General features: G+C 44.7%; 4 protein-coding genes across 5 annotated transcripts; 2 read left to right on the top strand and 2 right to left on the bottom strand.

Moving 5' to 3' along the window:
- Positions 1-19,649: 19,649 nt before the first annotated feature.
- LOC139832048 (receptor-like protein EIX1) lies at positions 19,650-22,870 on the top strand. Its single transcript, XM_071821456.1, has 2 exons — positions 19,650-21,234; positions 21,270-22,870. The coding sequence occupies exons 1-2, from the start codon at positions 19,770-19,772 to the stop codon at positions 22,739-22,741; spliced, it is 2,937 nt and encodes a 978-aa protein (XP_071677557.1). The 5' UTR covers positions 19,650-19,769; the 3' UTR covers positions 22,742-22,870.
- Positions 22,871-40,511: 17,641 nt separating this feature from the next.
- Positions 40,512-43,929, bottom strand: LOC139832047 (F-box protein At4g22280-like). Its single transcript, XM_071821455.1, has one exon. The coding sequence runs from the start codon at positions 42,106-42,108 to the stop codon at positions 40,627-40,629; it is 1,482 nt and encodes a 493-aa protein (XP_071677556.1). The 5' UTR covers positions 42,109-43,929; the 3' UTR covers positions 40,512-40,626.
- Positions 42,327-43,826, top strand: LOC127310706 (F-box/LRR-repeat protein At4g14103-like). Its single transcript, XM_051341356.1, has one exon. It carries the CDS (start codon positions 42,327-42,329, stop codon positions 43,824-43,826), a length of 1,500 nt encoding a protein of 499 aa, XP_051197316.1.
- An 848-nt stretch (positions 43,930-44,777) lies between the features above and the next one.
- On the bottom strand, positions 44,778-49,421 carry LOC127308666 (uncharacterized). Of its 2 annotated transcripts, none has more exons than XR_011746550.1 (4): positions 49,343-49,421; positions 45,605-45,694; positions 45,256-45,401; positions 44,778-45,168 (listed from the first exon to the last, which is right to left on the bottom strand). XR_011746550.1 is itself a non-coding variant. In XM_051339557.2 (4 exons), the coding sequence occupies exon 1, from the start codon at positions 49,094-49,096 to the stop codon at positions 47,228-47,230; it is 1,869 nt and encodes a 622-aa protein (XP_051195517.1). In that variant the 5' UTR covers positions 49,097-49,126; the 3' UTR covers positions 44,816-45,168; positions 45,256-45,401; positions 45,605-45,694; positions 46,747-47,227. The 2 variants fall into 2 exon arrangements, 1 of the variants encoding a protein (XP_051195517.1); XM_051339557.2 differs by lacking the exon at positions 49,343-49,421 and adding an exon at positions 46,747-49,126 and having other exon boundaries at positions 44,816-45,168.
- Positions 49,422-72,089: the final 22,668 nt, after the last annotated feature.

The following is a 72,089-nucleotide window of genomic DNA, read 5'->3' as shown; positions in this document are numbered from 1 at the left end:
CAAATATTGGAAAAACCCTAAAAACCCTAACATATGGCTTATGCCATTTTTGTAAATTTGATCCTAGACCCTTTTGATCTTCACCAATAGTTGTGTTATGATATTAAAGAGTAATTACAACTTTGGGAATCAAGGATTTACCTTTCCAACCAATTTCAAATTTGAAAACATGATCACATGAGATAATGGTCATTTCTGACTTTTACAGTCTGGTCACCACTTTGAGCCTCTCTATTTCAAATTTTTCAAACCAAACAAATCCAACTCTTGGCATGTCATCCAAGTACACAACAAGGTGAACAACTTTTGTATAAATCATCTTACCAAAATCTTTCTGGATCAAGAGATAGGAGCAAGCAAAGATGAGACATTGAAACAGATTCAACAATCTCCATTTTCAAATTTCAATCAAACCTTGCTGCTCCTTGACCATTTCTTTGCTCAACCCAGTCCCCTGGACATCCCTCTACCTAGCCCATGCCAGAGCACGCCATGGACATGACCAAATCATGGCCAGCCATGGCCATGCCGGCCACGTCGCCCTCGACACGCCTCCCCCTCTCTCTCTGCACCATCGCCACGGCCACCATGTCCAACGCGTAGCCCACACCTTGCTGAGATCGCCCGTACTCGCCGTCGATCGTGAGGACGCCGACAAGCCCCGGACGACGTGCGCCTAGGTACGCCCAGGTACACCGCGAGCGGCATGGGCGACGTCACTGGCGCACGGACGCGCGCGCCACGGCTACGCGGCACTCGCCAAATCTCGCCGTACCCCGACCATATCCACGCGCCGTGGTACCCTTCTCGCCACGCGGAGCTCGCCGGACACGCCGACGTCATGCCTTGGCGACCACGGCCGCCGGAGAGGACGAACGCGCCCGCCACGGCCGCGACAGTACGCACACCCGCCTGACCACCGTACGCCACCGTTTACCGCGCCGTTGACGCTCCGAGGACCGCGGTGACGTCGTGAACACGACCCCGTCGTCGCCTAGCCATCTAGCTCACCGGAGAGGCCGCGCCCTTGTCGACTTGCCACAGCACCCACGGTGCCCTCCCCCGCCTATAAATAGAGCACTCCCCTCGACGATTGATACGTCTCCGACGTATCGATAATTTCTTATGTTCCATGCCACATTATTGATGCTATCTACATGTTTTATGCACACTTTATGTCATATTCGTGCATTTTCTGGAACTAACCTATTAACAAGATGCCGAAGTGCCAGTTGCTGTTTTCTGCTGTTTTTGGTTTCAGAAATCCTAGTAAGGAAATATTCTCGGAATTGGACGAAATCAAAGCCCAGGGGCCTATTTTTCCACGGAGCTTCCAGAAGACCGAAGAACACACGAAGTGGGGCCACGAGGTGGCGACACCACGTGGCGGCGCGGCCCAGGGGGGGCCCGCGCCGCCCTATGGTGTGGCCCCCTCGTCTGGCCCCCGACTCTGCCCTTCCGCCTACAAATAGCCTCCGTGACGAAAACCCGCATCGAGAACCACGATACGGAAAACCTTCCAGAGACGCCGCCGCCGCCGATCCCATCTCGGGGGATCCAGGAGATCGCCTCCGGCACCCTGCCGGAGAGGGGAATCATCTCCCGGAGGACTCTACGCCGCCATGGTCGCCTCCGGTGTGATGTGTGAGTAGTCTACCCCTGGACTATGGGTCCATAGCAGTAGCTAGATGGTTGTCTTCTCCCCATTGTGCTATCATTGTCGGATCTTGTGAGCTGCCTAACATGATCAAGATCATCTATCTGTAATTCTATATGTTGCGTTTGTTGGGATCCGATGAATAGAGAATACTTGTTATGTTGATTATCAAAGTTATGCTTATGTGTTGTTTATGATCTTGCATGCTCTCCGTTACTAGTAGATGCTCTGGCCAAGTAGATGCTTGTAACTCCAAGAGGGAGTACTTATGCTCGATAGTGGGTTCATGCCTGCATTGACACTGGGACAAAGGATGAAAGTTCTAAGGTTGTGTTGTCCGTTGCCACTAGGGATAAAACATTGATGCTATGTCTAAGGATGTAGTTGTTGATTACATTACGCACCATACTTAATGCAATTGTCTGTTGCTTGCAACTTAATACTGGAGGGGTTCGGATGATAACTTTGAAGGTGGACTTTTTAGGCATAGATGCAGTTGGATGGCGGTCTATGTACTTTGTCGTAATGCCCAATTAAATCTCACTATACTCATCATGATATGTATGTGCATTGTCATGCTCTCTTTATTTGTCAATTGCCCAACTGTAATTTGTTCACCCAACATGCTGTTCGTCTTATGGGAGAGACACCTCTAGTGAACTGTGGACCCCGGTCCAATTCTCTTTACTGAAATACAATCTACTGCAATACTTGTTCTACTGTTTTCTGCAAACAATCATCTTCCACATAATACGGTTAACTCTTTGTTACAGCAAGCCGGTGAGATTGACAACCTCACTGTTTCGTTGGGGAAAAGTACTTTGGTTGTGTTGTGCAGGTTCCACGTTGGCACCGGAATCCCTGGTGTTGCGCCGCACTACATCTCGCCGCCATCAACCTTCAACGTGCTTCTTGGCTCCTCCTGGTTCGATAAACCTTGGTTTCTTTACGAGGAAAACTTGCTGCTGTGCGCATCATACCTTCCTCTTGGGGTTGCCCAACGAACGTGTGAAATACACGCCATCAAGCTCTTTTTCTGGCGCCGTTGCCGGGGAATTGAAGAAAAGCTACACCACAGAGAATTGCCTCCCACGGCAACAGCTCTTTTTCTGGCGCCGTTGCCGGGGAGATCAAGACACGCTGCAAGGGGAGTCTCCACTTCTCAATCTTTTTACTTTGTTTTTGTCTTGCTTAGTTTTATTTACTACTTTGTTTGCTGCACTAAATCAAAATACAAAAAAATTAGTTGCTAGTTTTACTTTATTTGCTATCTTGTTTGCTATATCGAAAACACAAAAAAATTAGTTACTTGCATTTACTTTATCTAGTTTGCTTTATTTACTGTTGCTAAAATGGCCAACGCTGAAAATACTAAGTTGTGTGACTTCACAACCACAAATAATAATGATTTCTTATGCACACCTATTGCTCCACCTGCTACTACAGTAGAATTCTTTGAAATTAAACCTGCTTTACTGAATCTTGTCATGAAAGATCAATTTTCTGGAATTAGTTCTGATGATGCTGCTGCCCATCTTAATAATTTTGTTGAACTATGTGAAATGCAAAAATATAAAGATGTAGATGGTGATATTATTAAACTAAAATTGTTCCCTTTCTCATTAAGAGGAAGAGCTAAAGATTGGTTGCTATCTCTGCCTAAGAATAGTATTGATTCATGGACTAAATGCAAGGATGCTTTTATTGGTAGATATTATCCCCCTGCTAAAATTATATCTTTGAGGAGTAGCATAATGAATTTTAAACAATTAGATACTGAACATGTTGCTCAAGCTTGGGAAAGAATGAAATCTCTGGTTAAAAATTGCCCAACCCATGGACTGACTACTTGGATGATCATCCAAACCTTCTATGCAGGACTAAATTTTTCTTCACGGAATTTATTGGATTCAGCTGCTGGAGGTACCTTTATGTCCATCACTCTTGGTGAAGCAACAAAGCTTCTTGATAATATGATGATCAACTACTCTGAATGGCACACGGAGAGAGCTCCACAAGGTAAGAAGGTAAATTCTCGAAGAAACCTCTTCCTTGAGTGATAAGATTGATGCTATTATGTCTATGCTTGTGAATGATAGGACTAATATTGATCCTAATAATGTTCCATTAGCTTCATTGGTTGCACAAGAAGAACATGTTGAGGTAAACTTCATTAAAAATAATAATTTCAACAACAATGCTTACCGGAACAATTCTAGTAACAACTATAGGCCATATCCTTATAATAATGGCAACGGCTATGGTAATTCTTATGGAAATTCTTACAACAATAATAGGAGTTCACCCCCTGGACTTGAAGCCATGCTTAAAGAATTTATTAGTACACAAACTGCTTTTAACAAATCTGTTGAAGAAAAGCTTGGGAAAATTGATATACTTGCTTCTAAAGTTGATAGTCTTGCTGCTGATGTTGATCTTTTGAAATCAAAAGTTTTGCCTAATGAGAATCATCATAATAAAATTGTTACTACAGCAAATGCCATTCAAGTTAGAATTAATGAGAATATAAGATTAATGGCTGAACTGCGTGCTAGGTGGGATAGAGAAGAAAATGAAAAACTAGCTAAAGAGAAGAATATAGCTAAAGTTTGGACTATTACCACCACTAGTAATGCTAATGCTACACATGTTGCTGCACCTTCTACTCATACTAATAAAAGAATTGGTGTTAGCAATGTTTCCACTTCGAATGCAAAGCGCGAAAAATTGCCTGAAACTGCTAAAACTGCTGAAACTGCCTGTGATAAAGCTGCTGAAATTTTTTCCAACATTGGGGATGATGATCCCATTGTTTTAGATTATAATGGTTTGAATTTTGATGATTGCCACATCTCTGAAGTTATAAAGTTCTTGCAAAAACTTGCTAAAAGTCCTAATGCTAGTGCTATAAATTTGGCTTTCACGCATCATATTACAAATGCCCTCATAAAAGCTAGAGAAGAGAAACTAGAGCGCGAAGCCTGTATTCCTAAAAAGCTAGAGGATGGTTGGGAGCCCATCATTAAGATGAAAGTTAAAGATTTTGATTGTAATGCTTTATGTGATCTTGGTGCAAGTATTTCTGTTATGCCTAAGAAAATTTATAATATGCTTGACTTGCCACCGCTGAAAAATTGTTATTTGGATGTTAATCTTGCTGATCATTCTACAAAGAAACCTTTGGGTAAAGTTGATAATGTTCGCATTACCGTTAACAATAACCTTGTTCCTGTTGATTTTGTTGTCTTGGATATTGAATGCAATGCATCTTGTCCCAATATATTGGGAAGACCTTTTCTTCGAACTGTTGGTGCTACCATTGATATGAAGGAAGGTAATATAAAATATCAATTTCCTCTCAAGAAAGGGATGGAACACTTCCCTAGAAAGAAAATGAAGGTACCTTTTGATTCTATTATGAGAACAAATTATGATGTTGACACTTCATCTCTTGATAATACTTGATACACACTTTCTGCGCCTAGCTGAAAGGCGTTAAAGAAAAGCGCTTATGGGAGACAACCCATGTTTTTACCTACAGTACTTTGTTTTTATTTTGTGTCTTGGAAGTTGTTTACTACTGTAGCAACCTCTCCTTATCTTAGTTTTGTGTTTTGTTGTGCCAAGTTAAGCCGTTGATAGAAAAGTAAGTACTAGATTTGGATTACTGCACAGTTCCAGATTTCTTTGCTGTCACGAATCTGGGTCCACCTCCCTGTAGGTAACTCAGAAAATTAAGCCAATTTACGTGCATGATCCTCAGATATGTATGCAACTTTCATTCAATTTTAGCATTTTCATTTGAGCAAGTCTGGTGCCATTTTAAAATTCGTCAATACAAACTGTTCTGTTTTGACAGATTCTGCCTTTTATTTCGCATTGCCTCTTTCGCTATGTTGGATGAATTTCTTTGATCCACTAATGTCCAGTAGCATTATGCAATGTCCAGAAGTGTTAAGAATGATTGTGTCACCTCTGAATATGTCAATTTATAATGTGCACTAACCCTCTAATGAGTTGTTTCGAGTTTGGTGTGGAGGAAGTTTTCAAGGATCAAGAGAGGAGTATGATGCAACATGATCAAGGAGAGTGAAAGCTCTAAGCTTGGGGATGCACCCGGTGGTTCACCCCTGCATATATCAAGAAGACTCAAGCGTCTAAGCTTGGGGATGCCCAAGGCATCCCCTTCTTCATCGACAACATTATCAGGTTCCTCCCCTGAAACTATATTTTTATTCCATCACATCTTATGTGCTTTTTCTTGGAGCGTCGGTTTGTTTTTGTTTTTTGTTTTGTTTGAATAAAATGGATCCTAGCATTCACTTTATGGGAGAGAGACACGCTCCGCTGTAGCATATGGACAAGTATGTCCTTGGTTTCTACTCATAGTATTCATGGCGAAGTTTCTCCTTCGTTAAATTGTTATATGGTTGGAATTGGAAAATGATACATGTAGTAATTGCTATAAATGTTTTGGGTAATGTGATACTTGGCAATTGTTGTGCTCATGTTTAAGCTCTTGCATCATATGCTTTGCACCCATTAATGAAGAAATACATAGAGCATGCTAAAATTTGGTTTGCATATTTGGTTTCTCTAAGGTCTAGATAATTTCTAGTATTGAGTTTGAACAACAAGGAAGACGGTGTAGAGTCTTATAATGTTTTCAATATGTCTTTTATGTGAGTTTTGCTGCACCGGTTCATCCTTGTGTTTGTTTCAAATAAGCCTTGCTAGCCTAAACCTTGTATCGAGAGGGAATACTTCTCATGCATCCAAAATACTTGAGCCAACCACTATGCCATTTGTGTCCACCATACCTACCTATACTACATGGTATTTTCCAGCCATTCCAAAGTAAATTGCTTGAGTGCTACCTTTAAAATTCCATCATTCACCTATGCAATATATAGCTCATGGGACAAATAGCTTAAAAACTATTGTGGTATTGAATATGTAATTATGCACTTTATCTCTTATTAAGTTGCTTGTTGTGCGATAACCATGTTTATCGGGGAACGCCATCAACTCATTGTTGAATTTCATGTGAGTTGCTATGCATGTTCGTCTTGTCTGAAGTAAGGGCGATCTACTCGAGTTGAATGGTTTGAGCATGCATATTGTGAGAGAAGAACATTGGGCCGCTAACCGAAGCCATGTTCCATGGTGGAAGTTTCAGTTTTGGACAAACATCCTCAAATCTCTAATGAGAAAAGAATTAATTGTTGTTGAATGCTTAAAGCATTAAAAGAGGAGTCCATTATCTGTTGTCTATGTTGTCCCGGTATGGATGTCTAAGTTGAGAATAATCAAAAGCGAGAAATCCAAATGCGAGCTTTCTCCTTAGACCTTTGTACAAAGTGCGGCATAGAGGTACCCCTTTGTGATACTTGGTTAAAGCATATGTATTGCGGTGATAATCCAGGTAGTCCAAGCTAATTAGGACAAGGTGCGGGCACTATTAGTACACTATGCATGAGGCTTGCAACTTATAAGATATAATTTACATGATGCATATGCTTTATTACTACCGTTGACAAAATTGTTTCATGTTTTCAAAATCAAAGCTCTAGCACAAATATAGCAATCGATGCTTTTCCTCTATGAGGACCATTCTTTTACTTTCAATGTTGAGTCAGTTCACCTATTTCTCTCCACCTCAAGAAGCAAACACTTGTGTGAACTATGCATTGATTCCTACATACTTGCTTATTGCACTTATTATATTACTCTATGTTGACAATATCCATGAGATATACATGTTACAAGTTGAAAGCAACCGCTGAAACTTAATCTTCTTTTGTGTTGCTTCAATGCCTTTACTTTGAATTATTGCTTTATGAGTTAACTCTTATGCAAGACTTATTGATGCTTGTCTTGAAGTGCTATTCATGAAAAGTCTTTGCTATATGATTCACTTGTTTACTCATGTCATACACATTGTTTTGATCGCTGCATTCACTACATATGCTTTACAAATAGTATGATCAAGATTATGATGGCATGTCACTCGAAATTATCTCGTGTTATCGTTTTACCTGCTCGGGACGAGCAGAACTAAGCTTGGGGATGCTGATACGTCTCCGACGTATCGATAATTTCTTATGTTCCATGCCACATTATTGATGCTATCTACATGTTTTATGCACACTTTATGTCATATTCGTGCATTTTCTGGAACTAACCTATTAACAAGATGCCGAAGTGCCGCTTGTTTTCTGCTGTTTTTGGTTTCAGAAATCCTAGTAAGGAAATATTCTCGGAATTGGACGAAATCAAAGCCCAGGGCCTATTTTTCCACGGAGCTTCCGAAGACCGAAGAACACACGAAGTGGGGCCACGAGGTGGCGACACCACGTGGCGGCGCGGCCCAGGGGGCCCGCGCCGCCCTATGGTGTGGCCCCCTCGTCCGGCCCCCGACTCTGCCCTTCCGCCTACAAATAGCCTCCGTGACGAAACCCCGCACCGAGAACCACGATACGGAAAACCTTCCGAGACGCCGCCGCCGCCGATCCCATCTCGGGGATCCAGGAGATCGCCTCCGGCACCCTGCCGGAGAGGGGAATCATCTCCCGGAGGACTCTACGCCGCCATGGTCGCCTCCGGTGTGATGTGTGAGTAGTCTACCCCTGGACTATGGGTCCATAGCAGTAGCTAGATGGTTGTCTTCTCCCCATTGTGCTATCATTGTCGGATCTTGTGAGCTGCCTAACATGATCAAGATCATCTATCTGTAATTCTATATGTTGCGTTTGTTGGGATCCGATGAATAGAGAATACTTGTTATATTGATTATCAAAGTTATGCTTATGTGTTGTTTATGATCTTGCATGCTCTCCGTTACTAGTAGATGCTCTGGCCAAGTAGATGCTTGTAACTCCAAGAGGGAGTACTTATGCTCGATAGTGGGTTCATGCCTCGCATTGACACCGGGACAAAGGATGAAAAGTTCTAAGGTTGTGTTGTGCTGTTGCCACTAGGGATAAAACATTGATGCTATGTCTAAGGATGTAGTTGTTGATTACATTACGCACCATACTTAATGCAATTGTCTGTTGCTTGCAACTTAATACTGGAGGGGGTTCGGATGATAACCTGAAGGTGGACTTTTTAGGCATAGATGCAGTTGGATGGCGGTCTATGTACTTTGTCGTAATGCCCAATTAAATCTCACTATACTCATCATGATATGTATGTGCATTGTCATGCTCTCTTTATTTGTCAATTGCCCAACTGTAATTTGTTCACCCAACATGCTGTTCGTCTTATGGGAGAGACACCTCTAGTGAACTGTGGACCCCGGTCCAATTCTCTTTACTGAAATACAATCTACTGCAATACTTGTTCTACTGTTTTCTGCAAACAATCATCTTCCACACAATACGGTTAACTCTTTGTTACAGCAAGCCGGTGAGATTGACAACCTCACTGTTTCGTTGGGGCAAAGTACTTTGGTTGTGTTGTGCAGGTTCCACGTTGGCGCCGGAATCCCTGGTGTTGCGCCGCACTACATCTCGCCGCCATCAACCTTCAACGTGCTTCTTGGCTCCTCCTGGTTCGATAAACCTTGGTTTCTTTCTGAGGGAAAACTTGCTGCTGTGCGCATCATACCTTCCTCTTGGGGTTGCCCAACGAACGTGTGAAATACACGCCATCAACGATCCAAGCACACCACCATGATCATCACTCACCACCGCCTCGCTCAGCACCAGTAGCCACCTCAATCGTCGCCGGAGCAAGGCCAATCGACGCATCACTGCCGCGGAAGCCCTGCAGCAATCGCCGTCGATCCAGGCCTCCCCAAGCGACGCCGCTGCTACAGGCTGCTTCGCCGTCGTCTACAACATCCCCAAGCACACTGACCCACCCTAGCTGGAGCCACGGTGAGCCTCCGACCCCCTACCGCCGCCGTGCCAGAGCTCCCCTCTCGCCGTCGACGACGATGAACGTGCACCGTTAGATCCTGTTCTAATCCAACGCGTCTCCTTGATCCATACCGCTTCGGCGCTAAGCGTCGCTGACGGGTGGAGCCCACTGTCAGGCGGCCCGCGCGTGCACAGATGCGTGGTGGGCTGGCCTTGGGCCGTTTTTAAACGTTTGGGCCCAGTTAGCTTTCCCGCGTAGCCCAGTAATTCAAATTCGAATTTTCCAAATCCATTTAATTTCAATACTGGCTCCAACTTTGAAAATCCCTAGAATCTGTTTGGCTTGGCCAAATTTAACAAACTTTATATTGTTAGAAAGCTATGGAAAAGTTCTACAACTTGCCACTGGTCTCACCTTGAGATCTGTTGTAGAAATAATGTGACAAAAAGATTAAGCCAGAGACTTTTGCACATTCAGTTAATTCTTAAAAATCAACCAAAATAGATACTAAGTTAATTCCAACTCCTATAGCTCACATTTGACTTACACTAATTGTTTCTGTAAGAAAATGGTGTGGTCACTTTGCATGATCATGCCCTAGTTTAATTAATGGACAATATGGCTAGTTTAGTAAGTGATATTGTCCAAAACTATTATGTAAATCTTATGAAGTATTTTTACTTCATTTAAATCTTTGTCTCAAATGAATTCATGTGATGTTTGCACCCCTGGTCCAAACTCTCCTATATGAACATTTGGAGATTTAAATCATTTGTAGAGTTTTTAAATAGTATGAGGTGGTCTACCTCATTTAAATCCTTTTCTCCAATAATGATGATGAATGTTTGACTTAGGTCAATATGAATTCATGTATGATTATGGTTGAGAAATTAAATCTTAAGAAGATTTCAATGAGAGGAAATTAATCCTCAAGCACCATATGAAGGTTAATTGTCACATATGAATGAGAGGAAATTATTTTCCTCAAGTCACCCCACCAATGCACTTACTTATTTTATGTGTGTGCTTAGTATAGTTTGTGTGAATTAATGATGTGTTTAGTATAGCTTTTGAGCTTGTTTGGTGATTATACTTCGTATTCAAATTTAGACGTTAGCACCGGAGATTATCAAGAGGAAGGAGAATTCTACCCTGAAGAAGAAGGAGAAAACCTAGAGAACTACCAAGGCAAGATAATACTCTTGCAAAGTGCAAAGCTCTCCTTGAGCAAGGCACCATGATTCTTACCTTTCTTCATACAAGCCTATCTTATGTGTACACTATACAAGTTATACTGTTGTGTTTTCCAAGGATGGACTAAAACTGGTATAGAGAACAAGATGGCTAGATGAGTAAAGATAGCAAAGCAAAGTAGCACCCCTCATGATTAGTGCTAGTGCTAAACTACTAAAATTTGACTACTTTAGATGGGAACATGTGAATGGTTGAATTTGAAACCTTGGAATGATGAAGCATTCGATTGAAGAGTTTGAAGTTGAATGTGAACAAGAGAAGATGGTGATTTTTGATAAAAACCTGATATTGGTTTGAATGCGATACCTTTCCAATTCTTGAGTACCCCCACAATACCTGATTATGGGTAGGGCTTAACTGGAAGTTTATAGATTTTAGTATGAGTTCCCTCTGAACACACATCATAGGGGTTATGCTGAGACTGCCTCCGTTGTTAAGAAAGGATGTGAATTGAGGTGAAATTGTACGGCCAAGCCCTGTGTAGTTCCCAGGTTAACAGTTGGTTTTCACTGGGAGGCCAAACTCATGGGGAGAGGTGCTCATACTAGGATGTGTAAGTGAAAGGTTATGGTTGATGATCCGCGTACTGTGTTACGGTGACTCGGAGTTATTCCGACGGATGAAATCAAATGTTGTGGCACAAGTGTGCAACCTCTGCAGAGTGTTAAATCTATTCGAATAGCCGTGTCCACGGTTACGGACGGTTGGAAGGGCCATACAGTTTCCGGTGTCAGATTTTCTTTGAAAGCTTGAATATGTGAATGGTGACTTGGTGATTCTTTGGGTATTGAACCAATGATGTGGGAATGACACTAATGTTCCCACTTAAGTTAGTTAGCACATGATCCAAGCTTGTGAACTAAAATTTTGGCTTAAGCAAGTTAAACTAGAGCTTAGTACCTTTAATTGGCATTTTTACATTAGTATTAGTTTGCAAGTACTTGAAGTACTTACGGCTTTATCCCTGGCTATTCAAATGGCCAGAGTACGAGGAGGAACAGATTTATCACGAGGATGATCAGCAGGACGCCTACGACAACTAGGGGTTTCTGACGTCAAATGTTGGCCTGTGGACTAGAGAGTCCCGTTATTATTACGCTTCCGCTATGCATGAACTTGTGTATGTTGTTGATTGAAAGATCAACTATTTGTGTAAGATGAATCATGTGATTCAAGATTGTAAGACATTATGGCTTGTAATAAATAATGACTGTGATATTCGACTATTATGCCTCGCAACAACATTATCCTGGGATTGCGATGAATGACATAATAGGCATCTGGACTTAAAAATCCGGGTGTTGACATGCTCCCATGTGCCAAAACACCATTCCCTGTATCAGTACTCTTTTAAAATTTGTATAAACATATATCTCACTAATTGGACAGTAGTGTAGTGCATGTATTCGCCGAGTTAATTAATTAATCATCCATGTATAACCATCTATATTATATGTATCACTGTTTTGCATATTTCGAAACTTGGTGTGTGGGTGGTTTTTCATTATTTAATTAAGCGCACAGTAAAATACCAGTCGCGTGTGGCGATAAATACGCGCTGCAGTCACGTGCTACCAAAGCGACGTGCTTCCAATAAGTTACCAGTCGCGTGCCCCTTAGGGTGTGCGCTTCCATTAACGCAGCATGGCCGCGTGGGCTCTCTTTTCGGTTTAAGGAACTCCCGCGCCCATTTTCGGGCATAAATCCGAAACTCGCGGCGCTGCCGACAGCCTCGTGACGCCGCGCACCGCCACTGCTCGCGTAGCTCCAACCACCGCCACCCACTGCCTTGTTCCAACGCGCGCTGCTGACCGCCTCTCTCTCGCCTCGCCTCGCTCCGTGCTGCCTGACCCGCTGCTCGAACCGCCGGCCGCCGGACCTGCTCGCACCGCCACCCACCGGACCTTCTCGAGGGAGGAGGTCCACTCCGCCGTGCGCCTTCCCCAGCTCGCCTAGATTTCCTCCGCCGCGCCCAGGGTGAGTCGCGCGTCCACCTCTCCATCTCTTGAGACCACCTTTGACTGCGCCCTCTAACTGCTCGACGAAATGTCCGACCGTGAACTAGTGTTTGAATTGTGTTGTTGACAATGAGACAAGAATGATGTGAATTGTTGACAATGCTGTAAATTGTTGATGATCATGAGACATGGTACATGTATATGAGACATGCTATATAGATGACCTAAATGAGTTGTTAATGTTTTGCCAAAATATTGATTCATTTCTATTTTGGCACATTTTTAGCACTCCATATATGTCTTATTTTAGCAAAGATCATGCCGAAATTTTCTATGTTACTAACTACTTGCAATTTAATTAACTTTAGTTCTTATATGTCGACCGAAAAGCACGACGACGAGGTAGATCGTGAAGAAGAAGATTTTAGACGATAGGTATATTACTGGCAATATTTAATGTCTAATCCATCACAGCCCTATATGGACGAGGTCATGCCTGAAGAAGAGGAAGATGACAGTACTAACGATGAAACCGGGGAGAGGAACCGGACCACCGATGGCGAGGATGGTGGAGGTGGCAACCTGACCACCGATGGTGGGGATGGCAACCTGACCACCGATGGTGGGGGTGGCAACCATACAACCGATGGTGGGGATGGCAACCTGACCAATGCCGCCGCGTCTTCGGCTCCAGCCCAACGGACGACGGGGTCGGCCCAACGCCGCCGCCTCAAGGAGGAGGACGCCACCACACCACTTCCGTTGGCGAAAAGAAAATGGTGGGAGATGGAGGGGGAGGCGCAGGCGGCCCTCCGTGGCGGCGATGACCCGGAGAAATTTCCCAGGAAAAACTTCATCGTCGGCCGCTCCGTCGAGGAGGACTACCGGCAGATGACGATGGATCCGCGACAGGCGGCGGTGTGGTCCGCCAGGGAGCACGGCGCCAACTTCATTGACCTCGCCGGACCCTCTGAGCCACCGGGCCAAAGGAGGAGGAGGACGACGACGACTGATCCTTCGGCTCGTCCAGCGACAACGACGCAGACAACGTCAACAACCTCGACTTCGGTGCCTTCGACGCACGCCGCCGCTAGTTTTTGTTAGTTTTTAGTTGAAATTCGAGTAACTTTTGTATAAAACTAGTCAATATTCGTATGATTTTTTTTTAAATGTCATTTTAAATTTGAATTTCTATTGGGGCCGCCGGTTTGAGAACTTCGGTGTGGGAACAACATCACCACATAGATGATGCTTTGTCGGCACCCTTCATACGGCAGTGCCGACGCTTCTGCCGGCGCCTATTTGAAGGCACAAGTAGAAATGCTCTTAGGGCATCTCCAACCGGGCGACCCATCCCGCGCCCGCGCGTCTGGATGGGTCGAAACGGACAAAACCGCGGCCCAGCGCGCGGACCCATCCCTAAAATGGATGGCCGCGGCGTCCGGGACGACCCAAACCCGGCCCAAATCTTGGACGAGTTTGCGTGGCTGCGGACGCGAAAGGCTGGTCGCTCGCGTCCTCCCTTGTCCGCCCCTGGCCCGCCTGTCTGCCTCCCAAAACAGAAAACACTCCACTGTACTCCCAAAACCTAGAGATGGCCGACGAAGCGACTGCCGCCGCCACCGCCACCACCGCCACCATCGGAGAGGAGGCACCCGCGGCCGTTGCCGCTCCTGCCGTGGAGGCGGCTCCTGAACTGGCGGAGGCCGAGCTCCCCCCGGGCCGCCGACGAAGAAGGCGAAGGCCGACCTCACCCCGGAGCAGAGGAAGCTCGAGAGCAAGAAGAGGGCCGACCGCCGCAGGGCGCTCGACCAATGGAAGAGGGAAACCGCTGCCGCGGAGGAGCGGCAGCGGGCGGCGGAGCAGCTTCTCCAACTCAAGACGGAGGCGAAGAGCACTGTCCTTCAAGAGCAGCAGGCGCAGGCCATGCTCTTTTACGGCCACCCAGCGCTCGGCCAGCACATGATCATCCCCGGCACCGGCGCGGCCTCGGTGGGGAGCTCGGCCTCCTCCGTGACCCGGCCCCTTCCTCCAAGGTCAACTGCCCCACCGACTGCCCTATTTGGGCACGAAATGGGGGCGCATGGGCGGCACGCGTACCAGTCACGGGATGGGTCACCGGAGGTGGGCGAGTCCATGACGGGGCCGTCACCTTCGTCCATTGACCTGAACCGTGCGCCGGCGAACTCCAAAGGCCCCAAGAACTTGGGAGCAGCTGCGACGTCCGGTGCACGCAACCTGTTCGACGATCTGTCAGCCACGCGCGCGCAGTCACCGTCCACCGTGCAGGCCCCTCCGTCTTTCGCGCAGACAATGCCGACGACCCTGCCATATCCTTCGACACAGCAGGCTCCCCAGCCACCTCCCATTGACACACAGGAGGGCACAACTGCCTGTCCCGGCAGCATAAACATTGAGGAGGAGCCGTTGTTCGGTGAGGGCCTCACACAAGCCGCAGCTGCACAAGCTCGAGGTCGCCGGGTAAGCAAACGAACCGCCAACTACACGAAGAAGGAGGACAAGGTGCTCGTCGATGGATGGTTGACCATCGGGCAAGATGCGTTGACGGGTGCCGAGCAGAAGGGGACCGCATTCTGGCGCCGGATCTATGAATACTTCCATGAACATCGCAAATATGGACAGGAGCCATTTGAGAGCGACCGCATCGAAATATCGCTCCAAAAGAGGTGGGGAGCAATTCAAACGGAATGCAACAAGTTCCACACGGCGTATGAGCACGCGAGGCGGCTCCCCGTTAGTGGCATGGGTGTGAAGGACTTGGTATGATTCTTAACCTCAACTTATTCATCCGATGTTTGCACATATGTTTATCGTTGTTGTCTCGCTTTGCTCTAGGTGTGGCGAACTTTGGAATTCTACAAAGTCAACAATGGAGAGAAGACCTTTGCCTTCCCTCATTGTTGGAAGGAACTCCACGGCACCCCCAAGTTCCAGGAGGGGTACGAGGGCTACATGGCGACCTTGACTGGCAACAATCTCGCCAAAGATGCCACGGTCATTGACCTTGATGGTGGGCAGCCTTGCGGTAGCTCCGCTTCTCGTGCAAGTCGTCCACGCGGCCACAAGTCAACCAAAACCGACATGAAGCGTGATGCTTCGTCCATGCTATTGTATGGCACTTTGAAGGAGATGCATGCAGACAGAGAGGTGTCCACGGACAAGAGGGATGAGAGGAGGCGCCGGGAGAAAGAAGAGGACAGGAAGAAATTCTTTGATGTCCAGCAGAAGAAGCTTGAGATTGAAGAGGTCAAGGCCAAGACCAAAGCTAAAGAACTTGAGCTCAAAGAGAGAGAACTTGAGCTCATAGCAATGGCAAGGGCCAAAGAGGTGGAGTTGAAGGCGAAGGAAGTTGAGCTCAAACGCCAAGCCGAGGACAACCTCATCATGAACGCCGACTTGACCAACATGAGCGAGGCGAAGAGAGCTTGGTTCGAGAAGAGACAGAAGGAGATCCTCGAGCGCCCAAATTGAGTTTGACAATCTCAATTGTAATTTTTATATTTTTCTCAAACTATGGCACATTTTATTTGATTTATCATGGTACATTTGATAATATTTTATGGTATTTGATAATATTTTATGTTTATTATATATTATTCTATGTTTACGAGATATTATTCTATATCAAACTAAGGATCTGTGGCCAGAGGACCTATTTTCCAAAGAAATAGGCCAAATCCAAATAGCCAAATGGGTGGCCGCTGCGTTGGGCGCAGCGTGCGACCCAAACGGACGCGAGGCTCCGTCCGCGCGTCCGCTCGGGCACGCAAACGGTCCAAAACAGACGGCCCAGCGCGTCCATTTGGATCGCTCGATTGGAGATGCCCTTAGTGAACAGGGAAAACCTACACTGCCGCCAACTATGCGTAAAGCATAAAAAAAACGCCAACAGAAAAGGACGGCGCGGCAACGGCGCGTGTGGTCCTTCTAGTACCCTACCAATACTGCAGTTTTTCACCCACTACGGTGAGGTCTTCCAGGTCAACAAGAGAGTAATTGCCAGACAGTCACTGCTCTAAGAGCATCCCCACTCGTTGGCGCTCCCCACGCCCAAATCCGGCGAAATTTTCGTCCGGATTGGAGGAAGATTTGGCGTGGGGAGGAGTAGTTTCCCAGTCGTGTGCTCCCCAAGCGGCGTTTCTCGGGGAAAAAGAGGATGGCTCGGGGAATCCGGACGAAAGAGGAGACACGTGGGCGTGGGCGGTTGGTTTAGCTTCATCCGGAGTCCCCGAGCGCTCCCCGGGGGGCCGGGGATGGCGTGGGATCGCCGGATGAAAATAGGCCCAAATCCGGACCAAAACGAGGAACCAGGGGCGTGACTGGGCCGAATTTCGCCGTCCGGATGAAAAAAAGTGGCCGTGGGGAGCTCTGTGGGGAGACGAGTGGAGATGCTCTAACCAATTGACGACCCAACCAAATTTGTGGACGATTTCTGTGAACGGAATTGCTTCACACACGACAATCTCCATCCGATCTATGTACGATGCCTCCTCCCGGCGAAAGCACAGCTAATTAGTTCCTGCGCCCTTTGTCCAAAGTTCCACTCCAACCAACCCAAAAATCAAATCCCTTCCACGACTTCACATCCCTTCAGTAAGACCATCTTCAACGCGACGATCTAAATGGACGTGATGGACCGTCTGTTTTGCACTGTTTGGGTTGCCGCGTGGACAGGCGGATCTGGCTGTCGGTCTGTTTAGGTCGCGCACTGTGCCAACGCGCGGATGCACCCCAAAAGTCAAAGATAACAAAAATAATAATAAAAAAGGAAAACAAAAACAAATTAAATTTAAACTACAGTTCATTTAAACTTAGTCCTATTTTGGGCAATTTTTACACAAAAAAGCCCTATATGGGCTTTAAACTAAAAAAAAAGAAGGAAACCCTAGTCTAGGGTTTGGGACGAGGTGGCCGCCGGTGCGCCACCCTACTCCCAGTAGTAGTCGTCGTCGTCACCGTCGATGAGGACGATGGCCCCCGGCGGCGACGCGTTGTTCCGGCTGGACACGCCGGAGGGCGCCGGGGACTCCGGCCAGGGCGACCTGCGCCCTTTCCCCCTTGGCCTTCCTGGCCTCCTACTGGGTTTGATCGATCCTTGGGAGCGGAAAGTGATCCTTTGGGCAGTGTTTATTGAGACACGTAAAGTCGACACACATGCGAAGGACTTTCGTGTTTTTCTTCGGGACCAGCACTGGGTTAGCTACCCACGTAACCTCTGTATGTAGTTCTTTGATAAAACCAGCCTCTCTGAGTCGATTAATCTTTGACAGCATGGCTTTGCGGTTTGGTTCCGAAAACACCGCAAAGGTTGTTTGATTGGTCTCGCTATTGGATCCAAATTTAGGTGGTGCTCGGCAAGTTCCCTGGGTACTCCTGGCCTGTCAGCTGGACACCATGCGAAGATTTTCCAGTTCCCTGGGTTCTGGCCAGCTTGGTTCTCCAATTGCGTAGATCTGATGATATTTTGGATTCTGAACTTTGTCGGGTTTGGTGACACCATCATAGAGATTGGTGAAGACCTTTCCAACAGTGATGGATCTGTCGATGAAGTTGAAGCTGTCGATGTCGCTCGAGTCATCGCTTATATAGGAGTCCGCAGATGACTCGAAAGACATGTCGCTGAAGATCTTGGTGAGTTTTTCACTTGCCCTGGAGCTGATGAAGCGTGGCGATGAAGTTTTCTCGTCGCCTGACTTGATTGATGATGCTGAACTTGAAAAATCGGGATCGACCGCTGATAATCCCGACGAGATCGGAATTTCGAGACGATACGCTCCTTCTTTCTCGACGCGGAAGTGGAACTTTCCAAACGTCATCTCCATGGGCTCCTCCAGATACGCATATGCATCCAAACGGGAGGGCGGGTGAGGAACAAAATCAACGAGACCAGTTTCGATCTGTTTACCTCTGTCCATGGCGTTGCTTGCTACCGACGAAGTTGACGATCTTGAATGTGCCATCGAGATCAGATCCTTGACACCTCTAATTCCCACAGACGGCGCCAATTGACAAGGGATTAACCTATCAATACCTATGTATTGTAGACTAGGTTTTTAGTCGGAAGTAGAGGGCAAGTAGATCTCGAAGGTTTCAGCCGAAAAGTACTCGACAATGTAAAAACTAGGGTTGCGTGAAACAATGAATCGATCCTCTCTTTGTCCCTCGACTCCCCCTTATATAGGAGGCGGAGCCGAGAGATTTCGTAATACACAAGTTACAGAGTCCGGGAGGGTTTCTAACCCGTCCCGTAAAATTACAAGTGGTACTTCCTAATACAAATCTATCTTTCCTTAATAGTAACTTGGGCTTCCGAATCTTCTTTATTCTTCGAGTTATGTGGGTCTTCAGTAAACCCCGGGTACCATCTTCAGCAGGCCCATTGGGGATGCCTATGTCAGTCGGCGCGCCAAATTTTTTTGGAGTACCGACGCGTCACTGATCTACCACGGCGAGCAAGGCAGCGGCGGCGGAATCGGCACGGAATAGGGGTGGCGGCGGTGCTAGAGTGGAGGCGGAAATGGAGATGGGTGTGCGCGGTGAAATTTCAGGAGATCGTTGGTCTCAGGAGGTCGTTGGGTGCACGCGTCGACTATGCCTTTTGCCGCATGCTGGAATCCTGGAATGGAAACGCCATATTTGGTGTGTGTGATTGTGCAAAATACCGCTTAAAAAAATTTGCAACGATTTTATGCAAAAAAAATACAAAAAAATATTTAGCCCAGACCTGAAGCGTGTTTGCCTTTCATTGTCTCAGCGCGAGAAGATTCGCAGCTACGCAGGATCGTATGAGTATCGGACGGAATTCGTCTTGTGTATAGCAGGGCTCTTCTGTGAATCTCGTCCATAATTCCAACCGTGTGGAAAAGTCTTTCCGGCCAAGAAGAGAGTGACAAACCGACAATCACATTTGTCCAACTATTGTGTTGTGGTGGCTGGTAGCTCCCTACAAGATACATCACACATTTTTCTCCTTTGGCAGTTCATCATTCCGTAGAATTCTACTTACCATCACCATGATCTGGTTCGCTGTCCCCTCCATACGTGCCATGGCTGCAGCGAGCTTCCTCTTCCTAAACTTCCTTGCTACAACCTCCTCTATCAACGGCTCAAGCGAATCATCCAACGGGAGCTGCATCCCCGCCGAGAGGGCCGCGCTGCTTTCCTTCAAGGACGGCATCACGAGTGACCCGGGTAATCGCCTGGTGTCGTGGCAGCAAGAACACCATGACTGCTGCCAGTGGAGCGGCGTCACCTGCAGCAGCCGGACAGGCCACGTCATCAAGCTCGACCTCCGCAACCGTTCTCCGCCAGTGGGTGAATTCAATGGTCCTGATGAACAGCACTCGCTGGTTGGACAGGTATCTTCTTCGCTGCTTGCTCTCCGACATTGTCTCAGGCATCTAGACCTGAGCGGGAATATTTTCCTTGGAGATGAAATGGGTATGCCGAGATTTCTGGGCTCACTCCAGAGTTTGACGTATCTCAACCTCTCCTTCATGGGTTTCTATGGTAGAGTGCCTCCTCAGCTAGGCAACCTCTCCAAATTGGAACAACTTGACATGCTGGGCGACTTATCACATCCTTCTCCTCTATACTCAAACGACATATCTTGGGTAGACGGTCTTCGCTCGCTAGAGCATCTTAACATGGGCTCTGTCAACCTTAGTGGAGCAGTTCACTGGTTCCATACGGTTAACGCCCTTCCTAATCTGGCAGTATTGGTTCTCCGTTTCTGTAGCCTTAATGCTCCATCATCACTTGTACACCACAACCTTACAGTTCTCGAGGAACTTGACCTCTCATATAACTCTTTGAACAGTCCAGCAGCACCCAACTGGTTCTGGGATCTAACTAGCCTCAGGAGCCTACGCTTATGGGGTTGTGAATTATCAGGTACATTTCCTGACGAGTTGGGCAACTTGACCTTGTTAGAAACCTTTGACATTTCATATAACAACATCAAGGGGATGATACCAGGAACACTGCAAAATATGTGTAATCTAAGGTCTCTAAATCTCAGCTTCAACAATATCGGCGGGGACATAGCAGAGGTTGTACATCGGATACCCAATTGTTCTTGGAAGAATTTGCAAGAGCTGAATATGAAGAGTGCCAACATCACTGGCACAACATTACAATTTGTGTCAAACCTAAGTAGCTTAATTCGGCTTGAAATCAGTGGCAACCATTTGAGCGGTTCAGTGCCTGTGGAGATTGGCACACTTAGAAATTTGACAGTCTTAGACCTCGGCAACAACAGCTTGAGGGGTGTAATATCAGAAGTTCATCTTGCTGGTTTGATGAATTTAAAGATCATTGACTTATCTCATAATTATTTGGAATTCACTATTGGCTCGCATTGGGTACCTCAATTCAACTTGGTTTGGGCATCGATGTCAGCTTGTCATTTGGGTCCCCAGTTTCCTAAGTGGTTTCAACGACAAGAGAGAATCATGTACCTTGATATTTCAAACACAGGTCTACTTATTGTCAAAAAAAAAAAAAAAACACAGGTCTACTTGGTAGGATTCCAGATTGGTTTTGGACTACTTTTTCTAAGGCTGAATATTTAGACATCTCTTTGAACAAACTTAGCGGCGAGTTGCCACTCAGTCTGGACTTCATGTCAATGATTGCACTCTGTATGCAGTCAAATCTATTGACTGGTTTGGTACCCAAGTTACCAAGAACAATTGAGGTATTGGACATCTCCAAAAACACTTTAAATGGGTTTGCACCAAATTTCCAAGCTCCACATTTGCAGTTTGCAATTCTGTTTTCCAACTGTATATCCGGGACTATTCCGACATCAATATGTACATTACAAGAACTGATGGTCTTAGATCTTTCCAACAATTTGCTTACGATGGAACTTCCTGATTGTGGGAGAAAAGAGTTGACACAATGGAACCCATCTAGCAACAACTCTCCAAGAGTCAACTCCATGAATTATTTCACTACTCTCCTTCTAAGCAACAACAGTCTTTCAGGTGGATTTCCTTTGTTTGTACTACAATGTCCGAATCTTATTTTCCTTGACCTGACTCGAAATAAATTCACTGGAGAGTTACCTGGTTGGATCAGTGAAGTTGTGCCAAATTTGGTTGTTTTAAGGCTAGGATCGAATAACTTTTCTGGTCACATTCCAATTGAAATACTGGGACTTGGCAATGTTAGTATTCTGGATCTATCCAATAATAACTTTTCTGGAGCAATACCACAATATCTAGAAAACTTGAAAGCTTTGACTACTTCTCATAGTATATTAGCTGATAATCCTTTTGAAGAAATATATTATGACAAGTTTGGATTCACAATTACTGGACTATATGATGATAGCTTCTCGGTGGTGATAAAAGGCCAAGTGCTTGACTATGGAGAGAATACTATATTTTTGAGAAGCATTGATTTATCATGCAATAGTTTAGTGGGAGAAATCCCAAAGGAACTAAGCTCCCTTGTCGGTCTCATAAATTTGAACTTGTCATCAAACTTGTTGAGTGGAAATATCCCAAATAAGATTGGCAACCTTCGATCGTTGGAGTCTCTTGATCTCTCAAAGAACAAACTTGATGGTGAAATTCCTCAGGGATTGTCAGATTTGACATACTTGAGCTATCTAAATTTATCATACAACAATCTATCGGGAAGAATACCCACCGGACATCAACTAGATGTCCTCAAGACAAATGATCTAGCTTCTATGTACATTGGCAATCCTGGTCTTTGCGGACATCCAATTCCAAGGCAATGTCATGGTCCCCCTGGAGATCTGCCAACTAACAGTGATCCATCTCAAATGGATTTCCTTCTAGGATCAATTGTTGGTTTGGTGGCAGGAGCTTGGATGGTATTTTGTGGACTTGTCTTTAAGAAAAGATGGAGGTATGCTTATTTCGGGCTACTTGACAAGCTATATGACAGGTTGTATGTCATCTCTATTGTTACTTGGCGGAAATGGTTCAGGAACACGGACGTAAATTAGACAAGAACTACAGGGTATGTTGCTCTATGGAAAGATACTACTACTTGAATAAGGGTATGAAGAACTTCTGGTTATATTGTATTGTCAAGCACTTTGTCATTCAGATGTTCAAATAGCTATGCCACGTAAGAGATTTTGTACTGCAGGTGTGCACATTATATTGTAGATGCGCACGGTTTTTTCCTTTCCTTCGTTTTATCTTTGGCATTTTAATCGGTGTTACTGGCTTCCTGCCGGTTGCCTTCCAAAAATTTCCTGTCGCTTCCGGTTTGTGTGGATGCCTTCCTTTTTTTGGCAGGTGAATGTCCGGTTTATTCTACTACCTCCGGTCTATCACGCTGATACGTCCCTGTTTCCGTGTAATCCGCTCGGTCAAAACGGTGCGGCCCAATGGCCTCACAAATTTAATAGAGTAAAATACATCAAAGGTCACTGGACTTGACCCCCTTACTCACCTTGGTCACTATACTATGAAATACATAATTTACGGTTACTGAATACGTTTGAGTGTTTCATCTACGGTCACTGAAGCTTGTAGAGCCATGTATCTCCTCCCGTGTCACTCAGTTGACCAGTCTCCAGCATTGCATTTTTTGCAAAAGAAAAGCCCCTCAATCATGTGTTTATATTCAAAGTCTAGGGGCATAGCGGTAGTCAGACTAATCGGTGGGGCCCACTAGTCAGGGTCACCACCCACCTTCTTCCTTCTCTCTTTTCCCCTCTCCCTACCCGACTCCGCGTCTCCGGTGCTCCTTTGGCCGGAGGAATCGAGGAGAGATGGTCCTCTCCCTTGTCCCCTGCCACGAAAAAGCGGAGAGCAGCCACGCTCGGCTCCCGATTCCCCTGCTTCCGGCTCCCCTCCCCTGCATCCGCCATGCCACGCCGGTGCTCCTTTGGCCGTCTCCAAGCTCGGCATCCGGCTACCGCAGCACCCGAGCGCGTCCTCCTCCCCAAAGCTCGAGCACGTCCCCGAGGCCACCTCCTCCTTCCGCCAATGACCATCATCGGTGACCTTTTCCAAGATTGGGTGTGTCGCCTGAGCCGGGCGGCCGCCACATGGAATCGCCGCATCCGCGGGCGCCTCTTCCTCTGCTTCAACCTTTTCCAAGATTGGGTGTGTCGCCTGAGCCGGCCTCACTCCAAAATTGTTTTAATGATGTGAATAGATTAGTTCGTGTGAATACATGTGATGTTTAGAATAGCCCATGAATTGCTTGGTGATTGTATCCTCGTATTCGTGTATAGACGCTAGTACCGGAGAATACCAGGAAGAGGAAGGATTCTACCCAGAAGAGGAAGAGCACTTTGATCACCTCAAACACCAAGGCAAGCTAACACCAATGCAAGCTCTATTGTGGCAAGCTAATATTCTTGCAAAGTGCAAAGCCCCTTGGGGCAAGGCACCATGATTTTTACCTTTCTTACCATAAGCCTATCCCAAGTTTCTACCTTACAAGTTTTTACTTGTTTATTCAAAGAGTTGCTTTTATAGTTAACTTTGGTCAAAGTTAAAGAAGGTTACTAGAGTAGTTAATTTAGTCTCAAGCTAGCCAAGCAAGATTAGCACCCCTCATGATTAGTGCTATTGCTAAGTATTAAAACTTAACTACTCTAGATGGGAACATGTGACTTTGAACTGAATTTGAAACCTTGGAATGATGAGTCATTCCATTGAATGATTTTTGAAGGTGAATATGACCAAGAGAAGATGGGGATTTTTGATATAAAACTGATATTGGTTTGAATGCGATACCTTTCCAATATTTAGTACCCCCACAATACCTGATTATGGGTAGGGCTTAACTGGAAATTTATGCCTCTTAGTATGGGTTCCCTCTGAACACACATCATAGGGGTTATGCCGAGGCTGCCTCCGTTGTTGAGAAATGATGTGAATTGAGGTGAATTGTACGGCCAAGCCCTGTGCAGTTCCCAGGTTGACAGTTGGTCTTCACTGGGAGGCCAAGCTCATGGGGAGAGGTGCTCATACTAGGATTTGTAAGTGAAAGGTTATGGTTGATGATCCGCGTACTGTGTTACGATGATTCGGGGTTATCCCGACGGATGAAATCAAATGTTGTGGCACAAGTGTGCAACCTCTGCAGAGTGTAAATCTATTCGAATAGCCGTGTCCACGGTTACGGACGGTTGGAAAGGCCATACAGTGTCCGATGTCAAATCTTTGAAAATGATGGTGAAGTGAATGGTGAATTGGTGACTTGACTTTGAATCACAACAATGTTGTGGGAATGACACTAATGTTCCCACTTGAGTTAGTTAGCACATGAATAAGTCTTTTCTCAAATACTTGTGAACTAAAATTGGCTTTATGCAAATAAACTAGAGCTTAGCACCCCCTTACTATAATTGTTAGTACTTACATTAGTATTAGTTTGCGAGTACTTTAAAGTACTCACGGCTGTGTCCCTGGCTATTCAAATGGCCAGACTATGAAGAGGAGCAGAACTATCAAGATGACGGCAACCAAGATGTCTACGACAACTAGAGAATCTTCTGACGTCAGACGTTGGCCTGTGGACTAGAGAGTCCCTTTATCTTTACGCTTCCGCTATGAACTGGTGTATGTTCGTTGATTAGTAAATCAACTATTTGTGTAATATTGGATCATGTGATCTATTTGTAAGACGACTATGGTATGTAATGAATGATGACTTATGATATTCAACTGTTATGTCTCGCAACAACATTATTCCTGGGATTGCGATGTATGGCATAACAGGCATCTGGACTTAAAAATCCGGGTGTTGACAAGTTGGTATCAGAGCCATTGTTTGACCTTAGGAGACCCTAGTTAGAATGGACGTCTGAAAAACTTAGTTTCAAAATGAAGTGAATATTTGTGAAAACTTATTCTCACTCTTATCTTTGAGACCTTTTTCAAGAAAATGAGAAATCTATGCTCTACCTTTCGTGGTGATTCTACATAAAATTTTGCACACTTGACCGCTTCATTAATTTACTTATCCTAATTGCTCACAGATGGAGTACCAATGGGAGTTCCATCAGCTTGGTCACGGAGGCGACCTAAGGTTCGAAAAGGATTTGAAGCAACTAGTGGAATATCTAGGACACCCGTATCTCGAGTTCTTCGGAATACCCCTCAACAACCACTCCGGAGAACCACCTCGGTGGGAAGTTTCTACTGATCTAAGAAGAAAGCTTGGAGCCCCGGTATGGGAAACCATCTGGTTTTCTGTAACGGGAAACACTTGGAAGGAAGGACTAGTCAGAGCCATGCAAGAAGCAATTTCCCGTCTGTGTGGACAAAATGAGAACAAGATCAAGAACACTCGCTTCATCTACTACCCAAGACATGACTCCATGGGAAGATCGATGACCATGCCACCACACACGGAGATGAACCCCTATGTAGCGCACTAGGACTTCAGGCGGTACAAAACCCGCAGGGATTTGGACAACGCCCTCGCCTCTCGCCAAGCACATTACTCGTGAAGACTAAGAATTCCACCCCGAAGAGGAGTATCACCCCAGTGTGAGTTGTATCAGGATCCCCTTGTATCGTAGAGCGAATGAATGGTTCTTCAAACCAACGGTGTGTTAGATTTGTAATGTGTGATGTTTGGTATGAATGAAAAAGTGTTGTTGGTTTTACCCATGATACGTCTCCGACGTATCGATAATTTCTTATGTTCCATGCCCCATTATTGATGATATCTACATGTTTTATGCACACTTTATGTCATATTTATGTGTTTTCCGGAACTAACCTATTGACGAGATGCCGAAGGGCCAGTTGCTGTTTTCTGCTGTTTTTGGTTTCAGAAATCCTACTAAGGAAATATTCTCGGAATCGGACGAAATCAACGCCCAGCATCTTAGAATCCCCGGAAGCATCCAGAACACCCGAGAGTCGCCAGAGGGGGGCCACAGGCCCACCAGATGATAGGGCGGCGTGGCCCAGGCCCTGGCCGCGCCACCCTAGCGTGTCACCGCCTCGTTGACCTTCTGACGCCGCCTCTTCGCCTATTTAAGCCCCCTCGACCTAAAACTTCGATACGAAAAAGCCACGGTACGAGAAACCTTCCAGAGCCGCCGCCATCGCGAAGCCAAGATCTGGGGGACAGGAGTCTCTGTTCCGGCACGCCGCCGGGACGGGGAAGTGCCCCCGGAAGGCTCCTCCATCGACACCACCGCCATCTTCATCAACGCTGCTGTCTCCCATGAGGAGGGAGTAGTTCTCCATCGAGGCTCGGGGCCGTACCGGTAGCTATGTAGTTAATCTCTCTCCTATGTACTTCAATACAATAATCTCATGAGCTGCCTTACATGATTGAGATTCATATGAGCTTTGTATCACTATTCATCTATGTGCTACTCTAGTGATGTTATTAAAGTAGTTTATTCCTCCTGCACGGTGTAATGGTGACAGTGTGTGCATCGTGTAGTACTTGGCGTGAGCTATGATTGTGATCTCTTGTAGATTATGAAGTTAACTATTGCTATGATAGTATTGATGTGATCTATTCCTCCTTTCGTAGTGTGAAGGTGACAGTGTGCATGCTATGTTAGTACTTGGTTTGGTTATGTTGATCTGTCATGCACTCTAAGGTTATTTAAACATGAACATTGAATATTGTGGAGCTTGTTAACTCCGGCATTGAGGGTTCGTGTAATCCTACACAGTTAGTGGTGTTCATCATCCAACAAGAGGGTGTAGAGTCTAGCATCTATCTATTTATTCTGTTATGTGATCAATGTTGAGAGTGTCCACTAGTGAAAGTATGATCCCTAGGCCTTGTTCCTAAATACTGCTATCGCTGCTTGTTTACTGTTTTACTGCATCTTTACTTCCTGCAATATTAATACCATCAACTGCACGCCAGCAAGCACTTTTCTGGCGCCGTTACTACTGCTCATATTCATTCATACCACTTGTATTTTACTATCTCTTCGCCGAACTAGTGCACCTATTAGGTGTGTTGGGGACACAAGAGACTTCTTGCTTTGTGGTTGCAGGGTTGCATGAGAGGGATATCTTTGACCTCTTCCTCCCTGAGATCGATAAACCTTGGGTGATCCACTTAAGGGAAACTTGTTGTTGTTCTACAAACCTCTGCTCTTGGAGGCCCAACACTGTCTACAAGAATAGAAGCACCCGTAGACATCAACCCCCTCAACACTACTCAAATTTTCAAGTTTTGAACTTCGTGAACTTTAATTCAAACAAACCGTAGAAATTTCCCTCTTATCTTATCATCCACTCCGATGTTCAGATGGCCCCACCAACCCGCAGCGCCAACCAAGACGCCATGATGCAGATGCTAGAGATGATGATGGCAGACCGAGAAGCCGAGAGAGCTGAACGCCAGGCCAACATTGCTGCACTGCAGCAGATTGCTCAGAACAACAACGGCCATGGAAACCACGACCACCCTGGGTCAAAACTGAAGAACTTTCAAAACACCAACCCACCTATTTTCAGCAAGACCGAAGAGCCCCTCGATGCTGATGACTGGCTCCAGACAATGGAGAACAACCTCGAGGTTGCACATGTTGAAGCCACAAAGAAAGTACTCTTCGCCACCCACTACCTGTCAGGACCTGCAAGAGCCTGGTGGACAAGCGCCCGCGCAATGAATGCTGGACAGATGATGACCTGGGAAGACTTCAAGCTGAAGTTTAGCAAGTACCATGTGCCCCAAGGACTGATCAAGATGATGAGAGACGAGTTCCGCGAACTCAAGCAAGGCAGAATGTCTGCGGTAGAATACCGCGACAGATTCCTTACTCTGTCAAGGTACGCCCCGGACGAAACCGACACCAATGAGAAGCGGAAGGAAAGATTTCTGAATGGACTCCACGACGAGATGCAGACTGTACTGGTCAACATTCCCTTTGCTGACTTAGAAGCCCTTGTGGACTCCGCCATCCAGATGGGAGGGAAGCTTCACCAAGCCAACGAGAACCGCAAGCGCCGGATGATGAACCAGCATGGGTCCAGCAATACCCAGAAGTACCGCAACAACTCATCGGGAGGATTTACTCCAAAATACAACAAGCCCCCTGCCCAGACTTACCGCCCCAAACTACACCAATAACCAAGGGGGACCCCCGAAGCCCGGAGGCAACAACAACAACAACAATCACAACAACACCACCAACCCCAACAGCAACAACAACAACGGGAACAACAACAACAACACTGGCCCTAGGACTGGAAGCAACGCCATCCCCGTCGCCAACAAGGACAAGGCCACCATCACTTGTTATGAGTGTGGAGTGGTTGGGCATTACTCCAATGAGTGCCCCAAGAGACTCGCCAAGATTGCCGCCAACACCGCTGCACCTGCTCAGAACCAACGCCGCTTTGCCGCAAGAAAGAACCAGAACAACAACGGCCGCTTCTACAACATGACCGCCACAGAAGCCCAAGAAGCACCTCAGGCCATGCCAAGTATGTCTTCCTGTTAAATCATATCGCCCAATCTCTCTTAGTAACCTAACTTTTCTTAAAATCTCGGGACGAGATTTGTTTAAGGGGGAAGGGTTTGTAACACCCCAAATTTCAAAACAAAGAGAGAATGAATTTCCTTTTTCCAAAAATGAGAACCAACAAAAACTTTTCCCACATAGAGTGCTATGCATAGTGCTCATACCTTTTACTTGTGTTTTTGCCATGATGAGTGTTTTTATGCTTATGTGATAAACCCTAAAACCTTAAAGTGATCAAGTGAAGATCACAAACCAAATAAAATAAAAGAGAAACAAATCAAATAAGAAAAACCTTAAACCCTAACCTTCTCAAAAATCCTTTGGACCTATTTTTGAGAAACCAAAATAGAAGAAAAATACATATGTGGGCATGTAGCCCTAATGTGTAAATTTTGAACTCTACCTTTCTTACTTTGCTAAATAGTAGTGAACCATTGCAAAACTTACTAAACCCTAAACCTCATCCCTCTTGTCATCAATCTTTGGAAAAACAAAATAAAAGGAAAAGATCTTATTTAAGAAAAAGGCATATGCAAGCCTATAGCTACTTTTTGAAAATGATGAACTTTGCTTTGTCTACCTTGAGTAGATGAATTGAAATACCTCAACACACTCAACAAAGCCCTTACCAACCAATTCAAGTGTGAAACAAAATAAAATCCAACATATGCATAGAGGCATATGTGGCACTTAGCCAAAATTATCAAATCTTGACCTAGGCCCTCCCATTGCCTCAAAATGGTTTGAACCTTTCACCCAACTCAATCTAACACCAAATAAACCTCACTCTTGTCAAAGTGAAGCAAAGAAAAATAAAAGAATAAAAGTTGGAAATTCACAAAACCCTCACATATGGCTTATGCCATTTTTATAAATTTTGACCCTAGACCATTTTGGTCTTCACCATTAGTTGAATAATGTTACTAAACACTTATTACAACTTTTTGAATCAAAGAAACACAAATCAAATGATTTTCAAACTCAATTGGTGATCACATGTGATTATGGTCAAAACTGCCATTTACAATCTGGTCACCACTTTGAGCCCTTGCAATTCAACATTTTCAAACTAAACTTTGTCAACTCTTTGCACCTCATCCAAGACAACATCAAGCTGAATACTTTTTGTAAAGACCACCATGCCAAATTCTTTTTAGATCAACTACTATGCTCATCCAAAGTTGGCACTTTTTGTTAATTGGGACAATCTCCAACTTAGTGGTTTTGCATTTCTTTGAATTTGGAAATTCCACCACCACACCTCTTTCTCTCTGGTCATTTACAACTCAACTCCACTCATCACTTTCAAATTTTATAACCTTTTGAACTCAATCAAATTTGGGCAAAATTTGATGAAATACAAATAGGGGACAAACAACACTATTTGAAATAGTGACTCTACTCAACCCTAACCTGCCCTAACTACCCTATCTGGTCCCCTTGCCCCCTCTCTGCCTCACCACGCACAGGAACCCTAAGGAGACAAGCACTAGCATGCTTGTGCATGGCCATGCCGACCATGCCGAGCACCCCCTCTCCTCCTTCCTCCATTCATCTGGCCCTGGCATCCCTGAGCACCACCTCACCCCTCTACAACGCCTAGCACCGGCCACGTCGACGGAGACGCCGTGAACTCGCCGGAAAACGCGCGCCCAAAACCTCCCTGGATGCCGCTCGCGTCGTGCGTGCATGCCCGCAGACGCGCTCTGGACACGCGCCGCCTCGCTAGCTCAAGCCTCCCCCGGACCCCCTGGCTACGCGTTGAGCACCGCCACCATCCCTGCAGCCCGCCAGACACGCTCCGTGGCTCGCGCGAGCGCCGTCGCCGACGACCAGGTCCCCGTTTTCCCGCGCCCGTGCCGCCAGGACTCGTCGTCGCGCTCGCTCCACAGGTCGTCCCCCACCTCGCCAGCACGCGCTATGGCTTCGCCTCGACCGCACCTACCTAGCGCCCACCTCACCTACCCCTCTCGCCCGCAGGAATGGCCGCGCAGCTGTCGCCCTCGCCGCAGACCCACAGGCACCATGCGCAACTACAAATAGACCGTCTCCCGCGCCTCCATCCTCACACCAATCCACTTCCCTCCCCTCTCTGAGCCTCCTCCACTCCTCTCCCATCAACATTGGCCGCCGGAGCAAGCCAATTCGTCGCCGGAGCCCCGCCAGAACACCTGCACGCCGCCATCGATTGCGACCACCCCAGACGCTCCCACGACCACCGTTCGACTCGTCGTCGTCGACAACCTCGAGCACCGCCACCGCCCTGCCTCGCCGACCGCCGGTGAGCTCGCCCGCATCAAACCCTCGCCGCCAGGGAATCCTCTCTCGCCGGAGAAGACGACGCGCCTCGCTCGTCCGATCTGTTTTTAATCCAACGGCCCGCATCATCCCATACCGTTTCGGGTTGTAATAGAGACTGACGCCTGGGTCCCACAGTCAGACGGCCCGTGGCGCGCTGAAGCGTTACTGGGCCGGCCCACCTCTCTCTTCCCTGTTTCGGCCTGTTAATTTTCCCGCCTAGGCCCATTTTTCAAATTCAGTTAAATTAATTTGGTAGAAATTTAAATACTGAACCTGTTTTAGAAATTGAATAGTTTCAAATCTACCAAACCAAATTTGATGAATTTTATGTTGTTGGAAAGCTAGAGAAAAGATCTACACAATGCCACTGGTCCCTTGTCAAGTTTAGGTGTAGAATTAATCTGACAAAAAGAAGAAGGCAGGGACTTTTCCCTACTCAAATAATTATTAAAAATCAACCAAAATAGATATTAAGTTAATTCCAACTCCAATAGCTCACATTTGACTTACACTAATTAATTCTGCAAGAAAATGGTGTGGTCACTTTGCATGATCATGCCCTAGTTTAATTAATGGACAATATGGCTAGTTTATGTAGTTGATATTATCCAAAACTATTATGCAAATTATATGAAGTGTTACACTTCATTTAAATCTTGTCTCAAGTACTTTCATATGAAATTTGAACCCCTGGTCAAATACTCTCATATGAAATACTTGGAGATTTTAAATCATTTGTAGAATTGTTAAATAGTATGAGGTATCTCTACCTCATTTAAATCATTTTCTCAAATGATGATGATGAATGGTTGACTTAGGTCAACATGATTTCATGTATGATTGTTTGAGAAGTTAAATCTTAAGAAGATTCAATGAGAGGAAATTATTCCTCAAGAACTATATGGAAACTATCATTTACATATGTAATGGGAGGAAATTATTTTTCCTCAAGCAACACAACCAATGCACCCTAATTGTTTTAATGATGTGAATAGATTAGTTCGTGTGAATACATGTGATGTTTAGAATAGCCCATGAATTGCTTGGTGATTGTATCCTCGTATTCGTGTATAGACGCTAGTACCGGAGAATACCAGGAAGAGGAAGGATTCTACCCAGAAGAGGAAGAGCACTTTGATCACCTCAAACACCACGGCAAGCTAACACCAATGCAAGCTCTATTGTGGCAAGCTAATATTCTTGCAAAGTGCAAAGCCCCTTGGGGCAAGGCACCATGATTTTTACCTTTCTTACCATAAGCCTATCCCAAGTTTCTACCTTACAAGTTTTTACTTGTTTATTCAAAGAGTTGCTTTTATAGTTAACTTTGGTCAAAGTTAAAGAAGGTTACTAGAGTAGTTAATTTAGTCTCAAGCTAGCCAAGCAAGATTAGCACCCCTCATGATTAGTGCTATTGCTAAGTATTAAAACTTGACTACTCTAGATGGGAACATGTGACTTTGAACTGAATTTGAAACCTTGGAATGATGAGTCATTCCATTGAATGATTTTTGAAGGTGAATATGACCAAGAGAAGATGGGGATTTTTGATATAAAACTGATATTGGTTTGAATGCGATACCTTTCCAATATTTAGTACCCCCACAATACCTGATTATGGGTAGGGCTTAACTGGAAATTTATGCCTCTTAGTATGGGTTCCCTCTGAACACATATCATAGGGGTTATGCCGAGGCTGCCTCCGTTGTTGAGAAATGATGTGAATTGAGGTGAATTGTACGGCCAAGCCCTGTGCAGTTCCCAGGTTGACAGTTGGTCTTCACTGGGAGGCCAAGCTCATGGGGAGAGGTGCTCATACTAGGATTTGTAAGTGAAAGGTTATGGTTGATGATCCGCGTACTGTGTTACGATGATTCGGGGTTATCCCGACGGATGAAATCAAATGTTGTGGCACAAGTGTGCAACCTCTGCAGAGTGTAAATCTATTCAAATAGCCGTGTCCACGGTTACGGACGGTTGGAAAGGCCATACAGTGTCCGATGTCAAATCTTTGAAAATGATGGTGAAGTGAATGGTGAACTGGTGACTTGACTTTGAATCACAACAATGTTGTGGGAATGACACTAATGTTCCCACTTGAGTTAGTTAGCACATGAATAAGTCTTTTCTCAAATACTTGTGAACTAAAATTGGCTTTATGCAAATAAACTAGAGCTTAGCACCCCCTTACTAGAATTGTTAGTACTTACATTAGTATTAGTTTGCGAGTACTTTAAAGTACTCACGGCTGTGTCCCTGGCTATTCAAATGGCCAGACTATGAAGAGGAGCAGAACTATCAAGATGACGGCAACCAAGATGTCTACGACAACTAGGGAATCTTCTGACGTCAGACGTTGGCCTGTGGACTAGAGAGTCCCTTTATCTTTACGCTTCCGCTATGAACTGGTGTATGTCCGTTGATCAGTAAATCAACTATTTGTGTAATATTGGATCATGTGATCTATTTGTAAGACGACTATGGTATGTAATGAATGATGACTTATGATACTCAACTGTTATGTCTCGCAACAACAATATTCCTGGGATTGCGATGTATGGCATAACAGGCATCTGGACTTAAAAATCCGGGTGTTAACAACAGCTTATCCCTTCACATTGGCGTGAGGCTAGATTCGGGCTCAGGCCTAGACCAGCGGGTGGCTCTAAGGTCTAAGTCATGTGCCAGTTGCACCTATGGCGACCAGTTGCTACCTGGATTCAAGCGGGGTGGGCTTGGATTTTGTACCGACCTACCGCGTCTTATCCGTCGGCCTTGCGGTGTGTTGTTTGTCGCGCCGTGGACTCGAGTTTATAGATGCCGAGGCGTTAGCCTCCGAAGGTGGATCGTGCTAGCGACTCCACTGCGGGGGATGTGGCGGTGATGATGATATTTCTCTTTCTCCATGTGGATGGTGAGGAGTGTGAAGCACTGGGATTCTATTGGTGGCATCTCTTTGGAACCAATAGCTACCATATCACGTTCTGGAAGCCTGGCTTAGGAATAATGGGTAGTTTTGAAATACCTAGAGCGTGTGAATTTTTTTCTAGGTGAGTGGTGTAACCATCTTGGAGGCGCCATTGTCAGTACTTTCTCCGGATTACGGCCCGTGGTGAAACCCAGTGCCTGTCTCGGTCTCGACGATGGCGGTGCTATGCTTCACGAAGCTCCGGTTCAATGGCAAGTTTTTTTTTGTGTGTTTTTTGTTTATCTCGAATCTACTATGTGAGGGCCTTAACTCATTACTTTATCCATTTAGATTTATTTATACAGCGAGAAGAAATCATGTTTCGAGAGGAATTCTGTAATTTATGAATAATGCTTTGAAAAATTATGAAGTTATATATAATTTACACTCACGATTTTGTATACGCCGTAGCAACGCACGGGTATTCAACTAGTAAAACTAGAACATGAGTTTGAAACGATTTACTTGAGATACTTGAAAGAAGAAGGAGATGCGTGGGCATTTTCAAGCTTATGATCTTGCTACCTCTTATTCTCTACTTATTCCTCATCATATCATGGTACTCATCTCATTCAAAGAAATATTTTCATCTCCATGATACCCCAATGCCTACAAAATATTAGTTCTCCAAGCAAATGATATGATAATTTCTACCAAGATGGGAACTATAGGAATCATTGGGAAACCATTTTATTCAAGAAGTTAAAATATATAAAGAAAATAAAACACTCTTTTTATTTTTTTACTGTAGGAAGAGTTTTAATGATATATAGTTAGCAATGGTTCCATTGGCATGAACAACACATGCTCAAGGTCGACCCCAATTTCTTCATTGCTCACCCTTCTCATTTACTCTTCCATACTTTATTTTTATTTTATCTCTACTATTAAGAGCAAACTGGTGAATGCCTGGTGTCACATTTTCAGGATGGACAATAATACCCCCCACATCTACTATCCAAGATGATTTATCTCAACGCAACAAACAACTCCACACCATTAGGTGTAGCTTTTCAAAATTTCAAATGGCACAACAAACACCTACTATTTCTCAACTAACGCGTCTTTATCCTACCAAGATGATTTATCTCAACGCAATCTTGAAAAAAAAAACCCTGTTTTTACTCGTGCCCTACCTTATCTGACGCGTAGCTCTCTTGTGTGGAAGAAAAATCGGGGGTGGCTGTTGGCTCTGAATTTCTGCGTTAGCACATTCGTGATATAAGGCATTTTAACTGCCTCCGATTTTCTTGCCACGCTCTCCCTTTTCCTAATTCAATCTCAGTTCCTTCTTTCCCGTTCCTTAGACACAACGAAGCACATACCCACGACCCAGCGAGGCAGGCAGGCTACTTAGCGAAAATGGAATCGCGGGTTCGGGATGGCGACCACGCAGTTTGGCAAGGAAGAACCTTTCTGACGGAGCGCAGCGACGGGCAGCCAAATCGGAAGCAGCGGCGGCAGGAAGGACGGGTGGGAACTGCTCTTGTCCACGGCTTGGCTGGGTATCTCATGTAGGCCAAGTTTTCCACTAATGTACATGTGCGCATGTGTTTTGTGGAGCTCGAGCGGGCGACGTAAACAAACGCTAAGGCACCATTTGTATCTGAGCGGGCCGAAAATGTGTCAGGAACCAGCTCCAGCGGGTGACGCATAGTAATCGGGCTGTCCGCAGCGACGCAAATGCGGCGCATATCTGCGCCTGGGATGCGGCGCAGACGCCCCAAATGACCGCTCACTTTTCCATCGAGCCCGCCTGGCAGCGAGCCATAGGGCTGTATCGAGGGCATCGCTTCCGTGTCTTCGCCGCAGCCTTCGCCATCAATGTCGCGACTGCCTCTTTTGCACACGCACTGGCGGGCGGCGGCTGGGCTTCTGTGTCGCCATCAATGACATCATGTCCCGCGCGGGCCCGGCCTTAAAAGTCGACGACATCGTCTCTGGCATCGCCCACACCACGGACACCTCCACTCCAACCCCTCACCACCGTGCGCCACCGCATCACCATGGGGAAGAAGAAGAACGACTTCGAGGCGTCCCGTAGCGGCACCAAGAAGGCGGAGCGGACGCACAGGGTGCCGCTGTCCGTCAACGTGGCGCGGCTCATGTACAACAACTGGACGCGGTGCGCGGGCTGGTGGGACGTGCACCTGCCTGGCGGCGGCTGGCGGCTCAGATACCTCCGGGTGCCTGTCCCGCGGGTGCCTCCGCGCGAGCCAGAGAGGAGCGCCGAGATCCGGCACCGGCGGTGGTACCTGCCATCGAACCTCCACGCTGATCCCGCCTACGCCATCGACTCCAACACCTGGCGCACCTAGCGCAAGACCGAGAAGGATCCGAGGAGGATGGCAGGCTTCCTCGGCGACATAGAGTTCCCTTTTGACTATCCACCGCCGCCTCTTCAGCGAACACGGGAGCCGCCGGCACCACCACATGACGAGGAGGAGGACGACAACTACAACTACGCGCTGGCATACCACAACGAGGAGGCCAAAGATGACAGCGAAGACTGCGTTGCCTGCATTTTCCAGGAATGGCAGTTGGCCATGGCGGAGGGCCGGGAGTTCGAGTACCCGGCGACAATGACGGACGACAAGATCACGAGGCTCGGCGTCCTCGTCTCGGAGGTGGACCGACCGGTGCAGCCGCCGCTGCCCTGGTACGCCACTGACATCATGCCGCCGGGCCTCACGGAGGAAGAGGCCCTACGACGGGCGCTCGAGGACTCGGCCCCGCAACCGGTGCAACCACCGCCTCCACCTTTGCCGTACAACCCGTGGGCAGCTCCACCTCCACCACCGGAGTGGGCTGCTCAACCACCACCACAGACGTGGGCTGCTCCATCTCCACCACCGCCGGCGGCACCGGTGTATGTTCCGCCGCTTGCCAACTGGTCGTGGCCGGTACTGGAGCCCGTCGTGATCGACAGCGACGACGACGACGAGTAGGCGTAGGCGTTCTTAGGCAATCCTTATGCCTTGCGTCCTTCGCTCTCGATAATTTTGTCTCGGTCACATCGACTTACTATCTCAAAAAATCCCTCCGTGTAAATCGGCTAGAATTAACAAATCTTTACTATTAAGGTGAAACTTGTGAATGTATGGTGTCACATATCTAGAAATTACAAACCAAATACCACCCATAACTGATAGTCATTATCCCTCTCGTCCTTCGCTCCCGATACTTTTGCCTCGGTCACATCTACTTACTATCTCAACAAGTTTTCTGTTGATCCATGGTATATGTTCATGCTCTGGTTTTTTAAGGAGTTATAGAAAGGTTATGTACCCAATTTAAATACGTTTACAATTTTCTCATTATTAAATAAATCCATGAAACATTTGGGGATCATAAATTATAGACTCTCATTTTTATCTGTTCGAAATGATAAAGATTAAACTGAGCTTATTTTTTGTTATTGTTAGAACATTATGTTGAATCTTGTATTGTTGACACTCATATGTATTAATATCAAACTCCATTATGAAATTGATGCTTTGAAAAATCTAATTAACCGCAAGTTCGTTATGGTTTTTAGGGGAAGCCTGGCACCCATTATACATCGGCATCACCACAAAAAATTTGGAGGGCTTCCAAATTTGAAAAATGAAACACTTTCCACCCTTGATACATCTAAAATATATTAACGGTCGTTTGCTCCGTAGCGAAGCACGGGCATTCTGCTATTTTATTAAAACTTATAAACTAATTAATATGCAATAATAAGTAAAGCTATTTAACAAGGACATAAAGGTGTGCTCAAATTAAAAGTTACTTGAAAGCATATGGAGCACACCACAAGATTTGAAACAATTAACTTTTAAGTCTCACCCTCTTCCTATGCATTGGCATTTTATATATGAATAAATAATAACAGCTATGGTAGCCCAATTCATATAATGACCAGTATCTTGTATTTGAAATAACATGGAAATCTAAAGAGAGCTCTTATCTCTTCCTCTTTCATAAAATTTGCAAGCATCAAGAGTAAAATGAATAACATAGTCATGAATAGAATCACCATATAAAGGCGAATCATCTAATGAGCTTATGGTATCATCTATTTATTTTAAATCACCATGATCCTCCCATAAATTAGTAAAGCTTAAATCACATAGAGGATCATCATCAATATTATAAGAAGGGGTGCTCATAGGAATTTGTGTGTTACCATAGTTGGGAGTTGGAGATGGGCAACTACTCCATTCTTCCTCCTCTTGTTCTTCTTCATGCTCTTCTTCGGGTTGCATGGGCATTGCCAAGCTTATGCTTTTATCATTCTCTTCCTCCTCTTGTTCTTCTTTGAATTCCATTACGGGCTGCATGGACATCCCTAATCTTATGTTTTCCTCTTCTTCCTGCAAAAAATTAGTGCTCTCTTGGGCAGCACTGCTCTTTTTAATGTCAACAACATAGGTATTTTCACGGTAGTTGATTATACAATAATTAAGGATACATATGAGCAATTCTTTAGAATTAGAAGAGAGAGGGTAAGTTTCTTGTTCACAAAGAAAGGTGTATAATTTAGCTGCTGCAATATAAGTAACAAATCGCTTAACTTGTTCCATCACTAAATGAGCATAATCACATCTATGATAAGATGCAATAACATATTCTTTATGTGATCTATATTGAAATTCAAAATGTCTAAAATTTTGTGTAGAGCAACAATTTTTATCATCATATAAGTCAAGCACCTCAATATCAATAGAATTTAGGGTTTCCATGTAACATTCTAATCTCATACCTTCTTTTGATTATCTATGTTTCTTATCAATCTCAGCAGCATTCAAGTACATGAACAAGATGTCATTGATATTCATATTTGTGCTCATAACAGGAGTATTTTTGGTATTTTCCATTTTCTAAAAGAAATGTACTAAAAGTAAAACTAGCAATGCAAACAAGAATAGAAGTCTAGCGCTACGCTCCCCGGCAACGGCGCCAGAAAAGTATCTTGATAACCCCCAAGTGCAGGGGATCACCGCAATACAATTTGACAAGTATTTGAGTGTCAAACCCACAAGGAGTTGAAGGTAAAATATCTATTCTCTAAAGCCCTATAACCCACTTATATGGCCTTTTATGCAAAGCTAGGATCTATGGTGTGTGTGTGTTTGTGTGTAGAGAGGTTTTCCTATGCTGAAATTAAAATGCAAGAAGTAAAATGCAAGACAAGTAAAGTGCAATAAAGTAAAATGCAATTAGATGAAGTGAAGTGAAGTGGAGTAACTCGTGAGAGCAAGTGTTCAGGCAAATTACTACTTCATTTGTGTGGTTGCCACAATTAGTGAAGCTCATTATAGTTATTAGTGTTTCTTCTAGAGAGGAGCCATAGATAGGTGCAGCCATTGATATGAGTAAATACATCCCCAGTGATTGATCCTAAGGCCATCGAAATGTGCAAACAAAGGAATTATTAAGATATGCATCTAAGAAAATTTAAAGATCCCCATAATTTGACCTTACGAAAATGCCCGCTTTTTGGCAAGCATGGTAATCTCAGTCTAGGTTCATGTGGGTTTTCCATTTGTACCTAAATCCCCCACTACTGCCGCGTGATGAATCACTTGACCATTTTTTTCGGTTGAGAGAGGGGATGGTGTGAAGATTGAAGAGAAGATGAACTGGGTGGAAGCTAGGGCGGAGGGAGAAGATGACGGTCGTGGAGAAGAAGATGAGTGGGTGAGGGCGCAGGATGCAGTATGATGTTTGTTTGGGCTACAGGCTGCCAACACACGAACCATTTCTCTCAGGAATCTTGGGCAGCATGGCTTAGTTATGCCCACCTTAGGTCCCATCTAAACTGCATAGAGCAGATTTTCTCTATATTTCGAAAGTGTAAAAAACCCTTCTCTCCTAAAATCTTTTTTCGGATCTCAAAGCACTTTCATGGACTGTGTGGACAGGATAGCTCGTGTACCCATGCGTGGGTGTAGAATTATATTTCCCGTAAATAATGTCTACATATATCTAAATTTTGACAAATCTAAACTATTTATGGACAGAGGTAGTAGTTGAAAAAAGGTAAAATTAAGAGAGAAATCTTTAAGGAAATCATATTAGTACATGATGGTGTTAAAAAAAGAACAAGCCTATAGCCTTTTGTTCTAATTTTATAGGAAGTGCATTCATGACTTGTCTAGCACCTATTTACGGTTACTCTGGTATGGTGGTTCATCCGCCAGGATCGTACCTCCTTTGCTATCTTGCTCTTATTTTGGGAACACCCAGCTGTTAAGGTAACTGAAAATTCCTCCAAAGCCGCGGCCTTGGAAAGCAGAAACTTTGCAAGCATCTTTTCAAGTTGCAGCCCTCTGTAGTTCCAGATGTTGATTCTTCTCAGCTTATCATCCAAGCACCTGATGTGTGTTGGCCAGAAACCATCGGTCACCCGGCTACTATAGTCGACCCCATCGCCGCCACCATCCTCAGGCTCGGTGTCTGATTCGCTATCAGACCAATACCATGTACCCACATCCTTTTGAGTCTCCGAACCAAGCGGAAACAGCGACAACACTTCCAGGTTTTCGGTCTCACCTAGCAAGACAGCAACCGACCTGACGTCATTGTCATTGCGGAAGCAGCACTGGAGGCCCAACTGCCTGAGATGTTGCATGCAGGGCAACACATCTGTGAAGAAGAAGCTGCTACAGTGATCCATCGATGGGCGCAAGGAAAGGTGGAGGTGCGCCAGTTTGGTGCACCCTTTGATGAGCTGAGTGGCCGGAGCAAATTCTGTTGGCTCTTTGTCGGAGAGGTCTTGACATATTTCAATCTTCAATGCCACGACTCCTGCGTGGTCTGCGAGCTTGAAGAGGGAGTTGTGAGGAAGCAATCCGCCTTTGTATTGCAGCAACTGTAGGCGGTGACTGCTCAGCTCGACGCGCCTGGCATGGTGGCAGCAGATCATGGCAAAGCTCTTTAGGCGGGCGCTGGTAACGGTGATGTCCGTGAGACTCGGGCACTCCTGCAGCGTCAGGTGAGTGAGGTGCGGGCAGCTTGAAAGCAGATGCTGCAGCTGATCTTTCGGGTCCATGATCCTTACAAGGCAAAGCGTATCCAACGTCGCCAACATGGCCACCCCGCCCGGCGGGAGATCGAGCGTCCAGTTCGCGAGGCGGAGGCATCGAAGAGTAGGGCACCTGAAGAGATGGTGCTGCGTCTTGACGTAGCTTTTCCGCTCGTGTTGATCGAAGTCTGCCGAGGCCTTGTTGGATGAGCCAAACGGGCAGAGACGGCGTCTGGAGCAATGCAGATACCTCAGCTTGACGTCGATCTCCTCGACACCGGAGGACATGGCGATGAGGATCCACTGGTCAAGCAGGTCGCGTGGCGGGCTGAAGGCGTTGAGGCGGAAGGTGGAGATGGGCGTCCCAGGGGACTTGCAGAGGATCGCGCCTGTCACCTGCTGGTCGAAGCAGACCAGTTGTTCTTGCTTGTTCCTGCCACTCTTTGGGTCGAGGAGGTCGACGACGGGGACGCCGGCGTAGACGTCGCGCCACCGGTGGGAGAGCAGGCTTGTTTGCACGGCTTCCTCGGACGTAAGGTGGGAGAGGATGTGCTGTAGCATCTCGTCTGGGAGAGTGCTCAGCCGGTCGGCGTGCCTCTTCTTGCTCTTCATCTTCGTAGGTCAGAAGGGACCGTACGTGCACGCCGCCGCTAGGGTTGGAGCTTGCCTGTTCTTGATATAATGAACTACAGTAGTACCGTCCTACGTCTCTAATTGATTAGTTACTCCAACACGTCTGGACAGGCTGAAACATTAAATTGCGTATATAAGTTGACAGCCACCCACATGGAAAGTTTGAAGTTGCACGGCAGAGGCAGATCTCGATCGACATGGCTTTTTCACCTGAGCACAAGAGGTCGGCGCCGTCAGATCGCATCAGCGGCCTCTCCGACGATGTACTGGGCCACGTCCTCTCCTTCCTCCCCACCAAGGAGGCTGCATGCGCGGCCGCGCTGTCCCGCCGGTGGCGGCACATCTTCGGCAGCGTCCACACCATCTCCTTCCAGGAGGCGGAGGGCGCGAGGGCCAATGACTGGACAACATGGTACTACGAGATGCTGGAAAGGAAAAGCTGCAGCGACGAGCTCCTCGATAATGTCAGCGCCGCGCTCCTCTGTCGTCGCCGGTGCGCCCGCATCCCCGTGCCGCTGCGCAGCCTCCGCTTCGCCTTTGACAGCTGGCACAGGTGGGATAAGGTCGCCATCGACCAGTGGCTCGCCTACGTTCTGCAACCGCCGCGTGGGTGCTGCCACAACCACCCGGGGCTCCACCTCGACCTGCGCTTCCACGTCAGCCCCATCTGTGATTTCAGCGACGACAGGAGGAGAGATGATGATGCTGGCAGCGACTCCGACGACGACCCCTTCGTCAATAGGTGGAGGTATCTCCTTCCAGGGAGGCTATTTTCTTGCACCGCCCTACGGACACTGTGTGTAGCCTTTTGCCGGTTGGCGCTACCGAGGATCAATGTCGTCGACTTGCCTTTTCTCGACACAATGCGCCTCACAGCCCTCAGCGACTCTGGGAGAAGCATCCAGTGGCTTATCTCGAGCTGTCCCCGTCTCGCTGACCTGACTCTTGAAGCCCTGTGGAACCTCAAACGGGTCTCAGTTCTCAACAAACCTCTCCGCCGATTCGCCATCCGCTGCTGCCACAACGTCAGGACTGTCGACATTGACGCATCCAAGCTGAGGTCGCTAGAGTACGGGGGTAGGGGGCTGCCGAAATCTTTCATGTCTCTACACGGCTCACCGCCGGCAACCATCCCTCTGTGCACCACCATCGGTTTCTGCAAGCCTCTCTCCTGGGAGGCAGAGTTTGCCAACCTCACAAGGTTTCTCGAGGAAATCTCTAACACCAAGCACCTGCATCTGCACCATGGGGGCTTACAGAGCAGATTCTTCGATGCGGGGTTCCCACTTTTCTCCCGCCTGACGCGGCTCACGCTTCAAGGCTGCATTGGAAGCAGCAACACTGTCGCTACCATTGGTAGGATCTTGGATCAGACCCCAAACCTGGAGATTCTCTCGCTGCTGATGTGGGAGTCACAAAAGGGGATGGCTGATACGAGGGTCGCAGTTTTCGACGAGATAACGGAGCCCATCTTTTCTCTCCCATGCTTGCGGACTGGGGTGACGGAGATCAGCGTGGAAGATTATGAGGGCAGCATGCCAGAGAAGATGTTGGTCAAGCTCTTGCTTCGCAATGCGTTGGTTCTTGAAAGGTTGCAGGTAGTGTTCACTGAGGGGTTGAGCTCTGAGCAAAAGAATATTCTGGAGGTCCAGATGGGAAGATGGGGAATGCCCAATTCAGAAAAGGTCTTCATGTAGTTGGCACGAATGACTAGCTAGCTTAGATCATCTACGAAGTAATTGCAAGTGCAATAGATTAAACTAGACATGTCTAAGTACCAAAAGATCGGTAGATGTGCAGCGAAATCGAAAGAAGAACTTAGTGACGTTAATTAACTAGGGGTTTGCATGATTGTCTCCATCTTCCGGATGAGAAGAGAAGATATGTAAGTACGGTCATTTTGATCATAACCCACACTTTTATTTGCCTTTCGTGTTAACTGGTAATACAACTATACAGGGTCATCACTCTACTTCATGTATTGGTTCATTCCATACTGAGAACCAAAGATAGCTAGAAACTCATGTGAAAAACTGAGAATTCAGTGAGAATATTAACGTGATGCAGGATTTGAGACATAGTTTAGCTAAACTAGCATAATGCCCGTGCGTCGCTAGGATGGTGAAACAAAACTAAATTGTGTGTTGATGTATTTTTGGACACACACTTGGTCACGTTGGGATTTTAAATAAAATGAGTAGTTTGTCAGCCACCATGACAGAGCTCCCGCACGCTCAACACCATCTCCATGCCTCCAACAACAAAACTTGTAGGGCCTAGCGCTTTCGAGGTATTGACAAACTAAAATGCTATTCTAATGTCACACGGAAAATCGCACTTCACCAAAAAGGAAGTCGAAGAGAGATGATTGAGTGAGACCGTGTACATATAGCGAACACGTCCACATGCTTGCCTGCTAAGAAATTAACCTCAACTTTTAGATTTCCCTCAAAAAAAATCTCAACTTTTAGATACGCAAGTGCTTACTTGAAAATGCTACGAGAATCGGATAAGTTGAGAGCGACCGAGGAAAAAAAAAATGGCGCACTAAAAAGAGGAGCACATGATTGACACACCAAAGAATTAAGAGATTTTTTTTTTTGAAATTTAAGAGACGGTGTATATATATATACCCAACACATGCAGACGCTTGGCTAAAAATAAGCAGTTACTTTTTTTTTGCGAATCATAAGCTAGTTACTCCCAACTCCTAGATATACTAATGTAGCAACCAAGCTAACTTTTCACACATGCAAAGTCGATACTGGTTGTTATGGTTTGACAAAAAAGCAAATAGAAAATTAAGTGGCCTGGCCGTTGGCAACAAACAAGGTAAGCAAAATATTAGGAGAATTAAGGAGAAAACGCTGCAAAGATTTTCAGATAAAATACTTTACAGATGTTTCTCCTTAGGCGTTCAAAGTTTCTGGAGCAAATCTTCCTTTGATGACCACCAACTTCTGCTGCCCATCAAGTGATCCACCAGTTGCCAGTTCAGAAAGCAAGAAGTCCATCACATGTTTAGGTTGCATACGCATCCTGGAGATATATGATATACAGTCAGTTTGTAATAAACACCATCAATGGTAAAGTGCATTTATGCAAGTAATGCAGAAAGAAACACACTTTTGACACGAGTCCATGAAATTCACGAATAATGTCTTCTTTGTGCAATGCCTAAGAACATTACGAAGGGTCATGATTGTCATGTGCGTCCTCCCAGCAAGACCTGGATTGTTTCTGCAAAGAATACTGAACACTCTGCCCAGTAGCTGCAAGAAGAAGACCCAAGATGATGTTTGACAGTACGCGTGAAGCCTAACACGAAAGAAAACCAGGCAGTTTGCATGGGTTAAAGAAGCAAATATTTTTCCGAAAAGGAGGTTGAAACACCCGGCCTCTACATCGAAATGATGCATACAGCCTTTTTTATTATATAGAAAAAGAAGCAGATGATGGACAACTATTTAAGCACCTGTTCATACTTCATAGTCAGTGCTAGTGCCCTCTCATCCAAGCACAATGCCTTCCCCTTGTTCCTCCTGTACCTCTACGATCTGATCATCTGGAGAGCAGGAACAGGATACGTCAAACAGATGTCACCAAGAGTAAGGATCAAGTGAATAAATCGATATAGACTATGCCTAGAGTGTCATCTCCATCTACCGTGCCAGAACTAGATGAGCCGAGATCAACCTGACATTTGCATGAACACAGTATACAAGGTCACCACTCTCCTTCATGTATTTTCATTCCATATTGAGAACCAGAGTTAGATAGAAACTCATGTGAAAAACTGAAAATTCAGTGAGAATAAGAATATTGACGTGATACAGAATTTGAGACAGAATTTAGCTAAATAAGTCGTCGATGGAGGAGTTTTCGATGTCCAATTGTACATAGCATAAATTGATCAAGGGGAAGTGTCAGAAAATAAACTGTGCTGATAACGTGTTTTGAGTAGAAAGTAGAGAGAACGAATCCATAGTTTACAGATGTATCTAAGATAAAGGGGCACAGTGCATTGTCTGTGAAACATTTACAAAGGGCGTACCTCTTCCCATGTGATGGAACAATCAACGATGGTAACTTGATCACATTATTTATTATGTGATCACACACACATACATGTTTTACTTTCTCAAAATTATAATCATAGGAAGCCCTCTAACACCATCACTACTACTACGTACATGTGAACAAATCCTTAACAATAACACCTGATGCAATGCATCTGATCAATCAAACTAAATGATCTTGGAGTGTCAGCGTGCTAATATCTATTTTCTAGGATTCTACCAGTTAAATCATAACTTATCTCTAGCAATGCTTCCAGATATAGTATCCTCTTTGAGAACAAGGTTGGGTCTTCAATCTATCTTGCATAACGGATCTTCAGAACAAGAATACTTGAGGATGGAATTGGCAAATCGCTACTAGCACACATCCAGGGATGCACTTTCTGCAGGATACAATAGAGGGATGCACGAGGACTTGCGAATTGCAAACAACTGTGTCCATTATATCTGATAATGACCCTCCATGTCATGGCAAATATAGCAACAGCCATAACAGTACTTAATATTTCATATGGCAAGTGGAAAAGAGTAAACTCACCAATTCACCATAGCTCATGGACCTTTTGTTGGGATGATTATAACGTGGACGCGCACATTGATCTCTAGATTTTTTGCTCTTCAAATTCTCTGGAGAAGACCTGCTGTCTCGTTTTTAACACACTTCATTCATCCAAAAGAAATATTGACCAGACAGTCCTTGCGAAAGAAATATACCAGATCCTGAAAACCTTATAGTGTCGCATAGGGTTCTTTCTGTCTCAAGGTCTGACCATCCAATGGCCAAAACAAACCATTCTAAGGATGGTCTAGATTGATTTGATCCACCATCTGCATTCGTATAAAATCTAACATTCCTCAATGATCCATTACCATTGGGCAGCTGATCAAGCCACCATGCCTTGTAAACCAGAGTCCAACTTCTGTATCCTGCTTTCTGTTCAAGGCCACAATCCCTACTGTAAACCAAGTGTGTACAGATCAGTATAGAGTGTGAATTGCTTCCTTGAAAATGTTAATTCTCAGACCATTTGCCTAATTCTGGCAGCTGCACGCCTCATCTGTTTAGCAACAAAATCAGCTTCTTTCATTTTTCCGTCTTCCTCAAGTGCATGATGAAGTGCAACCAAACTGCGAGGTTCAGCAGCAGCAGAACTGCTTCCGCACTCAATGAGTTCATAGAAAAGCCGGAATGCATCTGATGCTCTACCAGTTGTGCAAAGACCATCAAGAACCATACTGCATATCGACAGACCCAAGTCTTCCTGCTTGTGGAAGCTAAACAAAGTAAGTTCCGCTGCCTCTGTGAACTTCTTTTCCTCGCAAAGGCCCCCGATTAAATTTTCCATCTTGATGTAATAGCCATGGTCATATAGAGATGTAATGATTTTGTAAGCACGGTCGTTTAGGTTGCTTTTGAACAATGCATCAATCAGATTGGTTGAAAGATCCAAATTCTGGCGGATTTTCCTCTCCAGCATTATATCAATCAAATCCGCAGCTTCTTTTGCACAGCCTTCTTTTTTCAGAAGCCCCAAGAGAACTGAGTGGAACGTGCTTGTGCTAGGCCGGAGACCACTATTCAACATCCTATGTAGGGCCTCCCATGCAATCTTCATCCTCCCTTTCTGCGAAAATCCTTCTACCACAGCAATGTAGCATTCATCGTCAGGCACAAGATCCCTCTTCAACATTGACAGCACCAACTGGTACCCTTCTTCAAAATCTCCCTCCTTGCAGTGCCCTAGAATTAATGTCTTGAATGCAGCAAAGTCAACCTTGCTCCTTCGATCCAATAGCTGCCCAAACAGCATCCTTGCCTTGTTTGCCTTCCCATTCTCGCACAAGTAGACGAAAACCGGGTTGTATGCCGCGATGAGCGGTACAGAACCCCCTCGCTTCTTGAGCACCTCCTTCTCCAAAAGCTCATCCACAAGCTCCTCAGCCCTCACAAACTGCCCGTTCTCACACAACGCCCTGATCACCATGCTATAGCTTGCGGAGTCGCGACTCACACGGAGCTCCACCATCTGGCCGAACACCTCCATCGCCTCCTTGATCCGCCCTCCCCTGCAATGCGCAGCCATCAGTGTGTTGAATGTGCATGTGTCTGGCTTGAACGAGTCCGTCTCTAGCAATCCCTTCACAAGCTCCATCCTGCCGGCCTCGCAGAACCCCTGCAGCATCGTGTTGTAGGTGATCCTGTTGGGCGCCACACCGTCCGTGGCCATCATCTCGAAGACCGCGAGCGCCTCGTCGGCTAGCTTCCTCGCGCAGTATGCCCTGATCATGGTCGTGTAAGTGACGACGTTAGGAGATACGGAAGAATCTGTGCCTCCGACGCGCATTCCGTCGAACAGGTTGCGCGCGGTGATGAGGTCGCCGGCGCGGCACAGAGCGCAGAGCAGCGAGTTGTACGAGATGGCGTCGGGAGCGAACGCGTAGGTGCTGGGCAGGAAGCGGAAGAGGTGGAGGAGGTAGGGAGGCGAGGGGCGAGGGGAGGCGGTGGAGAGGCCGTGGAGGAGGGTGTTGAGCGTTGTGGCGTCGGGGGAGGCGAGCGGGGAGCGGAGGAAGGCGGCGAGGACGGCGTTGGCCGCGCGGCGGCGGCCTCGGCCGAGGAGCGCGGCAATGAGGGAGTTGAAGGAGTGCGCGGTGGGGTTCGGGATGCGGCGGAAGAGGTCGGTGGCGGCGCGGACGCGGCCGGCGGCGGCGAGAGCGCGCAGGAGGGCGTTGAGGGCGTGGTTGGGGAGGAGTGTGAGCGGCGAAGGGAGGGTTGCGAGGTAGGAGAGCGCCGGGCGCAGGTCGCGGGAGCGGAGGAGGAGGTGCAGCTTCCTCGCCGCCGCCACCGACGCGGGCTCCGGCTGCGGCGGCGGCTTCACCGTCGTGCCCATTAGACCAAATGGTCAGCGGGGCTATAGTTGGAAACTCATGCGACTTCTGCTTATGATTGCAATTTATGATTGAATTGAACTTTTTCAGAATTGAACATCTTTCAAAATTCAAAAAAATTCAAGATTTTAAATCTTAGCAGTTTCCTAGTTTGAAGTTTATTTAAATTTGAGCGTTTAAAAAAATAAACATCTATCTATATATAGAAACAGAAAGAAAGGGGAAAAGAGAAAAAGAGAGAGGTGTACCAGTTACTTGGCCTATCCCGTGCGCCCCATGAGTGCAGCGTTGCAAGCGACGGCCTGCTTGTGCCCGCAACGAGTGAGAAATAGTAGAGGTGTTTGTACACAGGCTGGTGCGTGCGGTGTCCATCATACCATGTTTTAACATGCAAGTCGTTGTCATAGTTAATATTAATGAAATATCGTTTTACTAGTATTACATCATTTAGAGTGGTAAAACGGAAATATTACAGGTCCAAGGTATGTCTATATAATTACAATTTAGACTCTTGACAAAAGATCTTCATGGCCTTCTAATTATATGAGGTAAAATTGCAAATAAAACTCTAGAAAAACAACTTGTAGACTAGATTTAAAGCTAGATCTCGCTACAGAGCTACTTGGCTTGCTAATTAGCTAACAACTCGACTTTAGCTATTTAGGTTTTAGGATTAGGGAATTGGTTCCCTTCTACTCCTAGTCTAAGTTTCCATCATGATTGTTGAAGAAGTTTTCTCCATCGACTTCGCTAGAGTTCCGCCTATTGTAGTAGTTGACTCCTTCAGCTTCGACTCATGTCATATTCTCCTCCGGTGACTAACAATCTAAGCAAGGGGTTCAAGAGGGAACGGGAGAGTACGAGCGTATTAATTGGCTATTAAAGCTTTTAATGATGGGTTATGTGTTTTGTGCAAGTCATTACACTAAAATGTGTCGTTCTTTGCTAAATCAAATCTATGTTGTGGTTCTGTGCAAAAAAGTTACCGACATGTGGTGCTATGTGCTATTTGCAACTAAACAGGGAGCGGTGGTGACAAAGAAGTTAGGGTAATTACGACTATGCCACTAGTTCTCATATAAATGCACACCATGCCACTACAATTCGCTGAATTGAATGTATGCCACTGAATTCGTCTACATTGTTGCTTCTATACCCCTGGGTGCACTTGACGCCGTCTATCATTCGATGTAGCAAATTAACCGTATGTTCGACTCATTCTTTTACATGTGGGTCCCACCTATCTTACTCATTGTGACTGTTATCCTTCCAAGGCAGGCCACACTAGGTCAGTAGAAAAGGCCACAGGTCCTAGGTTTAGGCCCCTGTTTTGTTCAATTTCCTATTTTTGTAGCTCTAGAGAACAGGGCTCGGGTCCTAGGCCAGGGCTATTCTCTCCTTTAATTTTTTTTTAAAAAATAATACTCCTTTCGATCCATAATAAGTGTTGGAACTTAGTAGAGAAGTTGTACTAGCTTAGTACTAAATTTCTGACACTTATTATGGATCCGAGGGAGTAGAGGTTATCTCTTAATCCCTGTTTTGTATTAAAGTATAATCATCTCATGTTTTTAATTAGAGGCACGCAAAATCTTCCGGAGATAATAACATAGTACAATAGTAATCGTTATTTCGTCGTATTAAAGAGTTGTATTGTCATCTCAATGTGAAGTTCGTAGAGGGATTTGAAAAGAAAGTTTCCTAAGACTGCTCATAGTGGGAGTAACTTAGGTAATAACATCACACATTTCAAGGTGTTTTGGTGACATGGCATAGCAATAAATGAAGAAAGAGAGGGATGTGGTAACTAGCTATGTTACCATAACATCACACACCCCAAGGTAAAATGAGTCTACAAACTAATAAATGAGACTTTGCATGACACCATCTCTAAGTTACTTTCCACTATGAAGGTAGTAACATGGACTAGTAACTTATGCATGACACCACCTTATGTTACTCCCCACTATGACCAGCCTAACGACTGTACAACAAGATGCTAGAGCGTCCACGTCTGTCCGGAAAGAGAAAGTCACTGTAGGATACAACACAAAATTAAGAACCAGGGGCGTTTCATGTGTGCATTTCATAATCAAGGTACTTTCGCGACTCTCCCTTCTCGTCCCGGCTCATTACATCACACGTCTGGATCACAAGCCGTCATAGAGCCACGGAAACGACATGAAACCAACAAGACAAGGTTGCAGCAAGGAGACGTGCTAAGAGCATCTCCACTCGTCTCCCCGACTAGGCCCCCGAGCGATGTTTTTCCAATGCGGACGGCGTTATTCGGTCCAGTCGCGCCCCCGGTTCCTCGATTTCGTCCGAATTTGGCCTAAATTCATCCGGCGATCCCACACCATCCCCGGCCCCCCGGTGAGCGGTCGGGGACTCCGGACGAAACGAAAGCGCGCGAAACGTCGAGGAAACTTCCCGCGCGTCTGGTGGCCCCAACTTGTGAGAGACACCGATCGTCGTCCTCATCGCATCATCTTCCACGCGCTGTAAAAGCCTGCCGCCGGTCAGTATTCGCCGGACGCGTAGCTTCCACGCGGCAAGGTTAATGCCGTCGCCTCGGTATCACGCGCGCCTACCTCTATTTATCGCCGAACTACCGCGTCTGCCCCGCATTCACCTCTCTCGCATTCCACCAAATCTTCCCCGAACTCGAAAGAGGTAGCAATGGCGAACAACGGTGCGGCCAACAACGGCTTCGGCCGCCGCTCTCTCCACCAATGGGAGGGACGGCTCCTCCACGCGGCGGGCTACCCGGCGCCGCCGGACTTCCGCGCACCGGGGGGATGGAGGCTGAGCGCAGGCGGCGTGCCGATCCCGCCGCCGCCAACGGGTGGGGACTTACTCGAAACGGCGATCAACGAGGTACTCGTCACTCTCAGTGACGAGCAGCGCGCGGATCTGCGTTTCTTCCCCGACAACCACGAATCGTGGATCGCGTTCTTCCGGCGCAGGTATGAACGTGAACTCCGGGCGTACGACGGCCCTCCTCCTTCTCCGGCAAGGAATAACGCCGCCGGCCGCCGCCGATGGTGGAGCGCGCCTGGCTGCACCCTCGAGAATGTGCTTGGGGATGCCGCCGCCGGTGGCGGCTACCGTGTTGCGCCGGCACGGTAGTTCCTGGATGCCGAGGAGGATGGCGGCATCCTCCTCCTCGTCTGGCTCGCGGTCGGCGTCCAGGTCCGGCGGGTCGCCACCATCAAGAAGGAGTGGGCGTCTCCTTCGACCGTCAAGAAGGAACCGGCGTCGCCACCGCCGACCAGAGGGCGCAGCAGCGGCGCCCTCGTCATCCGCGACCAGCCTTCCTCTCCGCAGAGCGGGCGGAAGAGGAAGTCGTCGAAGAAGGAGGCCGTCGCAAACTGATACGTCTCCGACGTATCGATAATTTCTTATGTTCCATGCCACGTTATTGATGATATCTACATGTTTTATGCATACTTTATGTCATTATTATGCGTTTTCCGGAACTAACCTATTGACGAGATGCCGAAGGGCCAGTTGCTGTTTTCTGCTGTTTTTGGTTTCAGAAATCCTAGTAAGGAAATATTCTCGGAATCGGACGAAATCAACGCCTAGGGTCCTATTTTTCCACGAAGCTTCCAGAAGTCCGAAGGGAAAACGAAGTGGGGCCACGAGGTGGGGACACAGTAGGGCGGCGCGGCCCAAGCCCTGGCCGCGCCGGCCTAGTGTGTGGCCCCACCAGGACTCCACCGACCTTGCCCTTCCACCTACTTAAAGTCTCCGTCGCGAAAACCCTACCACGTTCGACGAAACCAGAGAAAACCTTCCAGAGCCGCCGCCATCGCGAAGCCAAGATCTGGGGGACAGGAGTCTCTGTTCCGGCATGCCGCCGGGACGGGGAAGTGCCCCCGGAAGGCTTCTCCATCGACACCACCGCCATCTTCATCAACGCTGCTGTCTCCCATGAGGAGGGAGTAGTTCTCCATCGAGGCTAAGGGCTGTACCGGTACCTATGTGGTTTATCTCTCTCCTATGTACTTCAATACAATAATCTCATGAGCTGCCTTACATGATTGAGATTCATATGATGATGCTTGTAATCTAGATGTCATTATGCTAGTCAAGTGGATTTTACTTATGTGATCTCCGGAGACTCCTTGTCCCACGTGTGTAAAGGTGATAGTGTGTGCACCGTGTGGGTCTCTTAGGCTATATTTCACAGAATACTTATTCGCTGTTATGAATGGCATAGTGAAGTGCTTATTTATATCTCTTTATGATTGCAATGTGTTTTGTATCACAATTTATCTGTGTGCTACTCTAGTGATGTTATTAAAGTAGTTTATTCCTCCTGCACGGTGTAATGGTGACAATGTGTGCATCGTGTAATACTTGGCGTAGGCTATGATTGTGATCTCTTGTAGATTATGAAGTTAACTATTGCTATGATAGTATTGATGTGATCTATTCCTCCTTTCGTAGTGTGAAGGTGACGATTATTGCATGCTATGTTAGTACTTGGTTTGGTTATGTTGATCTGTTATGCACTCTAAGGTTATTTAAATATGAACATTGAATATTGTGGAGCTTGTTAACTCCGGCATTGAGGGTTCGTGTAATCCTACACAGTTAGTGGTGTTCATCATCCAACAAGAGGGTGTAGAGTCTAGCATCTATTTATTTATTCTGTTATGTGATCAATGTTGAGAGTGTCCACTAGTGAAAGTATGATCCCTAGGCCTTGTTCCTAAATACTGCTATCGCTGCTTGTTTACTGTTTTACTGCATTTATACTGCCTGCAATATTACTACCATCAATCGCACGCCTTGACAAGCTATTTTTACGCGCCGTACTACTGCTCATATTCATTCATACCACTTGTATTTCACTATCTCTTCGCCGAACTAGTGCACCTATTAGGTGTGTTGGGGACACAAGAGACTTCTTGCTTTGTGGTTGCAGGGTTGCTTGAGAGGAATATCTTTGACCTCTTCCTCCCTGAGTTCGATAAATCTTGGGTGATCCACTTAAGGGAAACTTGCTGCTGTTCTACAAACCTCTGCTCTTGGAGGCCCAACACTGTCTACAAGAATAGAAGCACCCGTAGACATCAAGCACTTTTCTGGCGCCGTTGCCGGGGAGGAAAGGTAAAAGGCACTCATACTCCGGTCCCAGGTAACTAAGTACTTTTCTGTTGCCGTTGTGTGTGTGCTCGAAGCTATTTCCTTTAGATCCTGCAATTGCATCTTTTTGTTTCTTGTTTACACTAGTTAGGCATAATGGACAACAATGAGCTTCTTATTCTATTTCCTGATTTAAGACATGGATGGTTTGATGCGAAAATTAAAAAACCTATGGAACATATTAGTATGAACGCTTTGAACACCATTGTTGCTAATGATATGGAAAATTCTAAGCTTGGGGAAGCTGGCTTTGATGAGCATGATATTTTTAGTCCCCCAAGCATTGAGGAGAAAATTTACTTTGATGATACTTTGCCTCCTATTTATGATGATTATAATGATATTGGTCTTTTAGTACCACCTGTTATGGAGGATAAATTTGATTATGATTATAATATTCCTCCTATATTTGATGATGAGAATAATAATGATAGCTACTTTGTTGAATTTGCTCCCACTACAACTAATAAAATTGATTATGCTTATGTGGAGAGTAATGATACTTTTATGCATGTGAATAAGAATGCTTTATGTGATACTTATATTGTTGAGTTTGTTCATGATGCCTCTAAAAGTTATTATGAGAGAGGAAAATATGGTGTAGAAATTTTCATGTTACTAAAACACCTCTCTATATGCTGAAATTTTTGAAGTTACACTGGTTTTATCTTTCTATGCTTGTTACTTTGCTCTTCATGAACTTGTTTATTTACAAGATTCCTATGCATAGGAAGCATGTTAGGCTTAAATTTGTTTTGAATTTGCTTCTTGATGCTCTCTTTTGCCTCAACTCTTATTTCTTGGGAGTGCAGCATTGAAATTATTGAGCCCATCTTAATGGCTATAAAGAAAGAACTTCTTGGGAGATAACCCATGTGTTTATTTTGCTACAGTACTTTTGTTTTATATTTGAGTCTTGGAAGTTGTTACTACTGTAGCAACCTCTCCTTATCTTATTTTATTGCATTGTTGTGCCAAGTAAAGTCTTTGATAGTAGGGTTGATACTAGATTTGGATTACTGCGCAGAAACAGATTTCTGTCTGTCACGAATCTGGGCAGAATTCTCTGTAGGTAACTCAGAAAAATCTGCCAATTTACGTGCGTGATACTCAGATATGTACACAACTTTCATTCAATTTGGGCATTTTCATCTGAGCAAGTCTGGTGCCACTTTAAAATTCGTCTTTACGGACTGTTCTGTTTTGACAGATTCTGCCTTTTATTTCGCATTGCCTCTTTTGCTGTGTTGGATGGATTTCTTTGTTCCATTGACTTTCAGTAGCTTTGGGCAATGTCCAGAAGTGTTAAGAATGATTGTGTCACCTCTGAACATGTGAATTTTTGATTATGCACTAACCCTCTAATGAGTTTGTTTCGAGTTTGTTGTGGAGGAAGTTTTCAAGGGTCAAGAGAGGAGGATGATATACTATGATCAAGAAGAGTGAAAAGTCTAAGCTTGGGGATGCCCCCGTGGTTCATCCCTGCATATTTCAAGAAGACACAAGCGTCTAAGCTTGGGGATGCCTTGGGCATCCCCTTCTTCATCAACAACATTATCAGGTTTCTTCTCTTGAAACTATATTTTTATTCGGTCACATCTTATGCACTTTACTTGGAGCGTCTGTTTGTTTTTGTTTTGTTTGAATAAATTCATGCTTGTGTGGGAGAGAGACACGCTCCGCTGGTTCATATGAACACATGTGTTCTTAGCTTTTAATGTTCATGGCGAAGGTTGAAACTGCTTCGTTCATTGTTATATGGTTGGAAACAGAAAATGCTACATGTGGTAATTGGTATAATGTCTTGAATAATGTGATACTTGGCAATTGTTGTGCTCATATAGATCTTGTTTAAGCTCTTGCATCATGTACCTTGTACCCATTAATGAATAACTACATAGAGCATGTTAAAATTTGGTTTGCATGATTGTTCTCTCTAAGTCTAGATATTTTCTGGTTGAGGTGTTTGAACAACAAAGAGACGATGTAAAGTCTTATAATGCTTACAATATGTTTATATGTGAGTCTTGCTGCACCTTTTTATACTTGAGTTTGCTTCAAACAACCTTGCTAGCCTAGCCTTGTATTGAGAGGAATTCTTCTCGTGCATCCAAATCCTTGAGCCAAAATCCATGCCATTTGTGTCCACCATACCTACCTACCACATGGTATTTCTCTGCCATTCCAAAGTACATTACTTCATGTGCTACCTTTAAACAATTCAAAAGCTATTATCTCTTATTTGTGTCAATGTTTTATAGCTCATGAGGAAGTATGTGGTGTTTATCTTTCGATCTTGTCATTTACTTCGGACAGACTTTCACAATGGACTAGTGGCTCATCCGCTTATCCAATAACTTTCCAAAAAGAGCTGGCAATGGGGTTCCCAGCCCCAATTAATTAACTTTCATTAATAATTCTCTTCACATGTTTTGCTCTGATTCATCAGTAAGCAACTTAATTCTGCAAATAGACACTCCTCCATGGTATGTGATTGTTGGAAGGCACCCGAGGATTCGGTTAGCCATGGCTTGAGAAAGCAAAAGTTGGGAGGAGTGTCATCCATAAATAAATAAATAAAAAACTAAACTAAAGTACATGTGTAAACAAAAGAGAAGAGGGATGATCTACCTTGCTGGTAGAGATAACGTCCTTCATGGGAGCCGCTCTTGAAAGTCTGGTTGATAAGGTAGTTAGAGTACCCATTACCATTCGTTGACAACAACAAACACCTCTCAAAACTTTACTTTTATACTCTCTATATGATTTCAAAACTTAAAAAGCTCTAGCACATGATTTAATCCCTGCTTCCCTCTACGAAGGGCCTATATTTTACTTTATGTTGAGTCAGTTTACCTACTTCTTTCTATCTTAGAAGCAAACACTTGTGTCAACTGTGTGCATTGATTCTTACATGTTTACCTATTGCACTTGTTATATTGCTTTATGTTGACAATTATCCATGAGATATACATGTTACAAGTTGAAAGCAACCGCTGAAACTTAATCTTCCTTTGTGTTGCTTCAATGCCTTTACTTTGAATCTATTGCTTTATGAGTTAACTCTTATGCAAGACTTATTGATGCTTGTCTTGAAAGTACTATTCATGAAAAGTCTTTGCTATATGATTCATTTGTTTACTCATTATCTTCATCATTGCTTCGAATCGCTGCATTCATCTCATGTGCTTTACAATAGTATTGATCAAGATTATGATAGCATGTCACTTCAGAAATTATCTTTGTTATCGTTTACCTACTCGAGGGCGAGTAGGAACTAAGCTTGGGGATGCTGATACGTCTCCGACGTATCAATAATTTCTTATGTTCCATGCCACATTATTGATGATATCTACATGTTTTATGCATACTTTATGTCATTATTATGCGTTTTCCGGAACTAACCTATTGACGAGATGCCGAAGGGCCAGTTGTTGTTTTCTGCTGTTTTTTATTTCAGAAATCCTAGTAAGGAAATATTCTCGGAATCGGACGAAATCAACGCCCAGGGTCCTATTTTTCCACGAAGCTTTCAGAAGTCCGAAGGGAAAACGAAGTGGGGCCACGAGGTGGGGACACAGTAGGGGGGCGCGGCCCAAGCCCTGGCCGCGCCGGCCTAGTGTGTGGCCCCACCAGGACTCCACCGACCTTGCCCTTCCGCCTACTTAAAGTCTCCGTCGCGAAAACCCTACCACGTTCGACGAAACCAGAGAAAACCTTCCAGAGCCGCCGCCATCGCGAAGCCAAGATCTGGGGGACAGGAGTCTCTGTTCCGGCACGCCGCCGGGACGGGGAAGTGCCCCCGGAAGGCTTCTCCATCGACACCACCGCCATCTTCATCAACGCTGCTGTCTCCCATGAGGAGGGAGTAGTTCTCCATCGAGGCTAAGGGCTGTACCGGTAGCTTTGTGGTTTATCTCTCTCCTATGTACTTCAATACAATAATCTCATGAGCTACTTTACATGATTGAGATTCATATGATGATGCTTGTAATCTAGATGTCATTATGCTAGTCAAGTGGATTTTACTTATGTGATCTCCGGAGACTCCTTGTCCCACGTGTGTAAAGGTGATAGTGTGTGCACCGTGTGGGTCTCTTAGGCTATATTTCACAGAATACTTATTCGCTGTTATGAATGGCATAGTGAAGTGCTTATTTATATCTCTTTATGATTGCAATGTGTTTTGTATCACAATTTATCTGTGTGCTACTCTAGTGATGTTATTAAAGTAGTTTATTCCTCCTGCACGGTGTAATGGTGACAATGTGTGCATCGTGTAATACTTGGCGTAGGCTATGATTGTGATCTCTTGTAGATTATGAAGTTAACTATTGCTATGATAGTATTGATGTGATCTATTCCTCCTTTCGTAGTGTGAAGGTGACAGTGTGCATGCTATGTTAGTACTTGGTTTGGTTATGTTGATCTGTTATGCACTCTAAGGTTATTTAAATATGAACATTGAATATTGTGGAGCTTGTTAACTCCGGCATTGAGGGTTCGTGTAATCCTACACAGTTAGTGGTGTTCATCATCCAACAAGAGGGTGTAGAGTCTAGCATCTATTTATTTATTCTGTTATGTGATCAATGTTGAGAGTGTCCACTAGTGAAAGTATGATCCCTAGGCCTTGTTCCTAAATACTGCTATCGCTGCTTGTTTACTGTTTTACTGCATTTATACTGCCTGCAATATTACTACCATCAACTGCACGCCAGCAAGCTATTTTCTGGCGCCGTACTACTGCTCATATTCATTCATACCACTTGTATTTCACTATCTCTTCGCCGAACTAGTGCACCTATTAGGTGTGTTGGGGACACAAGAGACTTCTTGCTTTGTGGTTGCAGGGTTGCTTGAGAGGAATATCTTTGACCTCTTCCTCCCTGAGTTCGATAAATCTTGGGTGATCCACTTAAGGGAAACTTGCTGCTGTTCTACAAACCTCTGCTCTTGGAGGCCCAACATTGTCTACAAGAATAGAAGCACCCGTAGACATCAAGCACTTTTCTGGCGCCGTTGCCGGGGAGGAAAGGTAAAAGGCACTCATACTCCGGTCCCAGGTAACTAAGTACTTTTCTGTTGCCGTTGTGTGTGTGCTCGAAGCTATTTCCTTTAGATCCTGCAATTGCATCTATTTGTTTCTTGTTTACACTAGTTAGGCATAATGGACAACAATGAGCTTCTTATTCTATTTCCTGATTTAAGACATGGATGGTTTGATGCGAAAATTAAAAAACCTATGGAACATATTAGTATGAACGCTTTGAACACCATTGTTGCTAATGATATGGAAAATTCTAAGCTTGGGGAAGCTGGCTTTGATGAGCATGATATTTTTAGTCCCCCAAGCATTGAGGAGAAAATTTACTTTGATGATACTTTGCCTCCTATTTATGATGATTATAATGATATTGGTCTTTTAGTACCACCTGTTATGGAGGATAAATTTGATTATGATTACAATATTCCTCCTATATTTGATGATGAGAATAATAATGATAGCTACTTTGTTGAATTTGCTCCCACTACAACTAATAAAATTGATTATGCTTATGTGGAGAGTAATGATACTTTTATGCATGTGAATAAGAATGCTTTATGTGATACTTATATTGTTGAGTTTGTTCATGATGCCTCTAAAAGTTATTATGAGAGAGGAAAATATGGTGTAGAAATTTTCATGTTACTAAAACACCTCTCTATATGCTGAAATTTTTGAAGTTACACTGGTTTTATCTTTCTATGCTTGTTACTTTGCTCTTCATGAACTTGTTTATTTACAAGATTCCTATGCATAGGAAGCATGTTAGGCTTAAATTTGTTTTGAATTTGCTTCTTGATGCTCTCTTTTGCCTCAACTCTTATTTCTTGGGAGTGCAGCATTGAAATTATTGAGCCCATCTTAATGGCTATAAAGAAAGAACTTCTTGGGAGATAACCCATGTGTTTATTTTGCTACAGTACTTTTGTTTTATATTTGAGTCTTGGAAGTTGTTACTACTGTAGCAACCTCTCCTTATCTTATTTTATTGCATTGTTGTGCCAAGTAAAGTCTTTGATAGTAGGGTTGATACTAGATTTGGATTACTGCGCAGAAACAGATTTCTGTCTGTCACGAATCTGGGCAGAATTCTCTGTAGGTAACTCAGAAAAATCTGCCAATTTACGTGCGTGATCCTCAGATATGTACACAACTTTCATTCAATTTGGGCATTTTCATCTGAGCAAGTCTGGTGCCACTTTAAAATTCGTCTTTACGGACTGTTCTGTTTTGACAGATTCTGCCTTTTATTTCGCATTGCCTCTTTTGCTGTGTTGGATGGATTTCTTTGTTCCATTGACTTTCAGTAGCTTTGGGCAATGTCCAGAAGTGTTAAGAATGATTGTGTCACCTCTGAACATGTGAATTTTTGATTATGCACTAACCCTCTAATGAGTTTGTTTCGAGTTTGTTGTGGAGGAAGTTTTCAAGGGTCAAGAGAGGAGGATGATATACTATGATCAAGAAGAGTGAAAAGTCTAAGCTTGGGGATGCCCCCGTGGTTCATCCCTGCATATTTCAAGAAGACACAAGCGTCTAAGCTTGGGGATGCCTTGGGCATCCCCTTCTTCATCAACAACATTATCAGGTTTCTTCTCTTGAAACTATATTTTTATTCGGTCACATCTTATGCACTTTACTTGGAGCGTCTGTTTGTTTTTGTTTTGTTTGAATAAATTCATGCGTGTGTGGGAGAGAGACACGCTCCGCTGGTTCATATGAACACATGTGTTCTTAGCTTTTAATGTTCATGGCGAAGGTTGAAACTGCTTCATTCATTGTTATATGGTTGGAAACAGAAAATGCTACATGTGGTAATTGGTATAATGTCTTGAATAATGTGATACTTGGCAATTGTTGTGCTCATATAGATCTTGTTTAAGCTCTTGCATCATGTACCTTGTACCCATTAATGAATAACTACATAGAGCATGTTAAAATTTGGTTTGCATGATTGTTCTCTCTAAGTCTAGATATTTTCTGGTTGAGGTGTTTGAACAACAAAGAGACGATGTAAAGTCTTATAATGCTTACAATATGTTTATATGTGAGTCTTGCTGCACCTTTTTATACTTGAGTTTGCTTCAAACAACCTTGCTAGCCTAGCCTTGTATTGAGAGGAATTCTTCTCGTGCATCCAAATCCTTGAGCCAAAATCCATGCCATTTGTGTCCACCATACCTACCTACCACATGGTATTTCTCTGCCATTCCAAAGTACATTACTTCATGTGCTACCTTTAAACAATTCAAAAGCTATTATCTCTTATTTGTGTCAATGTTTTATAGCTCATGAGGAAGTATGTGGTGTTTATCTTTCGATCTTGTCATTTACTTCGGACAGACTTTCACAATGGACTAGTGGCTCATCCGCTTATCCAATAACTTTCCAAAAAGAGCTGGCAATGGGGTTCCCAGCCCCAATTAATTAACTTTCATTAATAATTCTCTTCACATGTTTTGCTCTGATTCATCAGTAAGCAACTTAATTCTGCAAATAGACACTCCTCCATGGTATGTGATTGTTGGAAGGCACCCGAGGATTCGGTTAGCCATGGCTTGAGAAAGCAAAAGTTGGGAGGAGTGTCATCCATAAATAAATAAATAAAAAACTAAACTAAAGTACATGTGTAAACAAAAGAGAAGAGGGATGATCTACCTTGCTGGTAGAGATAACGTCCTTCATGGGAGCCGCTCTTGAAAGTCTGGTTGATAAGGTAGTTAGAGTACCCATTACCATTCGTTGACAACAACAAACACCTCTCAAAACTTTACTTTTATACTCTCTATATGATTTCAAAACTTAAAAAGCTCTAGCACATGATTTAATCCCTGCTTCCCTCTACGAAGGGCCTATCTTTTACTTTATGTTGAGTCAGTTTACCTACTTCTTTCTATCTTAGAAGCAAACACTTGTGTCAACTGTGTGCATTGATTCTTACATGTTTACCTATTGCACTTGTTATATTGCTTTATGTTGACAATTATCCATGAGATATACATGTTACAAGTTGAAAGCAACCGCTGAAACTTAATCTTCCTTTGTGTTGCTTCAATGCCTTTACTTTGAATCTATTGCTTTATGAGTTAACTCTTATGCAAGACTTATTGATGCTTGTCTTGAAAGTACTATTCATGAAAAGTCTTTGCTATATGATTCATTTGTTTACTCATTATCTTCATCATTGCTTCGAATCGCTGCATTCATCTCATGTGCTTTACAATAGTATTGATCAAGATTATGATAGCATGTCACTTCAGAAATTATCTTTGTTATCGTTTACCTACTCGAGGGCGAGTAGGAACTAAGCTTGGGGATGCTGATACGTCTCCGACGTATCGATAATTTCTTATGTTCCATGCCACATTATTGATGATATCTACATGTTTTATGCATACTTTATGTCATTATTATGCATTTTCCGGAACTAACCTATTGACGAGATGCCGAAGGGCCAGTTGTTGTTTTCTGCTGTTTTTTATTTCAGAAATCCTAGTAAGGAAATATTCTCGGAATCGGACGAAATCAACGCCCAGGGTCCTATTTTTCCACGAAGCTTTCAGAAGTCCGAAGGGAAAACGAAGTGGGGCCACGAGGTGGGGACACAGTAGGGCGGCGCGGCCCAAGCCCTGGCCGCGCCGGCCTAGTGTGTGGCCCCACCAGGACTCCACCGACCTTGCCCTTCCGCCTACTTAAAGTCTCAGTCGCGAAAACCCTACCACGTTCGACGAAACCAGAGAAAACCTTCCAGAGCCGCCGCCATCGCGAAGCCAAGATGCGGGGGACAGGAGTCTGTTCCGGCACGCCGCCGGGACGGGGAAGTGCCCCCGGAAGGCTTCTCCATCGACACCACCGCCATCTTCATCAACGCTGCTGTCTCCCATGAGGAGGGAGTAGTTCTCCATCGAGGCTAAGGGCTGTACCGGTAGCTTTGTGGTTTATCTCTCTCCTATGTACTTCAATACAATAATCTCATGAGCTGCTTTACATGATTGAGATTCATATGATGATGCTTGTAATCTAGATGTCATTATGCTAGTCAAGTGGATTTTACTTATGTGATCTCCGGAGACTCCTTGTCCCACGTGTGTAAAGGTGACAGTGTGTGCACCGTGTGGGTCTCTTAGGCTATATTTCACAGAATACTTATTCGCTGTTATGAATGGCATAGTGAAGTGCTTATTTATATCTCTTTATGATTGCAATGTGTTTTGTATCACAATTTATCTGTGTGCTACTCTAGTGATGTTATTAAAGTAGTTTATTCCTCCTGCACGGTGTAATGGTGACAATGTGTGCATCGTGTAGTACTTGGCGTAGGCTATGATTGTGATCTCTTGTAGATTATGAAGTTAACTATTGCTATGATAGTATTGATGTGATCTATTCCTCCTTTCGTAGTGTGATGGTGACAGTGTGCATGCTATGTTAGTACTTGGTTTGGTTATGTTGATCTGTTATGCACTCTAAGGTTATTTAAATATGAACATTGAATATTGTGGAGCTTGTTAACTCCGGCATTGAGGGTTCGTGTAATCCTACACAGTTAGTGGTGTTCATCATCCAACAAGAGGGTGTAGAGTCTAGCATCTATTTATTTATTCTGTTATGTGATCAATGTTGAGAGTGTCCACTAGTGAAAGTATGATCCCTAGGCCTTGTTCCTAAATACTGCTATCGCTGCTTGTTTCTTGTTTTCTTGCATTTATCTTGCCTGCAATATTACTACCATCAACTGCATGACAAGAAGCTATTTTACGGCGCCGTACTACTGCTCATATTCATTCATACCACTTGTATTTCACTATCTCTTCGCCGAACTAGTGCACCTATTAGGTGTGTTGGGGACACAAGAGACTTCTTGCTTTGTGGTTGCAGGGTTGCTTGAGAGGAATATCTTTGACCTCTTCCTCCCTGAGTTCGATAAACCTTGGGTGATCCACTTAAGGGAAAACTTGCTGCTGTTCCTCTGCTCTTGGAGGCCCAACACTGTCTACAGGAAAAGGAGGGGGCGTAGACATCAAACAGCAGCAAGTTTTCCCTTAAGTGGATCACCCAAGGTTTATCGAACTCAGGGAGGAAGAGGTCAAAGATATCCCTCTCATGCAACCCTGCAACCACAAAGCAAGAAGTCTCTTGTGTCCCCAACACACCTAATAGGTGCACTAGTTCGGCAAAGAGATAGTGAAATACAGGTGGTATCAATATATATGAGCAGTAGCAACGGTGCCAGAAAATAGCTTGCTGGCGTGTAGTTGATGGTGGTAGTATTGCAGCAGTAGTAACACTGATGAAACAAGAAACAAGCGATAGTAACGCAGCAGTATTTAGGAACAAGGCCTAGGGATTAGACTTTCACTAGTGGACACTCTCAACATTGATCACATAACAGAATAGATAAATGCATACTCTACACTCTTGTTGGATGATGAACACATTGCGTAGGATTACACGAACCCTCAATGCCGGAGTTAACAAGCTCCACAATTCAATGTTCATATTTAAGTAACCTTAGAGTGCATGAAAGATCAATTCGACTAATCCAAGTACTAACATAGCATGCACACTGTCACCTTCATGCATATGTAGGAGGAATAGATCACATCAATACTGTCATAGAAATAGTTAACTTCGCAATCTACAAGAGATCATGATCATAGCATAAACCAAGTACTAACACGGATGCACACACTGTCACCATTACACCGTGTAGGAGGAATAAAACTACTTCAATAACATTGCTAGAGTAGCACATAGATAAATTGTGATACAAAATACATTGCAATCATAAAGAGATATAAATAAGCACTTCACTATGCCATTCATAACAGTGAATAAGTATTCTGTGAAATATAGCCTAAGAGACCCACACGGTGCACACACTGTCACCTTTACACACGTGGGACAAGGAGTCTCCGGAGATCACATAAGTAAAATTCACTTGACTAGCATAACGACATCTAGATTACAAGCATCATCATATGAATCTCAATCATGTAAGGCAGCTCATGAGATTATTGTATTGAAGTACATAGGAGAGAGATGAACCACATAGCTACCGGTACAGCCCCGAGCCTCGATGGAGAACTACTCCCTCCTCATGGGAGCAGCAGCGGTGATGAAGATGGCGGTGAAGATGGCAGCGGTGTCGATGGAGAAGCCTTCCGGGGGCACTTCCCCGTTCCGGCAGCGTGCCGGAACAGAGACTCCTGTCCCCCAGATCTTGGCTTCGCGATGGCGGCGGCTCTGGAAGGTTTCTGTGGGTTTCGTCGAACGCCATAGGGTTTTCGTGACGGAGGCTTTAAATAGGCGGAAGGGCGGCGTCAGAAGGTCGAAGGGGCGACAACACTATAGGGCGGCGCGGCCAGGGCCTGGGCCGCGCCGGCCTATGGTCAGGGGGCCCAGTGCCCCCCCTCTGGTCCTTCTCGTGTGTTCTGGATGCTTCCGGTGAAAATAGGAACCTGGGCGTTGATTTCGTCCAATTCCGAGAATATTTCTTTACTAGGATTTCTGAAACCAAAAACAGCAGAAAACAGCAACTGGCACTTCGGCATCTTGTTAATAGGTTAGTTCCAGAAAATGCACGAATATGACATAAAGTGTGCATAAAACGTGTAGATATCATCAATAATGTGGCATGGAACATAAGAAATTATCGATACGTCGGAGACGTATCAGCATCCCCAAGCTTAGTTCTGCTCGTCCCGAGCAGGTAAAACGATAACACAGATAATTTCTGGAGTGACATGCCATCATAACCTTAATCATACTATTTGTAAAGCATATGTAGTGAATGCAGCGATCAAAACAATGTATATGACATGAGTAAACAAGTGAATCATAAAGCAAAGACTTTTCATGAATAGCACTTCAAGACAAGCATCAATAAGTCTTGCATAAGAGTTAACTCATAAAGAAATAATTCAAAGTAAAGGTATTGAAGCAACATAAAAGAAGATTAAGTTTCAGCGGTTGCTTTCAACTTGTAACATGTATATCTCATGGATAATTGTCAACATAGAGTAATATAACAAGTGCAATATGCAAATATGTAGGAATCAATGCACAGTTCACACAAGTGTTTGCTTCTTGAGGTGGAGAGAAATAGGTGAACTGACTCAACAATGAAAGTAAAAGAATGGTCCTCCATAGAGGAAAAGCATCGATTGCTATATTTGTGCTAGAGCTTTGATTTTGAAAACATGAAACAATTTTGTCAACGGTAGTAATAAAGCATATGTATCATGTAAATTATATCTTACAAGTTGCAAGCCTCATGCATAGTATACTAATAGTGCCCGCACCTTGTCCTAATTAGCTTGGACTACCGGATCATTGCAATGCACATGTTTTAACCAAGTGTCACAATGGGGTACCTCTATGCCACCTGTACAAAGGTCTAAGGAGAAAGCTCGCATTGGATTTCTCGCTATTGATTATTCTCAACTTAGACATCCATACCGGGACAACATAGACAACAGATAATGGACTCCTCTTTTATGCATAAGCATGTAACAACAATTATTATTTTCATCAAGTGTAGGAGGCATAGTATTATCATCATAAAAATTACTCTCCATAGTAGGCGGCACTAAAAGACCAATATCATTATAATCATCATAAATAGGAGGCAAAGTATCATCAAAGAAAATTTTCTCCTCAATGCTTGGGGGACTAAAAAGATCATGAAAACCAGCTTCCCCAAGCTTAGAACTTTCTATATTATTATCAACAATGGTGTTCAAAGCGTTCATACTAATATTACTACCAGCATGCAAATAAGATTCCATAGGTTTTTTAATTTTCGCATCAAACAATCCATGTTTTAAATCAGGAAATAGAATAAGAAGCTCATTCTTGTCCATTATGCCAAACTAGTGTAAACAAGAAACAAAAAGATGCAATTGCAGGATCTAAAGGAAATAGCTTCGAGTACTTACAACGGCGAAAATAGCTTAGTAGCCGAGATCCGGAGTGTGAGTACCTTTTACCTTTCCTCCCCGGCAACGGCGCCAGAAAATAGCTTGATGTCTACGCCCCCCTCCTTTTCCTGTAGACAGTGTTGGGCCTCCAAGAGCAGAGGTTTGTAGAACAGCAGCAAGTTTTCCCTTAAGTGGATCACCCAAGGTTTATCGAACTCAGGGAGGAAGAGGTCAAAGATATCCCTCTCATGCAAGCCTGCAACCACAAAGCAAGAAGTCTCTTGTGTCCCCAACACACCTAATAGGTGCACTAGTTCGGCGAAGAGATAGTGAAATACAGGTGGTATGAATATATATGAGCAGTAGCAACGGTGCCAGAAAATAGCTTCTTTGGCGTGTAGTTGATGGTGGTAGTATTGCAGCGGTAGTAACACGGTGAAACAAGTAAAAGAAGCGATAGTAACGCAGCAGTATTTAGGAACAAGGCCTAGGGATTAGACTTTCACTAGTGGACACTCTCAACATTGATCACATAACAGAATAGATAAATGCATACTCTACACTCTTGTTGGATGATGAACACATTGCGTAGGATTACACGAACCCTCAATGCCGGAGTTAACAAGCTCCACAATTCAATGTTCATATTTAAGTAACCTTAGAGTGCATGAAAGATCAATTCGACTAAACCAAGTACTAACATAGCATGCACACTGTCACCTTCATGCATATGTAGGAGGAATAGATCACATCAATACTGTCATAGCAATAGTTAACTTCGCAATCTACAAGAGATCATGATCATAGCATAAACCAAGTATTAACACAGATGCACACACTGTCACCATTACACCGTGTAGGAGGAATAAAACTACTTTAATAACATTGCTAGAGTAGCACATAGATAAATTGTGATACAAAATACATTGCAATCATAAAGAGATATAAATAAGCACTTCACTATGCCATTCATAACAGTGAATAAGTATTCTGTGAAATATAGCCTAAGAGACCCACACGGTGCACACACTGTCACCTTTACACACGTGGGACAAGGAGTCTCCGGAGATCACATAAGTAAAATTCACTTGACTAGCATAACGACATCTAGATTACAAGCATCATCATATGAATCTCAATCATGTAAGGCAGCTCATGAGATTATTGTATTGAAGTACATAGGAGAGAGATGAACCACATAGCTACCGGTACAGCCCCGAGCCTCGATGGAGAACTACTCCCTCCTCATGGGAGCAGCAGCGGTGATGAAGATGGCGGTGAAGATGGCAGCGGTGTCGATGGAGAAGCCTTCCGGGGGCACTTCCCCGTTCCGGCAGCGTGCCGGAACAGAGACTCCTGTCCCCTCAGATCTTGGCTTCGCCATGGCGGCGGCTCTGGAAGGTTTCTGTGGGTTTCATCGAACGCCATAGGGTTTTCGCGACGGAGGCTTTAAATAGGCGGAAGGGCGGCGTCAGAAGGTCGAAGGGGCGACGACACTATAGGGCGGCGCGGCCAGGGCCTGGGCCGCGCCGGCCTATGGTCAGGGGGCCCAGTGCCCCCCCCTCTGGTCCTTCTCGTGTGTTCTGGATGCTTCCGGTGAAAATAGGAACCTGGGCGTTGATTTCGTCCAATTCCGAGAATATTTCTTTACTAGGATTTCTGAAACCAAAAACAGCAGAAAACAGCAACTGGCACTTCGGCATCTTGTTAATAGGTTAGTTCCAGAAAATGCACGAATATGACATAAAGTGTGCATAAAACGTGTATATATCATCAATAATGTGGCATGGAACATAAGAAATTATCGATACGTCGGAGACGTATCACTGTTCTACAAACCTCTGCTCTTGGAGGCCCAACACTGTCTACAAGAATAGAAGCACCCGTAGACATCAAGCACTTTTCTGGCGCCGTTGCCGGGGAGGAAAGGTAAAAGGCACTCATACTCCGGTCCCAGGTAACTAAGTACTTTTCTGTTGCCGTTGTGTGTGTGCTTGAAGCTATTTCCTTTAGATCCTGCAATTGCATCTATTTGTTTCTTGTTTACACTAGTTAGGCATAATGGACAATAATGAGCTTCTTATTCTATTTCCTGATTTAAGACATGGATGGTTTGATGCGAAAATTAAAAAACCTATGGAACATATTAGTATGAACGCTTTGAACACCATTGTTGCTAATGATATGGAAAATTCTAAGCTTGGGGAAGCTGGCTTTGATGAGCATGATATTTTTAGTCCCCCAAGCATTGAGGAGAAAATTTACTTTGATGATACTTTGCCTCCTATTTATGATGATTATAATGATATTGGTCTTTTAGTACCACCTGTTATGGAGGATAAATTTGATTATGATTACAATATGCCTCCTATATTTGATGATGAGAATAATAATGATAGCTACTTTGTTGAATTTGCTCCCACTACAACTAATAAAATTGATTATGCTTATGTGGAGAGTAATGATACTTTTATGCATGTGAATAAGAATGCTTTATGTGATACTTATATTGTTGAGTTTGTTCATGATGCCTCTGAAAGTTATTATGAGAGAGGAAAATATGGTGTAGAAATTTTCATGTTACTAAAACACCTCTCTATATGCTGAAATTTTTGAAGTTACACTGGTTTTATCTTTCTATGCTTGTTACTTTGCTCTTCATGAACTTGTTTATTTACAAGATTCCTATGCATAGGAAGCATGTTAGGCTTAAATTTGTTTTGAATTTGCTTCTTGATGCTCTCTTTTGCCTCAACTCTTATTTCTTGGGAGTGCACCATTGAAATTATTGAGCCCATCTTAATGGCTATAAAGAAAGAACTTCTTGGGAGATAACCCATGTGTTTATTTTGTGATACGTCTCCGACGTATCGATAATTTCTTATGTTCCATGCCACATTATTGATGTTATCTACATGTTTTATGCACACTTTATGTCATATTCGTGCATTTTCTGGAACTAACCTATTAACAAGATGCCGAAGTGCTAGTTCCTGTTTTCTGCTGTTTTTGGTTTCAGAAATCCTAGTAACGAAATATTCTCGGAATTGGACGAAATCAACGCCCAGGTTCCTATTTTGCCCGGAAGCATCCAGAACACCCGAGAGTCGCCAGAGTGGACCCACAGGGGGCCCAGACCATCGGCCGGCGCGGCCCAGGCCCTGGCCGCGCCGCCCTATAGTGTCGGCGCCCCTTCGACCCTCCGAGGCTGCCCTTCCGCCTATTTAAAGCCTCCGTCGCGAAAACCCTATTACGTTCGACGAAACCCACAGAAACCTTCCAGAGCCGCCGCCATCGCGAAGCCAAGATCTGGGGGACAGGAGTCTCTGTTCCGGCACGCTGCCGGGACGGGGAAGTGCCCCCGGAAGGCTTCTCCATCGACACCGCTGCCATCTTCACCGCCATCTTCATCACCGCTGCTGCTCCCATGAGGAGGGAGTAGTTCTCCATCGAGGCTCGGGGCTGTACCGGTAGCTATGTGGTTCATCTCTCTCCTGTGTGCTTCAATACAATAATCTCATGAGCTGCTTTACATGATTGAGATTCATATGATGATGCTTGTAATCTAGATGTCATTATGCTAGTCAAGTGAGTTTTACTTATGTGATCTCCGGAGACTCCTTGTCCCACGTGTGTAAAGGTGACAGTGTGTGCACCGTGTGGGTCTCTTAGGCTATATTTCACAGAATACTTATTCACTGTTATGAATGGCATAGTGAAGTGCTTATTTATATCTCTTTATGATTGCAATGTATTTTGTATCACAATTTATCTATGTGCTACTCTAGCAATGTTATTAAAGTAGTTTTATTCCTCCTGCACGATGTAATGGTGACAGTGTGTGCATCCGTGTTAGTACTTGGTTTATGCTATGATCATGATCTCTTGTAGATTGCCAAGTTAACTATTGCTATGACAGTATTGATGTGATCTATTCCTCCTACATATGCATGAAGGTGACAGTGTGCATGCTATGTTAGTACTTGGTTTAGTCTTTTGATCTATCTTACACTCTAAGGTTACTTAAATATGAACATTGAATTGTGGAGCTTGTTAACTCCGGCATTGAGGGTTCGTGTAATCCTACGCAATGTGTTCATCATCCAACAAGAGTGTAGAGTATGCATTTATCTATTCTGTTATGTGATCAATGTTGAGAGTGTCCACTAGTGAAAGTGTAATCCCTAGGCCTTGTTCCTAAATACTGCTATCGCTGCTTGTTTCTTGTTTCTTTGCGTTACTACTGCTGCAATACTACCACCATCAACTACACGCCAGCAAGCTATTTTCTGGCACCGTTGCTACTGCTCATATATATTCATACCACCTGTATTTCACTATCTCTTCGCCGAACTAGTGCACCTATTAGGTGTGTTGGGGACACAAGAGACTTCTTGCTTTGTGGTTGCAAGGTTGCATGAGAGGGATATCTTTGACCTCTTCCTCCCTGAGTTCGATAAACCTTGGGTGATCCACTTAAGGGAAAACTTGCTGCTGTTCTACAAACCTCTGCTCTTGGAGGCCCAACACTGTCTACAGGAAAAGGAGGGGGAAGTAGACATCAAGCTGTTTTCTGGCGCCGTTGCCGGGGAGGAAAGGTAAAAGGTACTCACACTCCGGATCTCGACTACTAAGCTATTTTCGCCGTTGTAAGTACTCGAAGCTATTTCCTTTAGATCTTTTAATTGCATCTTTTTGTTTCTTGTTTACACTAGTTAGGCATAATGGACAACAATGAGCTTCTTATTCTATTTCCTGATTTAAGACATGGATGGTTTGATGCGAAAATTAAAAAACCTATGGAATCTTATTTGCATGCTGGTAGTAATATTAGTATGAACGCTTTGAACACCATTGTTGATAATG

Source organism: Lolium perenne, chromosome 6 (genome assembly GCF_019359855.2).
Source record: "Lolium perenne isolate Kyuss_39 chromosome 6, Kyuss_2.0, whole genome shotgun sequence".
Lineage (NCBI taxonomy): Eukaryota > Viridiplantae > Streptophyta > Magnoliopsida > Poales > Poaceae > Lolium > Lolium perenne.
The sequence above is the reverse complement of the archived record's forward strand: the minus strand, read 5'-3'. Positions and strand labels throughout refer to the sequence as shown.

Excerpts from the sequence above, each read along its gene's own strand:
- LOC139832048 (XM_071821456.1), top strand. The coding sequence starts at position 19,770 with ATGATCTGGTTCGCTGTCCCCTCCATACGTGCCATGGCTGCAGCGAGC. Across the intron at positions 21,235-21,269 it reads CCTTGATATTTCAAACACAG|GTCTACTTGGTAGGATTCCA; the intron begins GTCTACTTATTG and ends AAAAAAACACAG.
- LOC139832047 (XM_071821455.1), bottom strand. The coding sequence starts at position 42,108 with ATGAAGAGCAAGAAGAGGCACGCCGACCGGCTGAGCACTCTCCCAGAC.
- LOC127310706 (XM_051341356.1), top strand. The coding sequence starts at position 42,327 with ATGGCTTTTTCACCTGAGCACAAGAGGTCGGCGCCGTCAGATCGCATC.
- LOC127308666 (XM_051339557.2), bottom strand. The coding sequence starts at position 49,096 with ATGGGCACGACGGTGAAGCCGCCGCCGCAGCCGGAGCCCGCGTCGGTG.